The sequence below is a fragment of the Schistocerca serialis genome, chromosome 2, assembly GCF_023864345.2.
Source record: "Schistocerca serialis cubense isolate TAMUIC-IGC-003099 chromosome 2, iqSchSeri2.2, whole genome shotgun sequence".
Taxonomy (NCBI): Eukaryota; Metazoa; Arthropoda; class Insecta; order Orthoptera; family Acrididae; genus Schistocerca; species Schistocerca serialis.
In genome coordinates this window covers 634847676-634919764 of record NC_064639.1, presented here as the reverse complement: position 1 = coordinate 634919764, position 72089 = coordinate 634847676, and positions in this window count along the sequence as shown.

Below are 72089 nucleotides of genomic sequence, written 5' to 3'. Positions count from 1 at the left end.
TGACAGTGGATTAACTGCAGGTAATATCTTGAGCCATAAGAGTTTCCCTTCTCTACCGACAGAGCGCATCTCCACAGCAGCGTCATTTATAGACGACCAGTTAGCAAGTTATGCGTTCAAACTGCAACCATTTTACACACGTACACATAGAGACTCTGCACGTATATTACCAGCAGGGAAGTCTCGGCTTCAACCACTTTTACACTGTTTTCGACAGTGCTACAGCTCTGAAAATTGCGAAATACTATTCGCAAAACGGTTCGGCAGCAGATGAAAGCACATCTAAATTCATCCTGCTTAGATATAATTTATATCACCAATTTTTGTAACCGATTGTCTTAGATGGAAAATTGCCAGGCATTTGTCTGTTTCCTCATAAGATCCATTTTCCATTTCTTAACTGTAATTATATGTAAGAACTGGGCGCTATACAGCTCCAGAAAGTATATTGTACATGTGTCACAAAGAAACTATGTTTTCCTTGGTGTAGGAGGAAGTAGTTTCATCATCTTACTGTTTGTCACAGAAATAAGTGGAATGGAAAATTTCCAGGTGGATGTATGTCAGATGTTGGACATCCTGCGTTTGAGTATTAAGAGTGTTGCACTCTGTATGACAACTATTTTGGAAACCACATTGCTTAAACGTTGTAGGGTTTTTAAGTGCAGAATTGTGTACCCTCAGAAGTGCGTGTATTTATTTCTACAGTCACTTCTCTTGCACATACCTTCTTGGTACTGAATCTAGACACCAGAAAAATACTTCAGAGTTGATAGCACTGTTGATTAACGTAAAATTCTTCAAACTCTATATGTCTGAAAGCGCATCATACATAAACCAAACATTTCTTTTTAACCATCTGTTATAGCACCACAGCACTACCATATCTAATATACACTGATGCAGGGTGCTCACCCCGTTGACGTTCACACATTAGGAGTGATTTGTGCACTTGGCTGGATACGACGAGTAAGATTGGTATGGAACAGTCCTCGCTGAACAGCAGTTGTGGGCTTATATCGCTCTGTTCCTTATCTAGGTGTGGATGGTAGTGGGTGTAGTGGCCTCTTTCTTCTGGTTAGTTGCAAATTACATCAACGACAGTGTTACAGGGAGTATTGGTCAAAGACAATCGTTCGATATCCAGCTTTATCATATGAATGTGAGAATACTCTGTGACTTCCGTCCACAATGGGAAAGTTGGCCAAATATGAAAGTAAATCACACACTATGATCGAAGTGCAGGAAATATGTATATAACCTATGTTGGTATAGGTCACTGTCTGGTATACTTTGGTGTATATGTCGGAGCATTACCAATGAATAGACGCACTGTGCAGTCATCTATCTACATTCGCAATATAGCATATGATACCCGCAAAGTAGTGGAGGAATCGTTTAGCGCTGATACAGATATTGGGAAACATGGAGCAGTGTCATTGGTCAGCACTGAATTTACAGAAAGCTGGTAAAATGCTAAAATTGGTCACACTGTCTATTGTGGTGCCTATTACAATACAACGCCCCATACTGATGGTGTCTTTCCCATCCCGTCCAGCCACTGGTACACTGTTGATTACCACATATTGACTGAATGGCACACTTGTCTGAGAATGAGTGAGTCTTGGGAGCAACACCTTCCGAGAATGGCCAGCACCAAAATTGTGATCACCTAGACGACTGCGATATGAGGAATCACTGGTCTTGTTCTCTTCAAAACGGAACACCAAGACATCTCCTACCCCAACACTGTGGTTGTTGAGATTAAATGTGAAGGTTATCACCTTCGGTTAGTGGTCTGGAAACATTCCACAAAGCCGCAAACTCTTCCAGTTTCCATACGTTGCGATATCTTCCACACTTATGTCAACACAGAATATCAACTCTGTCTTTTATTTCAACCATCCGTGTGTTTGAGAGCAGCGTAGTATACACCATAAGATGTCTTGCTTACTACAAGAGACAATGGATTGAAACCTGTTAATGTTAATTTAGGACCTGACACAGAGCTCCAAGTCCTGGTATAAAAATTAAATGTATGGTGGTGTACACAGTTGTAGTCATACACTCCGTCGATGTGCTACAGCAAAGAAAGAAAAAAAAGAAAAAAAAAGAAAAAATCATTGTAGCAGGCTGCTTACATAACAACACAAGAACCCTTTCCTTTTGATTGATAGTCGATATGGTCTTCCTCCAGTACAGACGACTTCGATCACTAGTCGGCTGCTCCAGTGGACCAATACATGTATGTTTATTGAGAACACCAAAACTTTTCATTGTCAACACGAAAACGGTATTTGTTCCACAATACATCAAAAGAGGAAGATGGGTAAAATCCAACTGGGTTCTCTACTAGGCAACATTAGTAAAGTTGTTTCGTCCATAGTCTAACTGCGTTGGATGTTACAAAACAAGCGGGGGGAGAGAAGCACTGTCCTATCAATGAAGACTCAGCATTACACTATCGTATTTCTTGCGTGGTAATCATAGGAACATGATAAACGATACTGGGACATGTACAGAGTAATATTTATAGACTGTAATTTGAAATCGGCGGGTTGTAGATCTTATGCTTCTGAATTTCTGTGTGCAGTCCGTGTATACTCCGCAAGGTTGTGAATTTCCTCCTGTACGTTAGTGTGGTATTCTTCTTGTTGTGATAGCTCTCTCTATGTCAGTATTCTAACTAATGGCACAATAATGTCCGAACGTGATGGAATTTCCAGGGAATTAGCAGTGTTTGTAACTTGGCAGGGGACGTCTCTTACTCGTCGAAATCATTTGGAATCAGATGTTATGCATCGAAGACTGGGAAATTCCTGAGAATACGAAAGAGAAGTCGAGAGATGATCACTTTACCGTTTCTTCTACGTATTGGGGGCAAACATATTATATCCTCTTACATAGATCTTATGAAGTAACTGCAATGAGAAAATTAGGGACTAATACGAAAGTTTCTAAAGAGAGACAATAAAGAGCAGACGTTCTATCTTTTGTTTTCTCGTTACGTAAGAAACAGCATTCTTCTGTGAATTTTGTGTGCCTGTAAATAATGGACTGACATTTTAATAGGTAGACTAAATTTATATCTTTATGCTTAATTCGCAAACCGTCATAAGCTGTGTGATGGAGGGTATCCTATACCACTACTCGTCATTCCCTTTCCTATTCCACTAGAATATACACTGAGGGGAAAAATATTACCTATATGTCTTCCAATGAACGCTAATTTCTCATATCTTATCTTCGTGGTCCTTATATGAAATGTATGTTTGCTGTGAAGAAAGGAAAAGAAAATTGAAGTTTTGCTAGATGACGATCAGTTTGACTTTAGAAAATGTAAAGGCACCAGAGAGGCAATTGTGACGTTGGGGTTGATAATGGAAGCAAGAATAAATAAAAATCAAGACACTTTCCATAGGATTTATAGACCTGGAAAAAGGCTTGCACAATGTAAAATGGCGCAAGATGTTCGAAATTCTGAGAAAAATGGGGGTAAACTATAGGGAGAGACGGGTAATATTCAATATGTACGAGAGCCAAGAGGGAATCATAAGACTGGACGACCAAGAACGAAGTGCTCGGATTAAAAAGGGTGTAAAATAGGGATGTAGGCTTTCGCCCATACTGCCCAGTCTGTACATCGAAGAAGCATTGATGGAAATTAAAGGAGGGTTCAGAAGTGGAATAAAAATTCAAGGTGAAAGGATGTCAATAGTACGATTCGCTGATGACATTGCTATCCTCAGTGAACGTGAAGAAGAATTACATGATCTGAATAGAATGAACTATCTAATGAGTACAGAATACGGACTGAGAGTAAATCGAAGAAAGTAGTGAGAAGTAGATGAAATGAGAACATCGAGAAACTTAACGTCAGGATCGATGATCACGAAGCAGATGAAGTTAAGGAATTCTGCTACCTAGGCAGTAAAATAATCAATGACGAACGCAGCAAGGAGGACATCAGAAGCAGACTAGCACTGGAAAAAGGTGCATTCCTGTGCAAGGGAAATCTACTAGTATCAAACATAGGCCTTAATTTGAGGAAGAAATTTCTGAGAATGTGCTTATGGAGTACAGCATTGTATGGTAGTGAAACATGGACTGTGGGGAAACCAGAACAGAATATTATCGAAGCATTTGAGATGTGCTGCCACAGACAAATGTTGAAAATTTGGTGGACTTATAAGGTAAGGAATGATGAGGTTCTGCACAGAATCGGAGAGGAAAGGAATATGTGGAAAACGCTAACAAGGAGAAGGGACAGGATAATGGGACATCTATTAAGGCGTGAGGGAATGATTTCCATAGAACTAGAGGGAGCTGCAGAGGGCAGAGATTGTAATATTGTAATACATATAGCAAATAACTGAGGAGACAGGTTGCAAGTGCTACTCTGATATGAAGAGGTTGGCACAGGAGAGGAATTCGTGGCAGGAAACATCAAACCAGTCTGTAGGCGCATGAGCCAAAAAAAAAAAAAATGTTGGCGGAATCAGTTTAAACATCAGTTTTCAATAGTGTTCCTGGAAAAGAACATCGTTTTCCCTCCAGGGGTTTCCATTCGTGTTCTCGAAGTACCCACCCCACTAATTTTGCGGAAGGCTTCGTTAGGACTGTATTCTGAGTGAAACATAGGTCTGCAGACTTCTGCAAGTTTGGAAAATAGCGGATAGAAGAGAGTTATTTTGTTATTGCTCATTGTTCAGCCTTTCTGGGATATTTCGAAAGCACATCTCAGAATGTTTCGGTTTTCAGAAGGGATGAGTCGATATTTCAGCACCCACTCTTCGGAGAAGGATAGGAGAACTTTTATGAGCATGGAGTCATAAACATCTGTCCGGCATGGTGAATAGTGGATTGTCGGCAGGGAGCAGTACAGCTTTGATGCATAGGCAGAGGTTCGTGATGCAGCGGCTGCAGTGGCAGATGTTCACATACGATCCAGTGGCGGATTAATTTGGGAGCAATACACCAGTATTTTAAGTGGCTTCCTTCCACCAGCGTGATATGACAACCGAGAGACAGTACACAATGAGTTTTTTTCACGACAGTTTCCATCCCCTGTGGTGTAAGAGGAGGTGACTACCTAGCCGGTGAAGAGCCTACAGAGACATTAATGGAGCGTCTGTAACGATTACCTGCCGAGTATAGTCCGACCAAAGGAAAAGAGTTACTCAACATGCAAACTAACTCTCATGATCAATTTAATTAATTAGCCTATCAGTTTTATGCCAATGACATGCTGCCAGTCCTGTGGAAGCAGGGTGAGGGTGCCCCAGATATGTTTCAAGAGTTGCGACGAGACATTTTACTTAATTATCTGTCTTTCACCTACACAGGGAATGGTGATCATCGTAATATAGCAGATGTATTATCGAGAACACAGTATAAACCTGATATTTACAACTTCTCTGTGATGTTACATTGACGAGACATTTGTTTACTTTAAGAAAGCTCGCAAGTGAGGAGGCATCCTGTGACAGAGGTAGAGCATGCTCTTAGCACTCCGTCATGAGCCAAAAATGAATTTAATATCCTAGTGCTCTGCTGCAGGACTTGGCGGATAAGAAAAGATAATTTTATACCTTTGCCATAGTATTATGCAGGATTTTCACAAGTAACGATACTTCAGCGATGTGAAAAAGCGTTATGCTCCGATTTATTCTGTCTACGAAATAAGGGAGCAATCTATATTTCACATGAGAAATTCGAGGTGAATTCACAAAAGAAATCGCCGTTCCAGATTTTTTAAACTGAGGAATCTGTGTCAGTGGTGGAGTTTCAGTTTGTTTGAGTCGCACCGCGTTGTGGCACCGTCCCCAGCGGCAGGGGCAGCTGGAAGCAATGGCTTAAGATGGTTGTGATAAGCCGCAGCTTCCCAGCTGGCTGGCTCTTCAGGTACACAATACACTTTGTACATGGCGCTGGACTAGACTGGAGGTGACTGGAGGCGATTGGTCCGTTTGGTTTTTCATCTTGAGGCACCATGTTCAGGTAAGTTAATGAGCATCGTTGATACGTGGTACTTACTGGAATTAAGGAAAACGTCGAAGGGAGGATCCACCAAAATAACTTTCTTTTCGCACAACTTGTTTATTTAACAATATATAAAATGTGTTTTACAGATAATCGAAGCATTTAATCACAAAATGTTCTTTAACAAAATGAACAAATTTTCAAAATTCTTTTCACCTTAAACCTTAAGTTGAATAAGCTTTTACTCTTTTTCTAAAAAAACTGAAGTGCTGCATTGAAAAACAGCTAACAATATGACAATGATTGCAAGACAGCCGGACCTGCAGCCCAACCGTTACCGGATGAAACAGCGGTGTTTATTTACTACAGCGCTAGACACAGTCTATCTTATTAAATGCCTTTCTGCAACACATGAAAACTATGTCAGCACTAATGATGACAAGAGTGATTCAGTTACTCAAAACAGATGACTTAACTTTTAATTTGAAAGCTGTATGTTGTAAGTTCTGGGTTAAGATGAGGGCCTGTGCTTGAAGGTTTAACGGATTAGCAAACAATATGACAATGATAAGGCTAACTTTCAAAGCAACCAACCTCTTAATTTAAATCGGCAACTAACGTGCGACATGATCCCAACACGTCTCTTCCCACAATTTTATGTTGACTAAAGCGCTGGTAACAGTTGGCTGCTAATATTTTCATAGTTAAACTGATTGTCAGTTACTCAGGCCGCTCTGAACGAACGTCTTAAAACATTACTTGTGGACACTTGTTGCAAGAGCACTCACTTGGCAGAACCACAAGATCCAGCTAAAATACACCAATAATGACCCGGTCTTTCAAATACAGAAACGAAGAGCTTATTGCAACGGATTGTTCAGATTGTAGCTAATGAATGAGAAATGCAATTACAATCAAAGAATGGAACCGGTTAACAGCTAGATCTAAACACAAGATCCCTCTTTTCTCTAACGGCAACCTGTGCCTTAGTATAATTTTTCCAGCCGTATTTACGACCAATTAATTAGAACATTAATGATCGGTTAGAAACCAGAAAAGAAAAGCGATATAACAGTGGGACAAATATTCAAACGACAACTAGTGTCTTAGTACAATGCTACTGCCTATATTTACGACCAAAGAGCAGACCGAGTAGAACTTTGAGGGTTGGGTACAGACCAGAAGATAATAAGGAGGGCAGGTACAAAATGAAACAAATCACCACGAGGATTACAGAATGTTACTCCCCTTTATCAACAAGCAGTTCCATGGATCCACGGTGCGTTGCAGCTGTTACTGAGTGGTGCCTATGAAAGCCAGGTAGAAGAGGGCAGCCAGGCCACAAATGTTGCCAACCAACTGACGGGTTGTCTGCCTGCTGTTTGCATTCGACACTGACGCCAGTGAAGTACTCTGGTATCTTTGCTCTGCGCAGGCCCTCCTTGCGCAGCTCATGGCTTCGGCCGCACGGACCTCGTGACCACCTCTTGTCTCGACGCTGCCGCCGATCCCCAGACTTTGGGCCTCCTTCTCGGGCCTGCGAACCCCCTATATATATATCGTCAAGCAAAGACCTTCTATGGACACAACCCACAGATACCAACTCTTCCTCACAGCTATTGGCAATGGGGCCGCATGAGGGATAGGCGATACTGCACCTGAGCCAGTGGCGCCAGTCAGAACAGTCTACTAATTCAATGGCGCCACACCTCAACTGTGCTATATATTTTCCACGTTTCTGTTAGCTAGGATGCGACTTGCGACTCCCAAATTGGTATAAGTGTCTCTCTTCCCAAATGATGTTGCTACAGGAGTCCTCCATATAGGGGGCAGGATGTTACAGACACAGTGCATCAAGAGGGCAGGAGTCCCTCTCTCCACAGGGAAGAATTGGTTGACAGGCTACTCTCAGTACCTATCCTCCAGTTGGAAGCTCAGTGGCCCTACTCTGCACCGTGTCGCTGCCCACCACCAGCTACGGGCCTGCCGTAAGACCCACCCCCGCCCCAGCCACCTGCCCCCATCACTGCTCACCACTCTGGGATCATCTGTCGGCCGTCCGCCGCCCGCCGTCCACCATCCACCGTCCGCTTCAGGGTCTGCTAGTGCCTGCCCGCCGTTGCTGCTGCTGTCACTGTTGCAATCGCTGTGCTGTATCTTTGTCTTCGTCTTCATTATCTCCTTTGCCTGTTCTCATCGATTCCCCACTCATTGTTTCCCTACCTCAGTGACACCCGTCACTGGTAGGCTCATCCCCATTTCAACATGGACACTCCAACCACCACCATCATCTGCAAGTACCCCTCCCCAGCCCCCACTGTCACTTTTATGGACTACCACCTCTGGCCCTTCTCCTTAGGCCCAGCCTCCCCTTATTAGTGTTTCCTCCCCCTCCATCTCATCCCACATCTTGTATCCCCACATTTATCACTCCACTCGGGCTCCTGAAATTGCTCCTGCTACTGCTCCTGCTCCTGCTCCTGCTCCTGCTCCTGCTCCCGCTCCCACATCTTCCTGATGGGTAACATCCCTATTCCCACATCCCTCAACCCCCCACCATGCTCACCTCCATCGTCTACCACCCCGACCCCAATTTCCTTGACACCTACACCCTCACCTTGGACATCCACAAATACTTCCCCAGTGTCCCCATTTCCCAACTCATTGCCTGCAAAGACTCTGTCCTTATCTGACCCCCAATCCATCCCTCTACACTGACCTCCTCAAAAGGATCTATTGTATTACCTTTGACCGCCATACACCCGTTACACCTTTCCTTTCCCCATTCTCCCAACACCAGCCTGAACCCCCTCGCCACCCTCCAACACCCACAACTGTGATAACAAAACTCAGCTCCATGGCCACAGAGGTGGAGGTGTTGGCAGAACTGAATGACCATCTTGCCCTCAAAATACGTTCCACCCATCACATTACAATGAATCTAGACCCACCTTCTTTAAGCATGCCTTCACCAAATCACCCCTCCTCCATAGACCAATTACTCATCCAGGGAGCCCTTACTTACAACTGCTGCCACCCTATTGCCCCTTCCCTCTCTCCTCCCTACTGGTGACAAAAGTGCTTGGTCTATAACGATCACGTTACCTCTGCCTGTAAAAATCTTCCCACCTGTCCCCACTGCAAAGCCTCTCATTTCCTCATTGTCCCAACCTCGCCTTTCCTCCTTCCTGCAATACATGTAATGAAGCCCACTCCACCTGTTCCTCTAAATGTAAGGCAAACCCCCACGCAACCAAATGAGAACTCACCATCCCAGTTTGTCCCGTCAATCACCCTCTCTACCCAAACAACCCTCCATACATCCCTCCATAGCCAAAGGCATAATCTGGTTCGTTAACATTGTTCAAAACATCCACCCTTTCCAACGCCCCAACCACCCTCCATCAGATCTCCCTCTCTGCCTGTTACGTTTTCCACCTGAACGTCTATGCCACCTACTCCCATAACTAATGCAACTTTACTTTTACCCACCTCGACGCCCTCATATAAGCATTTCTCGTGCCCCTCCTTCACATTCCTCTTCTCTGTTTTGGCATGACGACACCGCTACGGTCGCAGGTTCGAATCCTGCCTCGGGCGTGGATGTGTGTGATGTCCTTAGGTTAGTTAGGTTTAATTAGTTCTAAGTTCTAGGCGACTGATGACCTCAGAAGTTAAGTCGCATGGTGCTCAGAGCCATTTTTAGCATGATGACAGTATCATCTCTTTTATCAAAACATCTGCTCGTTCCCTGCCAACAACTATTCATGCATTCCCTCTCCCAGCACCAGGCTGATTTCATCCTCAATGAAACCTGCCTTCAATCTTACCACATTGTCCGCACCTCTCACTATGTCCTTCATTGTACTGATAATCCTTGCCACTTAGCGCGAGGTGCGGTTGCTTTGGCCACCTTAAGCATATCCCTGTATGGCCACAACCCACATCTTTCAGTCAACCTCATGAGTTTTTCCCCTTTCCCAGTCTCCCTGCAAACGCAGCACCTCCTTCACTATGTGAGTGATAGCCAGCTGTACCACAGTTGCCATCCCAGACGATTCGTTGACACCACCTCCTTTAGGCATCTCTGCACCCCAAGCAGGGCCTGCCTCTCATCACTTCCTACTCCAGCCTATCCCTCACCCTCCTTCCCAAGTCACCTTCACCAAAATAAACCCCAAATGACCTGGTATCAACCCTACTCCTGCCCCTCCTCCGAACACCTCATCGTCAGTCTTTTTCTCCACCCTCACCATATACACTCCTGGAAATGGAAAAAAGAACACATTGACACCGGTGTGTCAGACCCACCATACTTGCTCCGGACACTGCGAGAGGGCTGTACAAGCAATGATCACACGCACGGCACAGCGGACACACCAGGAACCGCGGTGTTGGCCGTCGAATGGCGCTAGCTGCGCAGCATTTGTGCACCGCCGCCATCAGTGTCAGCCAGTTTGCCGTGGCATACGGAGCTCCATCGCAGTCTTTAACACTGGTAGCATGCCGCGACAGCGTGGACGTGAACCGTATGTGCAGTTGACGGACTTTGAGCGAGGGCGTATAGTGGGCATGCGGGAGGCCGGGTGGACGTACCGCCGAATTGCTCAACACGTGGGGCGTGAGGTCTTCACAGTACATCGATGTTGTCGCCAGTGGTCGGCGGAAGGTGCACGTGCCCGTCGACCTGGGACCGGACCGCAGCGACGCACGGATGCACGCCAAGACCGTAGGATCCTACGCAGTGCCGTAGGGGACCGCACCGCTACTTCCCAGCAAATTAGGGACACTGTTGCTCCTGGGGTATCGGCGAGGACCATTCGCAACCGTCTCCATGAAGCTGGGCTACGGTCCCGCACACCGTTAGGCCGTCTTCCGCTCACGCCCCAACATCGTGCAGCCCGCCTCCAGTGGTGTCGCGACAGGCGTGAATGGAGGGACGAATGGAGACGTGTCGTCTTCAGCGATGAGAGTCGCTTCTGCCTTGGTGCCAATGATGGTCGTATGCGTGTTTGGCGCCGTGCAGGTGAGCGCCACAATCAGGACTGCATACGACCGAGGCACACAGGGCCAACACCCGGCATCATGGTGTGGGGAGCGATCTCCTACACTGTCCGTACACCACTGGTGATCGTCGAGGGGACACTGAATAGTGCACGGTACATCCAAACCGTCATCGAACCCATCGTTCTACCATTCCTAGACCGGCAAGGGAACTTGCTGTTCCAACAGGACAATGCACGTCCGCATGTATCCCGTGCCACCCAACATGCTCTAGAAGGTGTAAGTCAACTACCCTGGCCAGCAAGATCTCCGGATCTGTCCCCCATTGAGCATGTTTGGGACTGGATGAAGCGTCGTCTCACGCGGTCTGCACGTCCAGCACGAACGCTGGTCCAACTGAGGCGCCAGGTGGAAATGGCATGGCAAGCCGTTCCACAGGACTACATCCAGCATCTCTACGATCGTCTCCATGGGAGAATAGCAGCCTGCATTGCTGCGAAAGGTGGATATACACTGTACTAGTGCCGACATTGTGCATGCTCTGTTGCCTGTGTCTATGTGCCTGTGGTTCTGTCAGTGTGATCATGTGATGTATCTGACCCCAGGAATGTGTCAATAAAGTTTCCCCTTCTTGGGACAATGAATTCACGGTGTTCTTATTTCAATTTCCAGGAGTGTATGTCCATCCCCCTGTTTCCATCCCTTTGACTGCCTCTCCCATACTGACCGAACCTTCTCCAACTACATGATACCTGAACCGTGAATTTACTTTAGAAACTTTTTCTTAAGAATTTACTTTATTTACTAGCGTTTATCAAGAACAATTACACATTTAATCACACTATGTGAGTGTGGAAGTAGTTGCCAGTGGGTAACTGATGAAAACAAATCAAATTTCTTTCAACAAATGGAAATTTTATTCCTAAAACCTTTTTTTTTTACATAGATTTAAAATATAATCAGAAAGTACCCTCTAAATATCAAGTTACAATGTATTCAGAGGCAGCTAGAACAATTTTTGACTGTATGAGCTTTCGGGCTGAGAACCTTGCCGCTCTCTTTTGACACGGCCGTAGTCACGACCACTCACAACAACCTCTGAAAGACTACACTGGTGCAAATCAGCAACACACCAGAGTACTTTAAACTAAAAATTTTAACAACTCACACAAGCACATAAACTATGCACCACGTAGGAGGGAAGGAAATGGTACAAAACACTAACATTAAAAGATTAACTTGCCACCGAAGGTGCAACATAGCTTTTTAAAAAATCTTGCGGTGGAAGGGTGGCAACTTTATATACTAAAATAACCATTTAAATAAAACTCATGAAATGCAGTTTTACATAAAATATACAAGGTTGACCATACATGCTGTACATTACACATATACTGCCTCTCAAGTTCATAGGCAAGATAAGAACATATTTCAGGAATTCGGCCGTTAGACTTCAAGCAAAAATTTGTTAACACCGAATCCGACAAACATGACAGAGGCAGCTATTAACGTATGGGAGACCGACCGACAGACAGACAGACACACACTAACTGCCTAACAAATGCGGACGAGAGACGGTCGAGCCAGCTGGGGACGAGAGACTGACAAAGAAAACAAGTAGAATTTAACAAGTAAATGAAACAACATATCATGAATCACTCAACTTCTAATAAACTGCGATGTCTGGCGAAGACTTGGAGCAGTACCCCAAAAACTCTCTCCCGAACCGTCCGCTGCCAGCCGCTTCAACGGACGCAGGAAGGCGCGCCGATCTCCCGTCTCATGGCGTCGGAGCTCGCACCGGCCAGACCGATGTCGTGGGTTGGTTCCTGTTGCTCTTGTGTCGGCCACGAACCCAGGTCTCACGGCGTCGCAGCTCGTACTGGCCAGACCAATGTCATGGGTTGTCTCCTGTTGCCCTCGTGTCGGCCGATAAGCCACTATCCCATGCTATACAGAGCGGCTCACTGGACTCACGTGGCGACCTCACATGCACCGACGCTCAAGACAGTCATCTTGTGTCTCAGTGCGCGACCGACCAACCGATCGATACACCCGCCAATGACTGTTGCCCGAGCAACTCAAGCAGACTGGCGGCCTAACTCGCAGACTCAGATGCAGGAACTCAGCTCCGACTGGGCGACCACTAGCTGAGTTCTGTTACTGGCGGAGTGGCAAGACGATCATTTTGCCGGCTTTAAAGTTTGATCCAAACGACAGACATACTAGCACTCGGAATGACAGACAGACACCAACTGCCGCCCAAATGCGAACGAGAGACAGACCAGCAACTGGTGACGAGTGACTGACCCAGACTCACTCCAACTGATCAACTGCCCCTGGGGAGCTTATAAGCGCCCTTTAAATGCATGTGAACAGGCAACCTTTCCCCTTTTCCACCAGAGGGAGACACCAAAGCTGCGATTGCCACAGCGGCGCCACCGCCAGAAACGGAGGGCGACTGCTTCACACAACGTGCTGTGGCGCACTCTTCAAACGAGCAATTTTTTCCACAACTCAACCTCCTCCCCTCAAACTAGAACAGGCTCCCGAACTCAGAGACTTCACCTGACTCAAATGGACTCGATATTCCCAACCAGTCTGATCATGTCTGACTAACAGGTTAGCCGGCGCCAACACACGGAGCACCGTGCATGGACCTATAAAGCGGGATGTCCGCTGCCAGCCGCTTCAATGGACGCAGGAAGGCGCGCCGATCTCCCGTCTGACGGCGTCGCAGCTCGCACCGGCCAGACCGATGTTGGGGGTTGACTCCTGTTGCTCTCATGTCACTATATGGCGCGGCCCACTGGACTAACGTGGCGACCTCACATGCGCCGACGCTCAAGACAGTCATCTTGTGTCTCAGTGCGCGACTGACCAACCGATCGATGCAACTGCCAGTGACCATCGCCTGAACGAACTCGTGCAGACTGGCGGCCTAACACATACTAGCACTCCGGAAGACAGACAGACACTGACTGCCCCACACTGACCCGGCTGACCAACTGACCAGACTAGCCGCCTAGAGAGCTCATAGCGCCCCTTAAATGCACGTGAACAGGCCACCCTTTCCCCTTCCCACCAGAGGGAGACACCCAAGCTGCAACTGCCACAGCGGCGCCACCGCCAGAAACGGAGGGCGACCGCCACACACCACGCGCCCTGGCGTGTTCTTCAAAACAGCTAATTTTACCATGGCTCAATACTGCGAACCTTAACATCCATAGCTGTGACCCTGCTACCCTCTGGCGTTGGCATCAGTTCCTTTCTGCTCTCCATGGCGACCTTGTCCCCCTCCCTTATGACACCTGTCCCAGAAGTAACACAGCCTCCAAAATCGTCCTCTCAACCTCATTGAATGCATCACCACAGAAGGTGTTGCCCATTGGCAATTACCACCTCCTAGTCCTTCTCACCATCTCCTTTGCCCCTCACCTTCCCCCTGGCTCCCCAGCCTGCCGCCTCTCCCAAAGTTGTTCAAGACTACTGCCATGCCGACTGGAATGCCTACCAGTAATTCATTGACACACAGGTTGGAAGCCACCCCCTCCACTTCCATCATCCCGATGACATCACTCATGCCTTGTCTTTCCTCCAGAAGGCATCTCTGACACTGTGGTGGCCCACCTTCCCACCAAAGTTATCCACCCCCACCATCCTACCCTTTCTCCACAGTCTGTACTCTTCTCCATGAATCCCACTGGCTATACCATTCGTTCCTCTGCAGTCATGATCAGGGTACACTCTTTCATCACCAGCGATTTTGAAGACACGTTCAAAAACCTTCTGACAGCAAAGGAAGGCCGGTACTGGTGTCATACATGCACACATCTCAGTGTCATCCTCCCTTTCAATTCCTCCGCTCGTTCCCTGCAAAGTCGCTATTCAAGCGTACCCTGTCCCAACACCAGGTTGATACCTTCATCCTCAATGAAACCTACCCCCAATCTTATCACACTGTCTACACCTCTCCCTATGTATTTCACCTGCCTTCCCCTGCCTTACCAGTAGCCACCCCACCCCACATTACCCACTCCTCCATAACAACTGCACCTTACCTGACAACCTCAGTAAGGCCAACCATTTTGCTTCCCACCTCTCTGGAGTCTTCTCCATACCTGATGACTCTCACTTTGTTTACTCTTTCTTCCCCAATGTCCTTGACAGCACCAATACCACTGTCCTGCCATTTTTTCTGGTAGTTTCACCAGTTACCACCCTCAGAATTGAACACTCCTATCACAGCACAGGGCTCATCCTCCATTCCTATCTCAACACTGCCCCTGGTCACAACTGCATCACCTACCATCACCTCAAGGAATGCACTCTCTCCTTCCTCACTGCCCTCACCAACATGTACAACACTGTCCTCTGCACTGACTTTTACCCAGACCTATGGAAGACTTCCTGAACACAGTTGTTCCTTAAACCTAACGAACCTACTTCTGACACCTGCTCCTATCGTTCCATATGCCTCACCTTGTGTTCAGTAAGGTCTTCGAGTCCATCCTCTCCCATGATATCCATCACCACCTAACTCAGTACCTCTTCTTCCCTCTTACCCAGTGTGATTTCCAGCCCTCCTCCTCTGCTGATGACCAGCTCCTTAACCTTACCCATCACCTCACCCTACAACTTAATTCCTGTCATTGTGCTATTTTTGTTTCCCTTGACCTCTTAGAATCCCTATGACAGTGTGTGGCATTCTGGAGTCCTTTACAAACTCCAGACCTGTGCCCTTCCTATCAACTTAACCAATCTCACTTCTTCTTTCCTCTCCCACCGTCCTTCTGATGTCTACATTCATAATACCTATTCTCATACCTTCTACCCTACCACAGATATTCCCCATGGATCCATTTCTTCTCCTCTTCTTTATCTTCTGTACATGCCTGAAATGCCCAGACCACCCTAACCACCCACCTACCTAAACCAGTTTATCGCTTGGTGAACGAGTGGCTCCTTTGAACCAATCCTTCAAAACCCTCCTTTTGGCTCCATGATTTCTACCAAACCATCTACAACTGCCCTATCCAACTCATCTCGACCTTGAAATACTTCGTCCTCACCACAACTGTCACTTCACCTGGACTCCCCACCTTCTTACCAAATAATGCAAAGCCTACAGAAGACTCCAGCTTCTGAAACTCCTGTCTGTCCAGACATCCCATCCTTTGTTACTCCAGTGGTGCCTCCCAAATTCTACAAGGCCCTTCAAATCCTTGATCACCATGTGACCCACCTCACTTTCCCTATCCGTCTCCTTTCCGCCATGAGGATCCCCTATGACCTCATCCCCTTCCCACATACCCTCCTTTTTCTTGGCCATATCTGAATCCTCTACATCAACTGCCACCTTGATACCATCCTGACCCACAATGCCCTTTTCCTCTCCACTCCCCACTTACTGCCACACCTTTACCAACACACCTTTACCAATGTGTCCCACCCTCCCTTTGTCTCCAAACCTCCCACCCCTCTCCTAAAGGAACTACCAATGTCTCCCGATCCTGGATGATGTGCTTCACCCCAAGATTAATCCTTCCTTCCAACTATGACCCTTCTCTTCCCCTCTCCTCCTCCCTTGGGCTCTCTCTCCTTTCCCTCCCCCCCCCCCCCCCTCTGCTGTTAGCTCCCTCCTACCCCCTGTCCTTCTTACTTCTCCTTTCTGAGTCCTTGCACTCCCTCCTAGGCAGCTCCCTCCCCACTCTCCCTGTCTCCTTCCCCTGGGTGTGCTTCCAGTTCCCCTCATTCTGCCTCTTCCTGCCCCATCTCCTCTGCTGACCCTCCTTCTCTCTTTCCACTTTCCCTCCTCTCTGACCTCCCCTTCCTTGCCGGGTCCTTCTGATTTTAATCCAGTTACGTTGCCGTGTTTTGGTGCTCGCTGTGTATGTAACATCAGTGCCGCATGTGTTCAGATTCATCATCCTGTGTGCCTCTCTTTACTGTGTATTTAATTGTGTTGTTCGTGTCACCATTGTTCATATGCTACATCATCATCGAGTGTCACTATAATTATACGTGTATTTTATGTAAACATGCCTCATGAAACAACAATTTTTTGTATATTTTAACTCCCATTGTTTCCTCTTGTCATGTGTAAATTTCAGCTTTTATCCCCATATTTTATATATGGACCGTTCTCCTGCTTTGTTTTATGTAGTCTCTTGGCTGAAAAGTAGCGAATTGCGCCGCTGCCAGCTCACTCCCACCCACATGGGACAGGTGTATGAAATAACAGTGAAGGGAAAAAAAGCAAGCGCAATGGGACAGTGGGTCGCCATTCTAATGTTAGTATTACCCATCCTGATATTACTGTCAGCAGCAGCTGTTCACTTGTTGATCGGCTCGAGGCTATTCCCCAGAACTTTCGTGATAGTTTGTTATCCTGTCATTATAACCCATCCTTCCCATATAGGATTTTTGGCTAGACTGTCCAGTGCAACTCTCCAGCGCCAGACTCATAACAAAAATATCCACTCCTCATCTAGCAATTACTAACGAAACTGGATGGAGCTACTGTCTAGTGCTCGATCAATGACAACTCAAGTTGTTTGGACAAAAACTGTTCTGTACTGTGTACAAAATAACAAAAACTTATGTCATCCTATCTGATAGCTCAGCATAGAGCGAAGCTCACTCAGAAGTGGAGGAGGGGAGGGGATGTTGAGTAGTGGGAAAGGGCTTCAGTCCCAAATGGTGCTGGTCGAACACAGGAAGAACGTCGATCCAGGAACCATCGGTGTAACAGCTGTAAATTGTCATAGCTGTCCTGAGAAAGTACCAGAGCTTCAGGCGCTTATAGAAGGCAATGATGATCAAAACGTTATAGCTGCTGAAACTAGAAATAATTGAAGCACAAATTTTTGAGGGAGGCCTAACGGTGTTCAGAAATGATAGGCTAAATATAGTTGGCGGTGGCATGTTTGTTGCTGTGAGAAGTAGATTACCTAGTTGCGAAATTGACATAGATAGTTCCTTGAGGTAATATGGCAGCCGGAATAAAATAATAAGAGGATCTTTTCACCGATCTCCCAAGTCAGATAATGCAGTTGTTGAAAGGTTCTAATAAAACTTGAGTCTTATTTGAGACGCGTAACTCACACATACAATTCTAGCTAGTGGTAACTTCTATATATGTTCGATATGTTTGCGATAATACATGTTTAAATACGAAGGAACACATAAAACACCATCTAAAATTGTCCCAAACGCATTTACTGAAAATTGTTTCGAGCAGTTAATTCATGAGCCCACTCGAATGGTAAAATGTTGTGAAAACACACTTGATCTCTAAGCATCAAAACAGATACAGGGATTAGGGAAGAAAGCATATCGTAGAGATACTGAATACCGTCATCATAAATCCACCGAAAATAAACGAAATATATGGTTATTGAAAAAACAACAGATAAAATTTCTCTTGACGCCTTCCTGGGAGACAATCTCCACTCATTGCAAATTAATAATTACGTGTAGACCAGATGTGACTTGAATTCAGAAAAAAAAGCGTTCAAATGTGTTTGAAATATTATGGGACTTAACTACTAAGGTCATCAGTCCCTAAGCTTACACACAACTTAACCTAAATTATCCTAAGGACAAACACACACACCCATGCCCGAGGGAGGACTCGTGCCTCCGACGAGACCAGCCGCGCAGTCCTTGACTGCAACGCCTTCGACCGCTCGGCTAATTACGCGCGGCAGAGATTTATACCAAATAAATTAACAGACGATGGAGCTGATCCACCTTGGTACACAAAACGGTTTAGAACACTGTTGCAGAAACAACGAAACAAACATGCCAAATTTAAACAGACGGAAAATCCCCAAGATTGGAGATCTTTTACAGAAGTTCGAAATTTAGCACGGACTTCAATGCGAGATGCTAATAACAGTTTCCACAACGAAACTTAGTCTCTAAACCTGGCAGAAAATCCAAAGAGATTCTGGTCGTGTGTGAAGTATGTTGCCGGCAAGAAACAATCAACGCCTTCTCTGCGCGATAGCAATGGAGATACTATCGAAAACAGTGCTGCTAAAGTAGAGTTACTAAACACAGCCTTCCGAAATGCCTTCGCAAAAGAAGACGGAGTAAATATTCCAGAATTCGAATCGAGAACAGCTGCCAACATGAGTAACGTAGAAGTAAATATTCTCAAAGTAGTGAAGCAACTTAAATCACTTAATAAAAACACGTCTTCCGGTCCAGACTGCTTAACAGTTTGGTTCCTCTCAGAGTATGCTGATGCTATAACTCCATACTTAACAATCACTACAATAGCTCGCTCGTCAAAAGATCCATAAAAACGACTGTAAAGTCGCACAGGTCACACCAATATTCAAGAAAGGCAACAGGAGTAATCCATTTAATTTCAGTATCATACGATTAAGGTCGTTATGCAGCAGGATTTCGGAACATATACTGACCTCGAACACAATGAGAGAAATGTGTATTTACATAGTCAACATGGATTCAGAAAACATCGCTCTTGTCAAACACTACTAGCTCTTTACTCACACGAAGTGTCGAGCGCTGTCGACAAGGGATTTCAATTTGAATCCCTATTTCAGGTTTCCATAAGACTTTTTACACCGTACCTCAGAAGTGGCTTGTAATTACACAGCGTGCTTACGGAGTTTCGTCTTAGTTATGTGACTGGATTCGAGATTTCCTGTCAGAGAGGTCACATTTCTTAGTAACTGACAGAAACACTTCGAGTAAAACAGAAGTGATTTAAGGCCTTCCCCAAGCTAGTGTTGCAGGCCTTCTGTTGTTCCTTATCTACACTACTGGCCATTAAAATTGCCACACCACGAAGATGACGTGCTACAGACGCAAAATTTAACCGACGGGAAGAAGATGCTGTGATATGCAAATGATTAGCTTTTCAGAGCATTCGCACAAGGTTGGCGCCGGTGGCGACGCCTACAACGTGCTTACATGAGGAAAGTTTCCAACCGATTTCTCACACACAAACAGCAGTTGACAGGCGTTTACTGGTGAAATGTTGTTGTGATGCCTCATGTAAGGAGGAGAAATGCTTACCATCACGTTTCCGAATTTGATAAAGGTTGGATTGTAGCCTATCGCGATTGCGTTTTATCATATCGCGACATTGCTGCTGGCGTCGGTCGAGATCCAATGACTGTTAGCAGAATATGGAATCGGTGGGTACAGGAGGGTAATACAGAACGCCGTGCTGGATCCCAACGGCCTCGTATCACTAGCAGTCGAGATGACAGGCATCTTAGCCGCATGGCTGTAACGGATCGTGCCGCCACGTCTCGATCCCTGAGTCAATACGTGGGGACGTTTGCAAGACAACCATCTGCACGAACAGTTCGACGACGTTTGCAGCAGCATGGACTATCACCTCGGAGACCATTGCAGCGGCTACCCTTGACGCTGCATCACAGACAGGAGCGCCTACGATGGTGTACTCAACGACGAACCTGGGTGCACGAATGGCAAAACGTCATTTTTTCGGATAAATCCAGGTACTGTTGACAGCATCATGACTTCGCGGTGAACGCACATTGGAAGCGTGTATTCGTCTTTGCCATACTGGCGCGTCACCCGGCGTGATAGTGTGGGGTGCCATTGGTTACACGTCTCTGTCACCTCTTGTTCTCTTTAACGGCACTTTGAACAGTGGATGTTACATTTCAGATGTGTTACGACCCGTGGCTCTATCCTTCATTTGATCCCTGCGAAACCCTATATTTCAGCAGGATAATGCACGACCGCATGTTGCAGGTCCTTATGGACCTTTCTGGATACAGAAAATGTTCGACTGCTGCCCTGGCCAGCACATTCTCCAGATCTCTCACCAATTGAAAACGTCTGGTCAATGGCGGCCGAACAACTGGCTCGTCACAGTACGCTAGTCACTACTCTTGTTGAACTGTGGTATCGTGTTGAAGCTGCATAAGCAGCTGTACCTGTACACGTCATCCAAGCTCTGTTTTTACTCAGTGGCCAGGAGTATCAAGGCCGTTATTATGGCCAGAGGTTGTTGTTCTGGGTACTGATTTCTCATGATCTATGCACCAAAATGGCGTGAAAATCTAATCACATGTCAGTTCTAGTATAATATATTTGTCCAATGAATACCCGTTTATCATCTGCATTTCTTCTTGGTGTAGCAATTTTAATGGCCTGTAGTGTATATAAATTATTTAGGAGATATTCTAAGCAGCTGTTGCTTGCAGATGATGCTGTCGTTTATCGTCTAGTAAAGACGTCGTAAACCATTGCGAAACGACTGTATGGTGCCAAAATTGCCAATTGACCCTAAATAACGAAAAATGTGAGGTCGTCCACATGAGTGCTAAAAGCAGTCCCTTAAACTTTGGTTACACGATAAATCAATCAAATCTAAAGGCCGTTAATTAAACTACATACCTAAGAATAACAATTAGAAACAACTTCACTTGGAAATAGCGTAGAAGTTGCTGTGGGGAAGGCGAACCAAAAACTGCGTTTTATTGGCAGAACACTTAGAAGATGCTACACCAGGCTCGTCCGTCTTCGCTCGGAGTACTGTTGCGTAGTATGCAATTTTGCGTAGTATGCGATTCTGACCAGATAGGATTAACGGTTTACATCGAGAAATTTCAAAGAAGGGCATCATGGTTTGTATTACCGATAAATAGGGGAGAGAGTATCACAGACATGACACAGTATTTGGGATGGACACTACTAAAACAATTCGTTGCGGTCGAATATTCTCACGAAATTTCAGTTACGAGCTTTTTTCTCCGAATCCGAAAATATTTTCTTGACGCCGACCTACATAGGTCATAATAAAATAAGAGAAAGCAGAGCTCACACGGAAAGATATAGGTGTTCGATTTCTCCGCGCTCTTTTCGAGAGCGGAATAAGAGAGAATTACTGTGAACGTTGTTCGATGAACCCTCTGCCAGGCACTTGAGTGTGACTTGCAGAGTTTCAGTGTAGATGTCTGTGTAGATGTAGATAGTAGGATTAAGTCGATGCAGATACCACGTAGCCATGGACCCAAGGTGCTCGATTCTGCTGAATCGGTCATTGACTGGAAATGGTTATGTTCGGCTACTTGGAGACCATTTGCAGCGATTCACGGACAACGATGTCTTGTGACTGGACCACAGTTGTCCGCGACTAGTTTGAAGTACTGGGCAATTCGAGCGAATGACGTGGTCACCCAGATCGCCCAAATAAATCCCGTCGAAATTTATGGGACATTATCGAGAGGTCAGTTCGAGCACAACAATCTGCATCGCCAACGCTTTCACAGTTATGGACGGTTATAGAGGCAGAATGGCTGAGTATTTCTGCAGGGGACTTCCAATGACTTGATTCAATGCCACGTCAAGTTGCTGCAGTACGTCGGGCAAGAGGAGGTCCGGAACGATGTTAGGAGGCATCCCATGACTTTTGTCATATCGTTGTATATTTACGCTTGCCAGTTTTTTGTTTTTCTTTCGCAATTTCCGTATAAATGCCAGGATGTTCCTCCAACAAGGCAAAGACCCATACGTACTCTTACTTGTTAGCAGAGCTGGTGTTACATCTGCAATAACGTCAACGTTGCCGAGATGTTGGGCTGTCACTCCTCCTTGCTTCTTCTAACTAGCCATGAAAGTATTAAAAGAATTGTTAGTAGCTTGCACTGAGCCACAGTATGTGTTTATAAGCATTAACAGACAATTCAGTGAGAGAGAAGTTTGGAAAGAAGCCGATGTCAACGAGGCGCCAAAGGTGACTAGAATTACTCCGTTTTTCGTTTTACATTTGTTATGCACACGCGAACCAAAAACTTCACTCTCAGTACAGTACATCCACCTAAGGCGAGTAACACTATTTGACCATCATTTTACAGTATGACGAATGCTGAGGTGTTATTCCATCTCGGGAACTGTTGTCTCCTTCATCAAGATATCAGAACTGTACCTGTACGAAGACCATCTGCTATAGTGACCGGAACGATTCAATAGTTCACGCTACGATGCCGTCACAGGTTCAGAAAACAACATGAGCCGAAATAACAACCTTTTTAATAGCTTGTTAGTCTCCCTTTCGAATCCGGTACAGTAGCGATTCCACGTGACGTGTTTCGGACGAATTCTTGGTAAGCTTCCGGAGGTATGTGGCACGAGACGTCTACGCACAGGTCTCGCAATGTCCTTAAATAAAGGGCGTGTGTTTTGCAGATGGAGAACTAGGGCACTACAGCGTCGCAGAATTGTTCTTCTGGGTTCATGTCAGGCGAATTTGGTGACCAAGACCGCAATGTCGTTCACCGGTCACGTTCCTCAGACCACTGGAGAACGACTGTGTCCTTGTGTTACGGACAGTTATCGTGCTAGTATATACCATCGCGTTTGGGGAAAACAACGAGCGTCTAGAAATGTGGGTGGGCAGCAATGACGTTCACATAATTGATAGCCGTCACGGTGCTTTTGGTCATTACCACTGCCCTGGTCTGCTTCCGTGGCATAATGCTTGTATCAAGCAGCTGTTAACCTGCATCAAATAAAAACGAAACACGCCCACCGACCTGCTATAAAAAAAGTTATTTATCTAACAAGGTGTCACATTTTCATTGCTGCACAGTGAAATCTCGTTAATCACATGCCCACTGCAATCGTCCTTGACGACATCCTTGGGTTTTCAGAGGGGAACATGCAAGGATAGTCTTCTACCGAGCCCCATCTACATCTACATCCATACTCCGCAAGCCACCTGACGGTGTGTGGCGGAGGGTACCTTGAGTACCTCTATCGGTTCTCCATTCTATTCCAGTCTCGTATTGTTCGTGGAAAGAAGGATTGTCGGTATGCCTCTGTGTGGGCTCTAATCTCTCTGATTTTATCCTCATGGTCTCTTCGCGAGATATACGTAGTTGGGAGCAATATACTGCTTGACTCCTCGGTGAAGATATGTTCTCGAAACTTCAACAAAAGCCCGTACCGAGTTACTGAGCGTCTCTCCTGCAGAGTCTTCCACTGGAGTTTATCAGTCATGTCCGTAACGCTTTCGCGATTACTAAATGATCCTCTAACAAAGCGCGCTGCTCTCCGTTGGATCTTCTCTATCTCTTCTATCAACCCTATCTGGTACGGATCCCATAGTGCTGAGAAATATTCAAGCAGTGGCCGAACAAGCGTACTGTAACCTACTTCCTTTGTTTTCGGATTGCATTTCCTTAGGATTCTTTCTGGCATCTGCTTTACCGACGGTCGACTTTATATGATCATTCCATTTTAAATCACTCCTAATGCGTACTCCCAGATAATTTATGGAATTAACTGCCTCCAGTTGCTGACCTGCTATATTGTAGCCAAATGATAAGGGATCTTTCTTTCTATGTATTCGTAGCGCATTACCCTTGTCTATATTGAGATTCAATTGCCATTCCCTGCATCATGCGTCAATTCGCTGCGGATCCTCCTGCATTTCAGTACAATTTTCCATTGTTACAACCTCTCGATATACCACAGCATCATCCGCAAAAAGCCTCAGTGATCTTCCGATGTCATCCACAAGGTCATTTATGTATATTTTGACTTGTAAGACTTGTGCTTGCACGAGCATTGTACTCAGTCGTCAGATCTGCCACCTATCACCATCTATACTGCTTTACAGAGTGGGCAAGCGTTTGACCTCGACTTTGTGTGACGTGGCTGGGACGTCCTACACTTGTCAGCTACAGGTGAAATCACCGTCCTTCAGCCACTTTCCATAGATGCTCACGGCTGTGGCACTCTAACAGCCGACCAGCTTCGCTGCTTCCGAGATACTCGTTCTCATTCGCTGGACCCCAACAATTGCCCTGTATCGATATCACTTATGTCAGTGGATCTGTGGTGCGTGTCGTCATCAGCATGATTTCTCATTCGTCTGTGCTTCGGTTATACGCTTTCCTTATAACGTCACGTACACACAACGCCACCAGAGGGCATTCTACTTCGTCTCGGGCAGTGGTGGTAAATGCTTCCGAGATCATGAGCTGTGTACAACGCGCTGTTTCTCTGAGGTTTTGGCCTGTAGGTCATTTACATGGTGGCAGAGGTACGCCGCGCCGTTGCAGCCTCTGTATGGACGAGACACTCTACCGCGAGCAGCGGGTGCCAGCGCACGTCACGAGCAGGGAGCGGAGAGCGGGCGTGTGCGCAGGTGACAGGGCCTTGGCTGGGAAGAGCCGTCCAGTGAGCGGCCCGGCCCGGCCCAGCCCAGCCCTGGGCGTGTCCCGGCAACGTAACGGGACCCAAGGCCGGAGCGTCGCCGGCGGCGGTCGGTCGCCGCAGCTGTGGGCGGCGGGGCGCACAGTGGACGCTGCGGGCGCGCGCTGGCTGACGAGCAGCCGCAAGGTCGCCGCACGCGCTGCGCCAGCCGTTACTCGCCCACCGCCGCAACGCGGTCACCATTGTCCGAGAGTATGGCCACGGCCGCTGGAGACACGGAACGAAGCGAGCCGGATACACCTTCCTTTTCCGTATTCCACAACAATGAGTTCCAGTAGCAAGACCTCCTCTTGGAGTACCGCCAATTAAAGACGGTTGCATTCTGAATGGAAATGATTACACTGCTTCTTGTGACCACTGGTAAATCTCCGTCACCTCTGAAATAGTTGCACAAAAAATATTCTACCTGTCGCACCTATGACTAATTTATTTATTTCATTCATGTATTCCTTCTTCTCAGTTGGACTCTATAATCAGGAAATACTTACACATTTCTTACAACCCACGTTTTTATGTACCAGGTGATCAAAAAGTCGGTATAAATTTGGAAACAGAATAAATCACAGAATAATGTAGATAGAGAGGTACAAATTGACACACGTGCTTGGAATGACATGGGGTTTTATTAGAACCAATAAAATACAAACGTTCAAAAAATGTCCAACAGATGGCGCTTCATCTGATCAGAATAGCAATAATTAACATAACAAAGTAAGACAAAGCAAAGATGATGTTCTTTACAGGAAATGCTCAATATGTCCACCATCAGTCCTCGACAATAGCTGTAGTCGAGGAATAATGTTGTGAACAGCACTGTAAAGCATGTCCGGAGTTATGGTGAGGCACTGGCGTCGGCTGTTGTCTTTTAGCATCCCTAGAGATGTCGGTCGATCACGATACACATGCGACTTCAGGTAACCCCAAAGCCAATAATCGCACGGACTGAGGTCTGGGGACCTGGGAGGCCAAGCATGACGAAAGTGGCGGCTGAGCACGCGCAAAAGATTTTTCACGCGTCTAGCAATACTTCGTTTTTTTTTAGGTTCTAATAAAACCCCATGTCATTCCAAGCATGTGTGTCAATTTTTACCTCTGTATCTACATTATTCCGTGGTTTATTAAGTTTTTAAATTTATACTGACTTTTTCATCACCCAGTACAATAAAACGCTTATATAGTTATTACTACCGAAGCTGGCAATGCTTCGCTAAGTATGGGAATTAGACGTACGTCCTAATCTCCATCTCCATCGTCTCTCTCTATCCATCTCCTCCTAAGTCAGCTCTTTCTCAATTTCCTCCTCCTCTCCTATATCTACACCCATAACCTCCTCCTCTCCCTGTTGGTCCTTATCCTCCTCCCGCTCTCTCCGTCCATGTTCTCTTTCCCCGTGTTCATTTCCTCCCGCCTCTCTGTCCATCTCCTCTTTCTCCCTGTCTCTGACTTTGAGCCTTGTTTATTAGTGTTGTAAAGGAAACCTTGATTGGAAAAAATTGTTCAAATGGCTCTGAGTACTATGGCACTTAACATCTGTGGTGATCAGTCCCCTAGAACTTAGAACTACGTAAACGTAACTAACCTAAGGACATCACACACATCCATGCCCGAGGCAGGATTCGAACCTGCGACCGTAGCGGTCACGCGGTTCCAGACTGAAGCGCCTAGAACCGCACGGTCACACCGGCCGGCCCTTGATTGGAATTACATTTTAAAATAAATGGTTGCATTGATTGGGATCATTGGTCTACAGGGTATGAGAGAGGCGTCTCCACCTGCTGCATCTGTGAAGATAGTAGCAACAACGAAATTATTTCGCATGGGTTTACTCTGTGAACGTGTAGGACTACAAGATTTTGGAGATTCAGAGTCTGTAGCAGTATTCTAATCATAAGCTGGTCAGCGTTACATACAACTTTTCTGTTTACTGTTAAAACCGGCTGTGAGGAATAAAATGAAACAGCACAATGCTGTGTCTTCAAATGCTGTTTAAGACTGTCTGCGTGGAGAAAGAATAGATACATAGAAGATACTGTTTGTCAAATGACAAAGTCGTGATATCGTAGTTAAAATTCACTGCGAGAAAGAAAACCAAAGCACACATTTTCAAGTCTCAGCATTGCACAGCAATATGTTTCCTCGCAGTCGGTTTTAACAGAAAACCTGTAGAGAGTTAGTGTTGTTTAAAAAAATGTAGAGGTCCTGACGCTGTGCGTCTGAGTGTTTATGTAATTACTGTGCAAAATTTTTTCTATATTCTTGGTGACAATGTTTGCCTGTTGTATCTTACATACATTTATACTCTACACATATTTAAAAAGTATGTAGTCTATGGCCTCCAAATTTAATGAGAGCATCGTGTGAAAATTTGAACTTTTCCTCCTCATACTTAGTACATATATATTTATACACAATATACACTTAACAACATGTAGCCACTTTCCATCCAAATGTTTAGTAAAGTATCATGTAAAAATTTGAATCTAATCGTTAAGGAACTTTTCTAAATTTTTGGTAAAAATGTTAAACAACGCCTTGTCTTACATAGTAGTATAGACATACCTACACGTATTAAAAACATGTTGCCTATGTCCAGCTAGTTGATTATTAGAGCGCTGTGTAAAAGTGAAAAACTCATAGAGATTTTTCTAACAATGTTTTACCTTTATATACCATCTAGGGCCATATGTATTTATATACCATATTCATTTAAAAAGTGCCTCCCCCATGTCGGTCAGAAGGTTTATTAGAGTATCATGTAAAAATTGGAATTAAATCGGTGAAGCACTTTTTGAGATTTTTGGTAATAACTTTAAACCGTATATTCATATATTAGTGTAGATCTATAACTGAGATAAACTGATCAAAGAGATTAAAGAGACAGCTGGAATAAGAATATTTTAAAAGTTAGTTAATGCATACGTATTAAATAATTCACACTTGAATGTGAAGCATTACGTAGACAACCCAGGCTAGCTGTCAGTGTACAATAAAGAGTCATGGTTCAGTTACTCTTACCGTAAAATCGTACGACCAGGATCTGTGATGGATAGTTCGAATTTCTTTCCATTTTTTGAGCTCAACGTTTCATTCATTGCGTTGAGGTGCTGCGGCGGTTATTTCACATAGGTCAAGGGGACAACACAAAGATTAAATGTAACGGCAGAAGCATCGTCAAGGTCCTGACGCCAGCTGGAAGTGTGTGCATGTGCACACATACGTGTGTGTGTGTGTGTGTGTGTGTGTGTGTGTGTGTGTGTGTGTGTGTAGTGCAGTGTAGCGTAGCGTAGTATGTGCGTGTAGACAGTGACCAGTGATGCGACAGAAGCTTGTATGAAAAGCACTGTATATTACCAATCACAGTTAAGGCCACTTGCTAGAGAACCTTCTTCCAAAATTCAAATTTTTTCGGTCTTAAATCAACATTTAAAGTTTTGTGAACAAAATGGTAGTTAAATGAATCGATTCTGACGTCGGGAACATCTTTAAAAACAAATTTAAAGATATGTCGGTATGCGGCAACGACCGTGTTTCCGCTGCGGTCGGATGTCAAATGCCTCCAAATGGTTTGCAAATGTGTTGGAAAATATGCCTTGTGGAAGAACTGTAAAAACTTAAAAGTTAGAGTGTGTTGTCATGTCCAGAAGAGGATGGGCACACGTTTACGTAAGCTAGTAAAAAATATGAAGGGGGAAAAACTCAGTGATGGCAAACCAATTGGTGGCCGGGGTCGTCTTATTAAGGAGGAGGTAGAAAAACTGCAGCTCTATTGTGGTTTAGCCTTAAGAAGAAATCGAGACAATGTTGAGGCCATGAAGAAACCGGTGTGGGCTACTTTTTTCCATAAACCTTCTTCGCATGACCATCCACAGCATGCTCTCTGCGACAGTGGTGTAGACACATGGTGTGGATACAAAAAAGCAATTGCAAATGGTGAGACTTGTGCTCTCCCTGCCCTTTGAGGTATTAGAAGCAATTAAGCTCATATACAATGACCTAAGTGACACTAAACTATTGTCACGGTGCTTACATGGAAAGACACAAAATGTTAATCAATGTTTCAACCATGTGATATGAGAACGCCTGCCTAAAACTGTGTTTGTCGGTTTCAATACCATGAGATTATTTGTTTTAATGATGAGGCAGTTATCAGATGTGATGTTTTAGAGTTGTTAGGACTAACTTCTGACTTCAATATGAGAGAAGCACTGATGGCAGTTGATTCCTTGAGAGTGGCCGAACGCGAAAAATGGGTTCTTGAGGCCACTGAAGAGGTCAGAATAGCAAAGACAAGAAAGAAAAGGAAGAGAGAAGATGAGGAACACACAAACCAAGAATATTATGCAACTAGAGGGTTTTAAGAACAGCAGAGGTGAGTAACAGATGAACCGCACCTTTTAAACTGAATTTCCCAAGAATCAAATTTTCTGACATGTTTATTTTATGCAAAACTATTTGAGCTAGAGGTCTGAAATTTTTTGTGATACTTCAGGCTACCATTTCGAGAAAAGTAGACTAAAGACGCCAGCTTACTATCACCAGGAGGAAAAAATACCCTTTTAATTATAAAAATTACCTTCATTTTGATTGTCTGATTTATCTGTTTATAGTATAAAACTATTGAGTAAAATCATTTAATTGTAGTCTACGTTTTAGATAGCAACGTCATAAACGTGTGCAGAAAGTTTTAAGCATCTAAGAAAAGAAGTTAATGAGTCTATAGACTTCAAACTTAGACTGGCAGGATAAATTTTAAATTACTGACCGACATAAGTGTTTACGTAACAAAGTTTATATCAAAGCTATTTTGATTATTCTTATACCAAAATCTTCATCCTCAAAACACTTTCATTGCCCTAAATTTCTTTATATTCAGAGTTCACATTATGTACTTAGACCCTCATAAACTTTATGATAGTTCTTAGTGCTTTTCCAGCCGTTCACTGGCAAGTTACCTTAACAACAAATCGTGTTAATCTATATGAGATCATATATGTAACTTTATATATGAATTAGATTATTGTCTTACTAATGGTTTCCTTTCTTAATTAACTGTGTGTGTCTGATACCATTTTGTAAATTGCCTATGGATGAATGAATAAATAACTGATTTGTTTTCTCAGTACACGAGAAATATGGAAAGAAAATCCTATTTGAAATGTACTGATATATGACGCACTATGTCGAAACGCCTTGTGATGCTGATGAGTCTTAGTGTGGATGCCTGTCGATAACTTTAGTAGTTTCAGGTATATAAAATATTGAATTCAGTATTAAATTGTAACAGTAATTTTTATGTAAAAATAATGTTTGGTCTAAGAGTTAAGATAGGTACCATTATTAAGTAAAAGCCTCATTGTTAAAACCTGTAAATATATAATCATAATACGTGTCGATTAACAGAAATAAACATTTACTAGGGACATTAGCTTAGTAAGAGTTCTATGGAAAATCCTAGCCAAAAGACGGGGCAGGCTAATGCGACATGTGCAAAGGTATCCAGAAATAGTAAAAACACATTAACACAAGTAGCTAAGGAGAATATGGTACAGATAGTCAAAAATCCATTTCATTGAGATAATAATTATAGAAGTTGAAAAGATTAGCACAAGAAGGAAAGACATGGGACGCCATATCAAATCACTGAACCACTAGGAAGATCTGCAATAACAAACCAAGTGAAGTTCGTTATTTCGGAAAATTACCTCAGACACAAATTAGCAATGGACATCAACGATACATATTCGGCGTTGATCCACGCGATCTGACTACTAACGAAGTAACTTTAGGTTTTAATTTCTCGTTGACAATGGGGTCGTTACAGACTGCCCATTTGTTGGGCCTGCGGTAGAACGGGGTACGGATGCAGTCACGTCCTTTTAAAGAAACTATCCCGAGCACGGGCTGGTTAACGTGATTTTGCGCTCTCAGTGCTCTCCAGTGGCAGTTGTGGGCTTTATTTGGCAAACCACGTAGTTCACGAAAATGTGTGTGTGTGTGTGTGTGTGTGTGTGTGTGTGTGTGTGTGTGTGTGTGTCTGTGTGTCTGTGTGTGGGAGCGCACGCGCTCGCGAGCGGGCGCCCAGAATTCCTACATTACCTCTATGAAAACACATATGCTCTCTCTTGACCATACGCCAGTCATAGTCTGTGGTACACATACATAAAAATTTCAGTATGCATGTAAGTGTAGTACACAAAAATTAAAGATATATGCCCAGTCAGTAAGGACATCAGCTTATAAGAGTTTACCAAATCGAACAAACTCACTCCTTACAGGGAGTGCACTTACATTTTCATAATATCAAGTATCACACAAATTATTTCTAGTTATTTCTCAGAAAAGTCCCACAACCTTTTAGAAAACATGAAGTTCCGTGACGTTGCGCCTCAATCAACTATGCTATACTGAAACTGTATGTCATATTACTCTCTTCGATGAAAAGTTATTGTTTGTCATTTAATTACAAAAGATCCCTACAAGAATGATATCTTTTCACGAATAGTCAGTGGATCGTTGCCTTAAAACAGCTTACTTCCATACCACATGAGTTATAACGCACATATAACTAACATGAAAATTGTTTGACATCAATATGATGTTTCTCGCCATTTTGATTACAACAGCTCATATCATTAACGATACGTTCTCGAGACATTCAATGTGCTGGGGCTTAGAAACAGCATACATTCATTGGGCGTAATTTATAACAAAAATCCTATCGGTTATGCGCTTCTACTTAACGCGACAAATGGCGTCTTGCTTCGTGCTTATGACGGAGGGATCCTTCTGGCTTCCTACTGGTTCTGCTTTACGTGGTACTGTATCGAAATATCGCAGAACTTATTTTGTGCTTTACGTGAATAAATGGCTGCTCAACGTGAAACAGCAGGAAGTAACGCCGTAAGACTCGTAGAGCACCACGTCCTTAGCTAACTCGTCCCGTGTCGACGGCTTTGCCGCGCGCTGTGAGGCGCCGTGCCACGGTTCGCGCGGCTCCCCACGTCGGAGGTTCGAGTCCCCCTCGGGCAAGGGTGTGTGCGTCGTCCTTAGCGTAAGTTAGTTTGAGTTAGATTAAGCAGTGTGTAAACCTAGGGACCGATGACCTCTGCAGTTTGGTCCCATAGGAACTTACCACAAATTTCCAAAACATTTTCGACGGATTTATCGCTGCCTCATAACCCTCGGTACATGCGAAGGTGACAAACCAATGAAAATTGGAGCATATTTTCAAGTTCCCATTTACTTTAATCGAGAATAAGGACTTTATCATCACGCTGACTGGATGGTGAACAGTACCCAATATCGCCAAGTACTGTGTGACCTTTTGAACAGCCACAAACTTCTTGAAATATTTAAATGAAGATAGGAGGCATTTTAAATGTCTCGGTTCAAGCAAAATCCTGGCATTAGAATCTAAAATCATTTTACAATCACGACTGGATGCAAGTGTTATATGCAGCGCAATCGGCATCACACCATTTATTATTGGTGTGCTGGAATTGAAAATTACGTTTCCACCACTTGTAACATTTTACGGTTGGGTGATTAAGGCACCGACAACATTTTGAAACAGTGCTCCTTTTCTCAGCGATGTCCAGTATCGTTATCAATCGAAGTATCTGAAGTTTTGGCAGTGTGAAGTAATTCGAGCTAGCAGCGATGCTGGATGCAGCGGTGAGGGCCGTGAAACTTGAACTTGTCTCAATCAGTCATCGCTTTTTGTGGTACTTAGTGAGTAAAAATAGTGTGCAAAGTTCGTGGTCCGAGTACCCCCACTGAAACACCACTAACGAAACTTAGTGGCCGATGTAGTATTTAAATCTGAGCAAATATTTTCGTCTGTGATGCTATATAGAGCTAGAATGGATGTTTGTGTATTGTCTAGACTAGAAGCTTTAGTACAGCACAGCTGTTTTATTATTGATAACAACTCGATGGGGTGGGAGAGGATTCAGCGTAGTGCAACTGCTCATCAACCGCAAAGTTTCTTTAAAAGCAGTGTAAGAAAAGAACTGTGCGGCATTGATGTTATGGTTGATGATGATGTTGGTGTGGTGTTTCCGTAAGTTGGGTGGAGTGGAATGAAATTATGAGCGTATGAGGAAAAGAAAGTGGATATAAAAGACGACTTGATGTTCTTGCTCGAAGGAGGGAATTCGTCAGCTGAGAATTTCGAGGGTTGGGGTAAACCAATAGGAGCTCGGCTTGGGCAAAGATCCGCTATGCACGTTACGATGGTACGTTGGGAACGGGAGTAAATACGGATATGTAGGTGGGAAAGAGTGAAATTGGAGTGGTCTTGGGAGAATGTGCTATGGATTTCACGTGAAACATGGAGTAGGCAGTCAGTGTGATTCATTCAAAGATAAGGGTCGTTCAAAGTAGTACATATTTCTAATGACACTCACGAACGACCAAAAATGAGGAAAAATATGTAGAAAGAAGGTCTAACTCAGGAATAAACCGCACCAACTTCAGCATGTTAGATGATGAAGGTCATACAGCCATAAAAGAAAGAAGACAGCAGTTGACAAAAGTACTGACGCAAATCGTAGACGCAGGTAAGAAGAAAGGATTGAAAAAATCAAAATTGAAACCAAGTATATTTTAAAGAGATGATGAAAATTTTAGGAAAAGGATAAAAAATAATAGGAAAGAATATGCCACATTACAGAAAACTACTAGCGAGCCCAGAATGCTTCGCAAGCACCAAATAAGTATGGGAATTAGTTATACCTCCTATAACCTCCTTCTCCCTTCTGTCTAACCATCTCTTCCCCGCCTCCCTTGGTCCATTTTCTTCTGCCCCGTCCCTCTCTGCGCATCATCTCCTCACTCCTAACTGTCCGTCTCCTCCCATCCCCCTCCCCCTTTCTCCAACTCCTCCCAGTCTCTCTATCTCCTCCTTCCTCTACGTCCAATTCCTCCCCCCCCCCCCCCACCCCATCTGCCCATCTCCTCTTCTCCCCTCACTCTCACTTTGAGCTGTATTTATTCTTACAGGAAACGAAACTGAAGACGCATAAAATGGGTGGGTAAATCGGTTAGAATCACTGCATAACGGATCTGAGACAGACCCGAGCTGGATCTGTGAGGATAGTAGTTTCAATGACAGTATTTTGCATAGTTTGTATCCCTGTATTGGTAGGATTATAGAGATTCAGACGATTCAGATTCTGTAGTAGTATTTCAATAATAAGTCAATGAGCCATAAAGAAAGCTTTCCTCTTTCCTGTAACAGCAACGGAGAGGAAGAAAAGAAAACAATGCTTTGTTTTGTATACAATTTTTGTTTACAATTACATACACGGGAAACAATCTGCCTGTCGATTTAAATGCCCAGCAGTCGTAGTGAAAACTGGCTGTAGAAGGAAAACAAAACCGCACGTTATCATAGCATTCTCTTTCTCACAGTCGGTTTTAACAGTAAACAATGTTCGTATAATGTCTAACTTTGTTTCGTGCAAAAAGTTTAAGCAGATTGGTCAAGGACTTTCAGAGATTTTTTGCGCGAACGTTTCCGCTTTTCATGGAGTGATCATTTTAATTGAAGACATTGAAATAATTCGAAAACTGTATATCGGATCAAAAAAGGCTATAACTGTAATTGTGTTTCACTGAGGGGTACATTCAGCGATACCACACAGGATCCGCCACCTCACCCCATGTTGGGTGGCGGGATCAACTCTGAAATTTTTAATGGGAACCTCTATATTTTAGAACAGATTACGATTCAGCGGCAAAATGTGCATACGTCTTGCATGAAGCATATTCTTCGTTTCGCCACAGGTGCCGCCGTGATTGGAGGAATAGAAATGGGTACACAATCGTAATTTACATGTTACTCGATGGTCCTTAACTGCCCAATGCCACGCGGGACTCCATCTCCATGCTGTCAGGAAACAACAGGACAGTATTTCGTAACTTCTAAATGGAAACCCCACTCGCAACACTATATTCCTCCGACATATTGAACAGGGGCTACTCGGAGCGCCACCATGGCCATGTTGCGTATCGTAACAGGCGGTACACAGCGACCGGTGCTCACGTATCGTACAGAAGTAGAACAGAATGCAAATGGCTCTGAGCACTATGGGACTTAACATCTATGGTCATCAGTCCCCTAGAACTTAGAACTACTTAAACCTAACTAACCTAAGGACAGCACACAACACCCAGCCATCACGAGGCAGAGAAAATCCCTGACCCCGCCGGGAATCGAACCCGGGAACCCGGGCGTGGGAAGCGAGAACGCTACCGCACGACCACGAGATGCGGGCAGAAGTAGAACAGACAATGGCTCTAAACAGTACAGTACTTGCACAGTGTTTATTGCCTGCACAGCTACCTATCAGCACAGACGTGTAAGTGGACGATGAATGTTGCAACCACAGAAGAAAAAATTGAAATGATCCGGACTTACGGAGAAAATGGAAGAAATATTGAGGCTCATGTCGCCTTGTATGCCGAGCGTTTTCCACAGGAATCTCGCCCTCATTGTTTCTTTTATTTACAAGGTTGTGAACGCCTTTATGTCTGGTGGCAGCGTACAGACCGGCGAAAGGAAACAAAGTAAACGTGTTACAGAAGAAACTAATGAAAGAGATGCAACAGTGGCAGTGCACCACAACCCACGGACAAGAGCCCGACAATTACACCGCGATTCCGGTATGTCCGTAGACAGTATTGTCACAACGCTGCATCGTCATAACAAGTACCTCTACCACGTGTCAGTGCATCAAGAACTTCATGATGCCGATTTCTATAACCAGGTAGTGTTTTGCGAATATGCACGTCAACAAGTGCAAACGACCCCGTGTTATTTGCCGAGGTACTATTCTCCGATGAGGTTCTTCACAAACCATCGTAGCGTTACCAGGCATAATATACATTACTGTAGTGCAGACAATCCTCACTGGTTTCGGCAAGTTGACCATCAAGTCTTTATAAGAAGATGGTATCTGTTCTTTCGGACATCGGCGATCTAGCAACTCTCGAAGAACGAAATTTCAAGGAAATCCAGACCTTTATCTGCTTACAGGCGTTGATAAATATCAAAGGGGACAGTTGAAAATGTGTGCCCCGACCGGGACTCGAACCCAAGATCTTCTGTTTACATGGCAGACACACTATCTGACTAAGCCATCGAGAACACAGAGGACAGTGCGACTGCAGGGACTTATATATGGCATGTTCCCCGTGAGACCCACACTCCCAACATACTTTCCACACATTACATTTGTAGTGCCCCTGCCCACTATACTCATTACTCGTGGCAGTCAAATTACCAATTCCCGTAAGAGTTCGGGCAATGTGAGAGCATCCGCACTGAGGAAGATCATTGGTCGGTAAGCCGCATGTATATGTCCGTCCGAATGTTTGTTAAAGTACCGTATAGAAATCTCAAGTAAACTGGTCAAGAACTTTTTGAGATTATTGGAAAGAATGTTTATTCGAGGATCATGTAAAAATTTGAAGCAAATCGATTTTTCGACATGTTTAGTAACAAAGTTAAACAACATCATGCCTTTATATAATAGTATAGATTTCTAAACATCGAATAATTTCGGCTGAAATTGCGATCAGTCCCTGTATAAAGATTGTTTGAAAAATAATTTTACCCTCCTTTCAAGATTGTGCAGGCTAATCATCTGTCAGAGGGTATTTACTGTCGCTCTAAGTCTGGTACCAAGTGTAGCTAGTCGCTGAATCGCGTGGTGGTGAAAATTGCTAGGTTCATGTAGATTCTGCCGAATGATGCACATAAGTAAATGTAAAAAATTACTGGGTATGACGCTTCATTACGTTCTTAGGCTCGGCATATACATAAACACACGCACTGGTGAGCCAAAAGCTAAGTGCCATTGCCCACAGCGAGATTAACTGGCGCCTGGTGGCGTCGTGGGCACTTGAAGCTGTCAGAAAAACGCAAAGGGTGTCCCAGGAGGGATGGTCAATATTCATGGAAATGACAGGAACAATCATCCGAGTCTAGCAAACGTTGTTTCTAAAATGCATTCCTTAAGAGGAATCCGTAATTGTTTGTCTTTGCTTCTATGAAACACATTTATTCTACTGAACGAGTGCTCGTAGTAAGGTACGAATTTTAGAGCCCATGTTTCCTGGACAATTTTTTTATGTTTTTTGTCATTCTACCTCGTCCCAAGGCAAAGAGCTTCAAGTAGAAGTGATTTGCGTCATACTCTCGGAGAGGAAGTCCTCATAGGTCTTAAGGAATGCGTTTTTGAGTCCACGTTTATTAGACTATTTGCTTCGAATTATCGTTCTTGTCGTATCCCTGAATATAGGCCATTCCTCCCCTACCTCTGATAACGGTTGCAAATGTGGAAATGAACTGATATAAGAAGAGAAAGCTCTAAAAACAAAGAAGAGAAAGTTCTAAAATCAAAATTAAAACTATTTGGCCAGCTGTGTAAAACGTATTACGGCAGAACATGGGCGCACAACAAAGCACAACTCCTTATATGAGAATGAGAATGTTAGTCATTCACCAGAATAGTGTAAAATATTTAACGATTGTTTCTAGTCAACAGTCGGCAAGTTAAATCAAAATTTTATTGAAGCAATTAAATCTGAAGAACGATTGAAAGTAGGTTTGCCGAGACAACAATATATGATGGAGCTACACACCTACAGGAAACAAGCAAATGGAAATTGAATTAATTATTACATCATTAATGAGCAGACAATTCAATTGGTATCATGAAATTTCAAATGGGATTGTGATCAAAAGTGCTCCATAAATTACTTCCGTACTCAGCTATCTATGCAACGTGTGATTCGGGCGTGGTCAATTTCCAGTCAGACTGAATTAATTGTTAGCGAACTTACTCAATAAAAAACTTCAAACGTGTAATGTCGCCAACTGCCAACCAATTCCCTTACTACAAGTGCAGAAAAGTTGTGGCATATCTCAGTACACATACATCTGTGTCACAGTCTAACTTCACCCCGGTTCAATCCCGCGTCCGACCATCCTGATTTGGGTTTTCCGTAGTTTCCCTAAATCGCTCGAGGCAAATGCTGGGATGGTTCCTTTGAAAGGGCACGGCCGACTTCCTTCTCCGTTCTTGCCTAATCCGATGAGACCGATGACATCGCTGTCTGGTCTCCTCCCCCACAACAACCCAACCCAATCTAACTTCACCAGAATGGTATCCACAAGAAAAGCTACTCTAGGGGAAGGAAATTTAAGGAGGCTGCACAGGCCAAGAATACTGGCAAATGAGGAAGATCTGGATGGGAAGAAATACACTAAAGCGAAAAAGAAACTGGTATAGGCATGCGTATTCAGATAGATATGTAAACAGGCAGAATACGGCGCTGCGTTTGGCACATCCTATATAAGACAACAAGTGTCTGGCGCAGTTGTTAGATTGGTAACTGCTACTACAATGGGAGGTTATCAAGATTTAAGTGAGTTTGAACGTAGTGTTATAGTCGGCGCACGAGCGATGGGACACAGCATCTCGGAGATAGCGATGAAGTAGGGGTTTTCCCGTACGACCATTTTACGAGTGTAGCATGAATATCAGGAATCCAACAAAACACCATTCCTCCGACATCGCTGGTGTCGGAAAAAGATTCTACAAGAACGGGACCATGGACAACAGAAGAGAAACGTTCAGCGTCACAAAAGTGCAACCCTTCCTCAAATTGCTGCATATTTCAGTGCTGGGCTTTCGGAGCTGAAGGCCCACTCGTGCACCCTTGATGACTGTACAGCTTTATGCTTCACCTGGACCCGTCAGCAGCGACATTGAACTGTTGATGACTGGAAACATGTTGCCTGGTCGGAGGAGTCTCATTTAAAACTGTATGGAGCTGATGGACGTGTACGGGTGTGCAGACAATCTCATGAATCCATGGACCCAGCATGTCAGTAGGAGACTGTTCAAGCTGGTAGAGGCACTATAATGGTGTGAGGCGTGTGCAGTTGGAGTGATATGGGACCCTTGATACCCCTAGATACGACTCCGACAGGTAACACGTACGAAATCATCCTGTCTGATCACTTGCATCCATTCATATCCATTGTGCATTCCGACGGATTTGGGTAATTCCAGAAGAACAAGGCGACATCCCACACGTCAGAATTGCTAGAGTGTGGCTTTAGGAAATCTCTTCTGAGTTTAAACACTTCCACTGGCAACCAAACTCCCCAGACAAGAACATTGTTGGACGTATCTGTTATGCCTTGCAACGTGCTGTTCACAAGAGATCTCCACCGCCTCGTACTCTTACGGATTTATGGACAGCCCTTTAGGGTTCATGGTGTCAGTTCCCTCCAGCCCTACTTCAGACATTAGTCGACTCCATGTCACGTCACGTTGTGGCATATGCGTGCGCTCGCGGGGGCCCTACACGATATTAGGCAGGTGTAAGAATTTTTTTTCTCTCTTCAGTGCATATACAGGTGGAACGAGTGCGTACAGGGAGAAAGGTATACATCATTATTGCTTCAGCAGATATGTCATTAACTGTCCTGATTTAGGTTTTCCGTGATTTCCCTAAATCGCTTCAGGCAAATGCCGGGATGGTTCCATTAGAAGGGCACGGCCAACTTCCGTTCCCATCCTTCCCTAATCCGATGGGACAGATGACCTCGCAGTTTGGTCCCCTTTCCCACATCAACCAACCAACCAACCAATCTGAATCTCGAGATGTTACTCAGTTCTGAAATACAGTGTGGGAGGATATTCTAGCTACTGTGGAGGACTTCGAGAAAGTGGCTGAATCTTGGAGAGCGACAGAAATTATTTTGTCCTCACGGGAACGGGAAGTCAGTGGAGCCAGCTGTATCTTTGAGGATGTCCAACGCAGATTTGGACGAAACATCAGTAACAATGAAGATTCGTGGATCACAACCATATAACCCAGTAGTTGCACTACCTTATTACGCATTAAGTGACTTTTTAAATATTCATACACTGATTGTCTCTTAATCTCCTAGAGTATTTTATTGAAGATTTTTTTTTTTTTTTTTTTTTTTTTTTTTTTTTTTTTTTGTGGAAAATGTAAGTTAAGCCTGGTTGTTGCTCCATGAAAGCGAATGCTGCTGCTTGTAAGATAATTGCTTATGTTGCAGCAAACTGGTAACCCTGTTGAAAGGAAAAACCACAACTACCGGTGAATAGCGAATATGTAATGTTAGTTTCTCCATGTTCGGAAGGTGCTGATTCCGCAACAGTATGTTGAGTTAATGAAAAGCCGCTCCAGTTGCTAATAAGAAATTTATTAAGTCCACGACCGGTTTTAGCCTTCATCAGGCCATTTTGAAGTGTATCTGATGTGAAGGCGGAAACCGGTCGTGGACTTAATAAAGTTCTTATTACCAACTGGAGCGGCTTTTCGTTAATTGAGCCTATATTAGTCAGCAGACGCAAAAGCGAGAAAGGTAAAACGCGAGCTTAGAAGCTGGAGACGGCATTGCGGCCAGTCGTCCTCCGGAGGGTGCGGACTCGCCGCCCTGTCGGCCGTACTGCCGGCTAGTTCCGACCGGCCGCGGCGCGGCGCCGCGATCGCATCTGGCTCGTTACGCCGCGCCGGTTTGCGCGCTGCGAAGCGCGCGCCGCGCGCGGCGGTCAATCTGCTGCCCGGCGAACAATGGCCGGCACCAGTCGTAAACACAGACGCCGGCCGCCGGACCGAGCTCATCCGTCATTAGCTGCAATCTCTGTTTACATTAACGGCCGCGGCGGGCCGGCGCGAACGTTTTGCCACGGCTCAACGGTAATAGCCGCCGTCTGGACGCTTCGTTGCCAATTAGAGATTGAATAGCACAGTAAAGCAACAGTCCGCTTCATACGTCGATAACGTATCCGTACCTCCACTGAAGATATACTGCGTAGCTTACCTTTTAAAATAAGTTTCGCTTGCATGTTGCTCTTTCACCGTCCATATGGTACAAAATAACTGTTTATGTTGCACAATTAACGATTTTTTAAACAATTTCTGACATTAATTACCATTGTAGCATATAGGCTGCCTGAGTTACAGAATCATACTGTTTTTTTAGGCTCCTGTGCTTCAGTCCGTAAGAACGGAATCTTTATAGGGTCGCTTTGGTGTCGTCTGTCAGTTCGACTGCTTAAAACGCTTTTCCTCAAGAATGGGTAGACGAATCAAGTTGAAATTAATGTCACATACTAAGATAAGTCACACATATCTGAGGGATGTAAATTCAGCTAAATACTTAGGGATTACAATTACAAATAACTTAAATTGGAATGATCACATAGATAATATTGTGGATGGAGCAAACCAAAGACTGCGATTCATTGGCGGGACACTTAGAAGGTGCAACAGGTCTACCAAAGAGCCTGCATACCCTACACTTGTCCGCTCTATTCTGGAGTATTGCTGTGTAGAGTGGGATCCGCATCAGGTGGGACTGACGGATGACATCGAAAAAGTACAAAGAAGGGCAGCTCGTTTTGTATTATCGCGAAACAGGGGAGATATTGTCACAGACGTGATAAGTGAAATTGGAGAGGCAATCATTAAAACATAGGCGTTTTTCGTTGCGACGGGATCTATCCATAAATTCTTCCGATTGCGAAAACATTCTGTTGGCACCCACCTACATAGCGAGAAATGATCATCACGATAAAGTAAGAGAAATCAGGGCTCGCACACAAAAATTTACCTGCTCCTTTTTCCCTCGTGCCGTTCGAGAGTGGAACGGTAGAGAGACAGCATGAAGGTGGTTCATTGGACCCTCTGCCAGGCACTTTATTATGAATAGCAGAGTAATCACGTAGATGTAGATGTAGATCTGTAGACCCTTGGTAGTTTAATAAATGTAACCTTCTAAGTCAATGCAGCCAAAAGCTATAGCCATTTAGATCATATTTCTTGATACTCGCGAACTCACTCACCAAAGCCTATAGTGTACTTCTCGTTGGCCTAGAACCATGAAATCTGGCAAGTACACGCAAAGGAAAAAAATCTTTTGGTGTTTGTTCAAAAAAATGGTTCAAACGACTCTCGTCACTATGGGACTTAACTTCTGAGGTCATTAGTCCCTTAGAGCTTAGAACTACTTAAACCTAACTAACCTAAGGACATCACACACGTCCATGCCCGAGGCAGGATTCGAACCTGCGACCGAATGGCGTTTGTTATCCGACGCCAAATTTGAAAACAGAAGAAGCAGTAGTTCTGCATTCAGAATGACTGGGTCGCAGCGGTAAAAGTCAGACATTACTATACTGCTCATATGACGCGCTTCGGGATTTATCATCAGATATCCACGAGAGTAGATATGGTGTTTCAAGCTGTACTTGACACAAGCGTCCGCAGACCAGTCTGTAATTTCGACGTTCGTCGATTTTAACGTACTTGAGTAGTAAAATCGGAAAGTTATATTGTGAGGAAGAGGAGGCTAGTGTTTAATGCTGAATGCTGAATGAGGGTGACTTCTTTTGCCGCCACTTCTGATAACTTTTATTCAAAATGTAACCAGTGGTGGGGTTCTAAACCACGACGTTTATATTACCAATCAAAGATGCTACTTCTAAACCACCGGTGCTGACCGCAATAAATACCATGTTCAATGTAAAAAATATATTTCAGGCAACTATTTATGCTACTATGGGAAAAATTACGACTACAGTTGTTACTAACACAGCTGCTACCTTAAATAAGGTGTCAGCAAGTCGTTTGATAAGATTAGTGAGGTTACAAGGGTACGTACTTACCTAGTACAGGTGGCGACAAGTCAATGTGCAGATGCAGGTTGAGATAGTTACAGGAAATGGAGAAATTGTCTGCCCATTCCTAGTCATAAATGGACTTATAGTCGAATGCGTTTTTGGCATGGAGTTCATGAGGAAGAAAGATGCAGAAACTGACTCCTCCTCAGGCAAGTGCTATCTGAGTATCGACGGTGAAGATATTATTGAAGATTTGATAACAATGAAAGCTAAACATGGTAAGCACTGTAAGGCATAAGAGCCAAGATGAAAGCTTCACAAATTACTATCCAACATCCTCACAATAGTACCTTGAAGAATGACAAAGATCACACACATGACGAAGCTTCAACTCACAAAAGAAGGCTGAATTAAATGTACACTTCTTTAATAAGAAGCCAGGTATCCTATGCACTTATAACATCATACAAGGGTAATTCCACACAAAACGTGCTGCCAAAATTCGTTCTCCAACCCATGTACAAAACTAGAGGCAATTATCAAAGAAATACGACAGAAATTACAATGGATAATTATAGAACCATCGCTGTCACCTTATTTCGTTCATTAGCAGTAGCTAAGCATGGGACTACACTCACATCACTAAATTAAGATATAACGACACTAATGATTAATTCAGTGTATTTTTCACTACTGTTTGCAAATAGAGGAGCAATTAATTGTATTTCTGTAGTGAATTAAACTTGTGATTCTAGGAGAAAATCTTGGAACCATATTAATACATAGAATCCATATAGAGTGGGAGAAGTTTCTGTCAGCAATAGTATTTCTATTTAACCATTTGTTGCATGCGAATAACTTAGATGACTAGTGCATAAATTAAGCAATCTGTGCCACATTATTTTCATACATAAAAGAAACTGAATAGTGGGCACTATCCTAGCTGTGTCTCACAATGACTGACTGGAATGTGTATATGAAAAAAATTATACCCAAAGCAAGAAGACTTTCTTAATGTCAGTTTATACATTGTATGGACTATACGTTAGGGAACTGAAGACAACCTGCTATAGCATTCCACAAGGTCAATGGAAAGAGCCATGAACTGCAGAAGGAATTGCCACTATCTTTAGTAGTTTAGTAGAATTATTTTGACGCTTTATCATTTAAAATTATTATACCATTGTTCCCAAAAATGGAAGAAATTTGATTAGAAAGCTGGATCATTCATTGTGTAGATAACTTACTCTATCTCTTTTCATAATATTAAATATTTAGCTCTAGGAAGTATTTATTTGTCTGCCTTTCCTAGTACCTTTTAATTAAATGAAATCAGAGCTTGGTTGTTTGTTTTTTTTGGGGAAGGAGACCAGACAGCGAGGTCATCGGTCTCATCGGATTAGGGAAGGATGGGGAATGAAGTCGGCCCTACCCTTTGAAAGGAACCATCCCGGCATTTGCCTGGAGCGATTTAGGGAAATCACGGAAAACCTAAATCAGGATGGCCGGACACGGGATTGAACCGTCGTCCTTCGGAATGCGAGTCCAGTGTCTAACCACTGCGCCACCTCGCTCGGTCAGAGCTTGGTACTTGAGAGAAATGCCTTCATGACTTGTCGTTTGCACGTATATAATATACGTTTTGACTATAATGTGTATTAATTGCATTAAAAATCCTATGAATAATTGCATTATTACATATGTTTGGACTCTGAATGATTATATTTCGATTTGGCGCTTTTCGAAAACTGGGTAGATATTTTTTTTCTGATTTCAGTTCAGTCCTTTCTGTGTCATGCTGGAATTTCACCCATAGATTTGATTTTAATACAAAATAGGCATCCGCTAATTTTTCTTTAAATAAATAAATGATGGTCTCCTGGCCGACTGGAATGGTGAGATATTAAGAGATATCCATATTTTAGTAGCTCAGACCAGTGTCGGAAAAACTATGCCGTTGTGCCATTTCTTTGTAACCGCTATCTCTGCCTGATGCCTGGATGGTCTGACACTTTCATTTCTGTGCTTTATCTTAGTGCCCACATGGTCCACATTTGCCTGTACGTTTCTCACTGCCCAGCAGGCGCTTCCCAAGGTGTCTATTCTTCAGCGAGGAGAGGACATTTGGCAGCCTACCCCCTGTATGGCTTCAGAAAGTCCCCATATCCGTGTTTCTACTGGCCACTGAATGCAGTGCGAGTTTCCCATTGTGCTGGGCTGCAGGCGTTGGAAAGTAACCACTAGCGGAGGTATAGCAGTATTCAGATTCACCAGAAATTAATTTTCTCAAATTGCCACCACCCATCTGCTGTATGCATTTCTCATATGAACTGAAATAGGTTATAGTAATTTAGTTGTATTCTTCCATTTAGCCCACGTAAAACAATATTTTGCAAAGTTTCCTACCTGCTGTTATTTTGGCATTTTTTTCACAGCGCATTCAAGTAGTGGAAGTAACTATACGGTTATATAGGAATGCGGATTTTTTTTTTTTTTTGTCTGAGAGGGTCAGAAATGACCTCCATCTATTCCGGATGATTTAGCTGCCCCTACCGATGTCGCTTTGTGCAACCCGCTGTTACATCTGGCCCCCAAAAACCAAACGCGAGTTTTTCATATTCTCTCGCTCACTATACCGAAACTGTCAGTCCTCGTGAAAAAATGAACAGGACATTTTTGTAATAATTTTAATTTAGTTAAATTTGCACTGGGATACTTTTTGCTAGAGGCGATAGTTTCGAAGTTATTTAAGAAAAACGTGCAAAAGTGACCTTAAAAAGCACCCCATCTCCCACTAGTCAGATACCTAGCAAGTTGTTCATGACACGCCCACCTACCACTGTACAAAAATTATCGACGGCACGATATTCGACCTTCTTTCTCTTCATTGACTGGTCTTGTTACACCACCGGCTTAGTCGAGCAGTTACAAACTGTAAAATATATATTTTTGTACATTTTAACTGGCCACTTCGTGAATTTTAACAGCATAAAACAAACAAATATTTGGTGGATTCATCAGGCCTCCTGCCTACGAAACTATTATGCGCATAAGAGTTTAGATTGGTTCGGACTGTCAACCTATTAGTTTCAGGGTAACGTTTATAGAAGTTCTCGTTCTTTCATTATCCTCGAGTGCACGATAAATTAATAGTATAAACGAAATAGCCCACTACGGTGGTGACGTAATACCCCAATCAAGAGAGACCAAAAAAGGTTCTTATATCGGGAACAGTTTGTGTAGTCGGAAGAGGTTCTGCACAGTGGAAGCAGAGAGTGCCACGACTAACATACTAGAAATCCTGACTGGTGAGGTATGAGTGTGGGTGTGGAGTTGCATTTGAAAGTGACTTTTCTTCGTTTCTCTTGAATAACGCGAAAACCTTGTCCTCCACTGAAAATGCATCCCAGTACAAACTTTAACTACATTAAATATCATACAAAAATGACTTGTTCATTTTTTCTGTAGGAATAGCAGTTCGCGGGTAGCAAGTGATAGGGTATGAAAATCTCCACATATCATTTTAAGGACAGCTTTAACTTCACTGATTGTATTAAAAGACATCGGTAAGGGCAACTGAATCACCCTGTACACGAATGATGAACAGTATCCGGGTGAATGTGCTAAAAGAATTGGTGGCTTTGTAGCTCACAGGAGTAGCGTCAGACTACAGATCAATTTATGTGATTGCAGGCTTTCTCGACGTATTTGAGCTATGAAATGGTCTCGGAATATCACCCGAGTGGCGTCGTCATGTTGTCGCAACGTTTCCATGGATTCCACACTCATCATCTTCCGCCGAAGCCTTCTTCACCTGAAGATGATGCTTACGGAATCCACTGAAACGTTTCGACAAGACGACGACGTCAATCGGCTAACAATCCGAGAAGATTTCATTCACATCTATTTTTCTGCGTTCAGTCACCAACCAGTCAATCCTAAGATTTCTTTCTAATAGCTTCTTTCATATCTGGCAAGACGAATAGCAAGTACCTAGAAAAATGTTCTCGGGTTTCCAAACACGTCAATTGCTTAAAACTACAAAGAGTGCTTGGTCGAAAGGTCGTGTAGTTTGACGCCGTTGGAAACCCCAGAACATTTTATTCAATGTTATCGCCTCGAGAGTCTGCATTCATACTGCAAGTACCTAGTTGCGCTGTGGTTCGGAGTGCGCTTCGAGTTGTATAAGTCCCCCTATACCCAGTAAACTAAATGAATTAACATGTCAGAGGAAGGCAAGGGCACACAATCTACAATACGAATATACTTACTATGGCTGTGTGCAGTTCATAGCAACATTCGAATCAAGCACAGTTTTGCGTCTGGTGGAAAGTAATGTGAAGCAACTATAGAGTACGTCGATTTTAGTGCGTGCGTGTGTGAAATCTTAAGGGACTTAACTGCTAAGGTCATCAGTCCCTAAGCTTACACACTACTTAACCTAAATTATCCTAAGGACAAACACACACACCCATGCCCGAGGGAGGACTCGAACCTCCGCCGGAACCAGCCGCACAGTCCACGACTGCAGCGCCTCAGACCGCTCGGCTAAGCCCACACGGCATCGATTTTAGTACTGAAGTTTTATGTTGAAGAAACAAATTAAAGGACTGGAAGAATATTGAATCCCAACAATCAAATGCAAAGACAACAGCCATCAAAACAAATTTGATTCAAAGCAAAAGGCATTTCGTGTCTATTAAATGGAATTGAGATGATACAGTGACGAGAAAAAAAATTAAGGTGTCCTAAAAGCCAGACTTCATGAATGAGCGGAGGTGAGTAGACCTAAGAAACAGGAAGCTGAGAAAAAACTGTGTAAGACGAAGATTTTGTAAAACATACGACACTTTTTGATGTCGTTCACTGACCTGGAATTGAAGAGAAGATCCCAGAACTAAAGATTCCGGGAACAACACTTTATGGACGTGAAAGGCAGACCAGAAATAAGAAACAACGTTTTTGGTTCTGTTTGCCAATAAAAAAACAGTACAGCGAGAGAAATGCAGGGGATGAAAAATTAGGCTGTTTAGATGCCTGACAGCGTTGAAAGCAAGTACCACATCCCCGCATTCAAGTGTCGGATGGACATATTCCCTGTAACGATTATCACTGATACCAAACATGGGAGGCAAGCTAGAGTGTCGCTTAACCCACATAACATGCAAAACATGCTAACAGTGCGCCTATGGCGACACATGAATATTGTCCAATCAAGAGCTGTTGTAATAGGCTAATGATTTTTAATGGGGACGAACTGATGATTTCTTTTCTTTGCCTTCAGTTAGTCGTACACTTTATTATACGCGCTCACTCCTTGCATTGTGAACCACATGTCAAGAAACAAAAGGGGAAAAAAGCAACGCAGCAGAAAATATTTTTTCTTTCAGATAATGGGCGATGAACAACTTCTAAGTTCATATAGCGTTGCGACAAAACTGTTAAAATACAAGCTCTCAATATATACCTAGATAGTAACCGTTTCCTTGATGGTGTAGTGAAACGTTAAATAAAATCAGTTTGAGCCAATATGTTCCTGAAGAACCTGAGAAGTCTGCTGTGCGTAACAGACACTGTTGGCGATATATACATTCCCTAATTAACTGCATGAAGAAAATTTTGAAGAAATATTCAGTGATGTAATGAATCCTTTCCCTCGGGTATGGATTTCTATGATTTCATTCGTATGTATGAGAGTAAAATCTTATCAAAGAAAGGACATACCACATTGCCAGCAATGAAAGAGAACAAACAGATACAGAATTTGAAATAAGGTGTTAGATTCTACATTCTTGTCTTGGACATAAAATGATTGTGTGAGAGATTATTTCTTTACCCAAGCCAGTTTGATTTCATTACCACAGAATAGTTAAGTACAGGCCCAGAAGTCGTAGCCTGAAAGCAGCGACATTGGTGAATCAAAGTCATGGTAGTGTTAATGGAATATAATATTGTGCTACCGCAATAAACAGGAAACAGTTCAAATAACATTGTTATTGAACACAAAATGCAGGTTAGAGGAATGATTTTACATTACCGTGTTTCGAAGGAGGAGATGATGATGATGAAGAAGGATACAGATTTTTAGTATTTTTTACAAACAATGATCCAAGAGGCCTCTTTCACAGTTTTTAATACATGAAGATGAACTTGATTTTCTGCTTAAAATAAAATGTTTCGGTACACAGCCTTCCTGAATGTCGGGGACAATGTCTATCACAAAACATGGACGTGCATTCAACATCACTTAACCTACTTCACAAAGACGTTGGATCAGTAGACGTGCAAGAGTACAATTACGTAGTCATTGCAAAAGCAATGTGGAATAGTTTTATTAGAATAGTGTCTTATTATATAATAATAATGCTCTCTTGGAAGTACTTCAGTAAATCAATGCGAACACAATGGTATTTGTGTCGTGACATTCACATATATAATTTGATAAATTTTTTTTCTGTACGACACTATGTTTCATGACTTGGAATTAATGGCTGGATACTGAGGGCACCGGAGGTGGAGATGTAACTTGGGACTGATTGCTGTCGGAGAAGAATTTGCTCATGGCTTTGATGAAGCAATCGTTCCGGTTTTAATCTGTCAGATTTAAAGATGCAATGGGAGATGTATATTTATAAACCCATTTCGCAAACACCGTCATGTAGGACATTTGTTTTCTAAGACGTTAACCCAGATTAACACAAGAGACGTCCGATTGTCACAACATTAGCCATGTACATACCGAAGAAATTGTCAATGTGTATCCAGGAATTTGTTCTTATCGATACATGCAATGCATTTTCTAGCTATGACCCAGCCTACGAACTATGTGAGAGCTCTTACGAAATATTATTGATAACATGATAATTTCTTTTACCTTTCGGCTCATCTATTTGGAAGAACCGTTCATAAAATCAAGCATAAAATTTTATTCATTATGGCTGTTTCGCTCCTCCTATCTTAATAGGAATTCCTGATTCACCCACATCTACATAACTTCTCTGTAATTCAAGTCCAAATGCTTGACAGAAAGTCCACAGAACAACTGTCAGAGATTGTCTCGACCGCTGCACTCTCAAGTAGCACGTGGGAAAAATGAAGACCTAAATCTCTCCATGTGGGCTCCGACTTCTCTTTTTTCATTACGATGGTTAAAGTCAAAAAAGTATTTACGCATTCGGAGAAAAACTTTGATGATTTAAATTTTGTGAAAAGGTCTTTGTTTTAACGAGTGCCACCCAATCTCGCGTATCTCTTCCGTGACACTCCTTCAGCTGTTTCATTGTCTTCTGCCAATTTTACCTCATAAGAATCCCATACCGCGCACCAGTACTCTAGCAGAGGACAAGAGTAGAATAGGCAGCCTCTTTAATGGATTTGTTGCACCTAAGTGTTCTGCCAGTAAAACGCAGTCTTTGCTTCCCCACAAGAAATCTACGTCATGGTTCCAATTTAAGTCGCTCGTAATTATAATCCATATGTATACAGTCGAATCGACAACCTGTAAATTTGATTTATTTATCATGCAACAGAAATTTAACGAAATGTTTAGTACTCATGTGAATGACCTCAAAGTGTTTACAGTTCATGATGAATAGCCACCTTTCGCACCATCTTGTCTGCATAATTTCTTCTGATCACTTTGCTAGAAGGTAAAAGACTGTATCATCCGCAAACGATATAAGAGGCTGTTCACATTGCCCCCAAAATTCTTCATAGAGATTAAACTAGGAGAAGGCCAGTAATACCACTTCCTTGGGGAGAGGTACTTTCCTTACTTCCAAAGATTGTTGGAATGGTACTCGTCAAATTACTGATACCACGAGTTTTCTCCACTGGATTGACATACTAGTGCAACATTATTTAGGGTGTTTTAACTTCTCGGAGCGCAACTTCAAACAATTATCTTTTCTTACGAGTTATGGGAACTGCTAATCATCTAATATTCAGGAAATAACTTAATTATATCTTAATAAAAAATATTCGCGTCAGATGTTAAATTCACTATGGCGATTTACTCTTCTGAGTACAGAAATGGTGCAGTATTTATCTTTCATTTTTTCGTTTTCTTGTCTTCCCAACTATTTCCGATTGCAAAAATTGTTTGAAATCTGATAGGAGTCGACTACACAGTTAAAATGCAGTGGAATTGTCTGTGTATCTAAGGCCAAAAACAACAAAAAAGTAAAGAGAAAATACTGACGCGAAACTAGACGCATCCAGCCACCTCCTCCCCTCTATCACTTCTCCCATCCGAGGGATAGTGATGCCACTGTTCATATCCTTACAGAGGCTCCCATTTCTGTTTGCAGTATTTAGACAGTGCATCTGTGCTATCGATACCTACGATGCCACGGCGTATGTGCAAGTTCTTAGGTTGGCACTACGACCGCCCTCTAACCGGCGCTGTGCAGCTCTACGAGCGCCGCTCCAGATTCTACGCATTTTGATTCCGAGTAGACGACCAAGCAACATTGTTTCTACTTCATAGTGGGCGAGCCACTACAGATTTTGCCTTTGTAACTTGATGTACAGTTCGCACCTACTTGCTCATCTCAGCCAAAGTTGAGTACAATTGATGTATTCAAGTTACTGTGTGGTGATATACTAAAACCATTTTCAATTGCAGTACCAAGTATTCTTACTCACCTGCTCCTCCTAACTTCCTACATTCGGCCTACCCTTCAGTTTTCAGGAGCAGACCCACGTGCCGCCTTCCAGGTGGGATAAAAAAGCATCACATCGTTTTATTCAGTTGTCACCGCCGGCAAGTCTGATCAGTAAACACACCCTGGGCCGCTGTGCTCACAACCAGACGAAGACGAGTATTTGTTCGTAGAAATAATGTGCGTAGAAGAATCTGGGTCGATAAGATACGCAGGCCATGTAGTCAAAAGTTCCTTTAACCACGTGTTCCTTGACCACGTGTGTCCTACCGCCACAGCTCTCCTCGTCTTCTACATTTCCACGTTGTCATTCATTTCTGATTCTACCATAGTGTGTGGGAACTTTTTATCTTTAGTGGGAACAGGGAGTCCTGGATCTCTTTCATTTCCTTTGCCCGTTCGAAAAGTTCACTACCAGTATGATTTTACATACGCTTGTTATCTAATTAAAAGTATCCCTACAATCTATGGAATGCGGATTTGACCACTATATATCACGAGAGATGCATTCGCCAGTGTGAAAAGAGGCGGGGATACTGTGTTATTAGTAGAGAAATAGTAACAGCAGAACGCGTCGGTCAGCAGAGTCCACTGGTTTCGTACGTGCAGTAGTCACTGGGTGTCAAAAATGGCTCTGAGCACTATGGGACTTAACATCTATGGTCATCAGTCCCCTAGAACTTAGAACTACTTAAACCTAACTAACCTAAGGACAGCACACAACACCCAGCCATCACGAGGCTGAGAAAATCCCTGACCCCGCCAGGAATCGAACCCGGGAACCCGTGCGTGGGAAGCGCACTGGGTGTCACCTGAGTAACGTATCCAAGAGCGATCTTACAATCCTTCTAAAGCTGCCGAAGTTGAGTGATTGTGAAGTGAAGTCGTGAGGGAACAAACATCGCTATACGAAAATCGGGCAGACTCATATACTGGCGGACAGGAACTGTCAAACATTGCGTAGAGTGCCAGAATGAGATTTTCACTTTGCAGCGGAGTGTGGGCTGATATGAAACTTCCTGGCAGATTAAAACTGTGTTCCCGACCGAGACTCGAACTCGGGACCTTTGCCTTTCGCGGGCAAGTGCTCTACCATCTGAGCTACCGAAGCATGACTCACGCCCTCTCCTCACAGCTTTACTTCTGCCAGTATCTCGTCTCCTACCTTCCAAACTTTACAGAAGCTCTCCTGCGACGAGATACTGGCAGAAGTAAAGTTGTAAGGACCAGGCGTGAGTCGTGCTTCGGTAGCTCAGATGGTAGAGCACTTACCCGCGAAAGGCAAAGGTCTCAAGTTCGAGTCTCGGTCGGGCACACAGTTTTAATCTGCCAGGAAGTTTCATTGCGTTGAGTGTTGTAAAAAATGTTATGAAATTAGAGGAAAGAATTACTTGCGAGTTCTCCATTGCTACCAGGAGTCCAGCTATCACTATGACTGTCTATAGGCAGATTAAACGAATGGGGTATAATGCTCCCATAAGCTTGAAATTTCTGCCGTTAATACTAAGCGACACTTGAGGTGGTGCAAAGAGCGACGCACTGGACAGTGGCTGGAAACGAGTGATTTCGAGCAGTGAGTCACACTATACGATTTGACAAGCCGATGGAAGCGTTTGGGTATGGTTAATGCCTGGATAATCTTATCTGCCATCATGTGTAGTGCCAACCATGAATAATAGAGGGCGTGGTTTTAAAATAAAGGGGTGTTGCTCGTGGTTAGTGTGATCCTTTATTGTGCTTAAGAAAACCCTAGATGAGGAAGGATGTGTACACAATTTACACAACTGTGTATTGCGTGCAGTAGAGGAACAGTGTGAAGACGAATGGTTCAAATGGCTCTTAGCACTATGGGACTTAACATCTGAGGTCATCAGTCCCCTAGAACTTAGAACTACTAAAACCTAACCAACCTAAGGACATCACACACATCCATGACCGAAGCAGAATTCGAACCTGCGACCGTAGCAGTCGTGAGGTTCCAGACTGAAGCGCCTAGAACCGCTCGGCAACCGCGGCCGGCAATGTGCAGACCAAGATTGTTTGTATGAACATGACAGTGAACTTTGTCTTAAAGCACCATGTGAGAGGTGACAGTCTGAAGAGAGTAACATTCTTGAAATGCAGAAAATTCGGTTTGTAGGACATCTGCAAGTGAGAGGCATGATACGACATCCGCTTTACTTATAATAATGATTTGTTAAATGCACGACCGGTTTCGGAATGTTAAAATCCCAATTTCAGGTGTATGAATATTGGAGGAACTTCAACCAATAACCCTTCTATAGCGTAAGCGTGGGATAGTGCATTTCTATCCAATAGTAGCCACAAGAATTTTAACGAATAGTCCCACTTCTCCAGCACAAAGACGGGAAAACTCCCCTTTATAAGAGAACGCGAGACTGGTCTCTGACAGTGTTCTAGCATTTGTGGACACCGGAACATCCTGAAGAAGATCCCATCAGAGGCGTCGAAACATAGATTATTTTAGAATGAAATATGACGTGGCCTAACAACGCAGAAGCCACGAAAGCCTGCAGACTTAAATACTTATTTTACTTGGTTATACGCAACAAACGGTCGGACCAGTCAGCGCTAAGGCTGAGTCCTTGATGGTGTCCACAGCGTGCGGCTACGAGACAGCGGACAGTGCCCGCTCTAGATGCAGTGACCTTTAGCCTGGAACCTTTTCACTGACCGTTTGTTATGCAAGAGCAAGACCAGTAAATTTAATACACTTGAAGACAGGATTTTAACATCCCGAAACAGGTCGTCGATTGAATAAATCTTTATTACAACTCAAGATGACAACATTCTATTAAATTTCCTGAAATGTATTGGCTGCCCTGAGTCCCGACTTCGGTCCAGACCCCAGCGTCCCGCGTAACTACCTTCTGTGGTTTCTGCTATTGAGGAAGAATCGGCTGCCATTCCTCCGCAGGCATTTTCATTGAAACTTGCCTCAGCAGAGTTGAAGCCGCTACACACTGAGGTGACAGAAATAATGCGACAGCGATATGCACACATACATATGGCAATAGTATCGCGTAAACAAGGTATAAAAGGGCTGTGCATTGGCGGAGCTGTCGTTTGTTCTCAGGCGATTCAGGATTATGGCTGTGATTATCGCCGCAAGATGGGAATTAACAGACGCTGAACGCGGAATGCATGTTAGTGCTAGACACATGGGACATTTCACTTCTGAAATACTTAAGGAATTCAATATTCCGAGATCCGCATTGTCAAGAGTGTGTCGAGAACATCAAATTACAGGAATTACTCTGAACATCGATAACGCACTAGCCGACGACCTTTACGTAATGACCGAAAACAGCGGCGTTTGAGTAGAGTTGTCAGCGCTAGCAGGCAAGCAACAATGCGTGAAATAACTTCAGAAATCAATGTGAGACGTACGACTAACGTGTCCGTTAGGACAGCACGGCGAAACCGGACATTAATAGGCTATGGCAGCAGACGACCAACGCGAATATCCACGCTAAACTGCGACATCACCGGTAGCGCATCTCCTGGGCTCGTGGCCATACTATTGGACCCTAAACGACTGATAAACCGTGCGTGGTCATATGAGTTCCGATTTCAGTAGGTAAGAGCTGATGGTAGGATTCGAGTGTGAGGCAGGCCCCACGAAGTCATGGACCCAAGTTGTCAAAAAGGCACTGTGCAAGCTGGAGGTGGCTCCACAATGGTATGGGCTGTGTGCCCATGGTATGGACTGGGTCCTCTTGTCCAACTGTACTGATCACTGACAGGAAATGGTTATGTTCGGCTACTTGGAGACCTCTTGTAGCCGTTCGTGGAATACGTGTTCTCAAACAACGACGGAAATTTTACGGATGGCAATGACAATGACTGGGCCAGAGATGTTGGTGATTTAAGTATACGAATATTCTGGAGAGTCAGAGGAAATGATTTGGCTACCCTAATTTCCCGATGTAAATCACATCGAAAATTTATGGAACATAATCGAGAGTTTGTGCACAAAACTCTGCACCAGCAACAAAAATGGTTCAAATGGCTCTGAGCACTATGGGACTTAATTTCTGAGGTCATCAGTCCCCTAGAACTTAGAACTACTTAAACCTAACTAACCTAAGGACACCACACACATCCGTGCCCGAGGCAGGATTCGAACCTCCGTCCGTAGCCGTCGCGCGGTTACAGACTGTAACGCCTAGAACCGCTCTGCCACACCGGACGGCCGCACCAGAAACACTTCCACAATTACGCATGGCAATTGGGGTAGCATGGTTCAGTATTTCTACAAGGAACTTTGTACGTCCTGATGAGTTGCTGCACTACACGGGCAAAAGTCGATTCGTCGCGATATTAGGAGCTATCTCATGACTTTTGTCACCTCAGTCCGCATTAATGTCCACTAATGACTGTCCGGACGCTTTAAATAAGATAGCGTATTACTACTAGACGGAATATATGATGGGACCATTGGCTTCGTAGTCAACAAATCAGTCAGCTACTCTCTTTAGTTACGCGTTACATAACAATGTCTTCGACAGTTGCAACGTCCTTTTCTTACTGGCCACCATTAAAGATCTGCTGTACATTCGAGAGTAACAATCTGGAGGATCTGAATGAATTATTACTGAAACATGTAGGCGGATACAATTGTGACGAGTGGCAGTTGAGAAGGTGTTGGCTGTAGTTGCTGTGTTGATGCAGGCTGCTATGGCTGGGACAGCCGTGCTGCCTGCCAGCTAATGGCCCGCTGCCGCCGTCGCTGTCGTAGCAGACAGGTTGCCGACTGCCGACGTCGACAGCTCTCTGCGCCTGTCTCGGACTCAAGCTCGGCTACTGGCGGAACGATTTACTGCTAACAACGGCGTGCAGACTGTGCCGTGCTCTCAAGATGTGTATCTGCAAGTTGCCACGCACTCTAACCATTCTTCATACTTCGGGCTAACAGAGCTACTGGATTATCTGCCTCGTATAAGTGAGCACAGCGGATAAAAGACTGTCAAAGACTGTCACTCCAAGGGACGCCACGCTAATATCGTATAACAAAGTCTGTACCCTTCATAAAGGTCTCAGTTCATTAGGGAAGGGAGCCCACAAGTTTCTTCAGGTATGCCGTATCAAACTGAAGCCACTCACTGATACTGAAGTCCCGTATAGCTACCAAAGATCAGGAGTATTCATTGCTCAGCTGTTCCCAATAGTCCGCGACATTTTCTGTACGACTCAGATCAGGTGATCAGGTTCCAATGTGATGGAAGAAGCCGAATCATGGGCAAAGTTTAAACCGATTGTAAATCGCGCTCTGGAACAGTATGTGACGAGTAAGTGGTTAGATAACAAAATACTGAGAATACTGAGAATGCAAAGACTGGTGCACTCTCCGTGCAAATGATGACAGGCAAACCTTAGTATAAGTTCGTGCCACTGTAAAAAGATTGATGAGTGGAGCACACAATAGCTACCACCGTCATACATTAGCAAAGGATCTAGCCGCGAGCCCGAGTAAATTCTGGTTTTTCTTAAAACCGCAAAACGGGTCAAAGGCTTCTATCCAGTCACTCTTCGTCCAGTCTGGTATGCAGTAGAAGATAGCGAAAAGGAAAGTTGATGTTTTAAATTTCACGTTTAAGTAATCGTTCGCCCTTATATTATGAACATACCGCCGTTTGACCATCGATCAGGCTCCCGTATGGAGCACGTAGTAATAGGGATCCCTGGTGTAGAGAAGCAACTGAAAGAGTTGAAAACACGTAAGTGGTCAATTCAGTTTCACAAAGTGTACTTTACGGCATTCACCCCTTAATTAACTTAACTTCATCGCGAATCTTTCGGAGTATGGATGTAGATGTTGATGTGGATGTTGAGGGAGAAACGACTGTGTGTGTACTCCTTCATACGAGCCCTGGTTTCTCTCATGTTCGTGGTCCTCAAGCGTAATGTTCGTTGGCAGCAGTTGGATTCATTTGCTAACAACCTTTGAGATAATTCGCGCTGGTGCACCCTTGAAACTTCATGTAAACATGACTTGTTCAAATTAGTGAGAGGCTATACAGATTTTATTGTAACCCCATTTACAGCCTTGATAAAGTTTGTAAAGTATTCGAGACGGATGACATATCACGCATAGTGGCTAAGAGTAAAACGAGAGTTACATAAATTATTTGTTTCTCCCGAATGAGATTTTCACTCTGCGGTGGAGTGTGCACTGATATGAAACTTCCTGGCAGATTAAAACTGTGTGCCGAACCGAGACTAGAACTCGGGACCTTTGCCTTTCGCGGGCAAGTGCTCTACCAACTGAGCTATCCAAGCACGACTCACGCCCCATCCTCACAGCTTTACTTCCACCAGTACCTCGTCTCCTACCTTCCAAACTTTACCGAAGCTCTCCTGCGAACCTTGCAGAACTAGCACTCCTGAAAGAAAGGATATGCCGTGACATGGCTTACCCACAGCCTGGGGGATGTTTCTCGAATGAGATTTTCACTCTGTAGCGGAGTGTGCGCTGATATGAAACTTCCTGTCAGATTAAAACTGTGTGTCGGACCGAGACTAGAACATGGGAACTTTGCCTATCGCGGGCAAGTGCTCTACCAAGTTTGGAAGGTGGGAAACGAGGTAATGGCAGAAGTACAGCTGTGAGGACGGGGCGCGAGTCGTGCTTCGGTAGGTCGGTTGGTAGAGCACTTGCCGGTGAAAAGCAAAGGTCCGAAGTTCGAGTCTCAGTCCGGCACACTGTTTTAATCTGCCAGAAAGTTCTATTTGTTTCTCCATTCGATACTCCAGGGTATGTATCAAAGTCAATGATGTACTTGGAAGCATGCACTACTGCTCATGCATGACAAGTTAGAGTACTGGGCCGCTTGCTTCAAGTAGAGCGTTATTAGTGGTTAAACGGTTGTAATAGCGGGCCGGTACTTCATTTTCCTGTCATTTTACAAATGGAGCAACTGAGTTCAGCCTTGCACTCGGATGTTCCTGTCAAGTTGTTTCAAGTAGGAATAGCGGTCTCGCATACCGAGGGAAACCATTCCCTTCATAGAAACTTCTAACAGATCGTCGTCTGACACGTCACAACGACTTCATTATGTCCTGCCTGCCGGAGTGGCCGAGCGGTTCTACGCGCGACCGTTACGGTCACAGTTTCGAATCCTGTCTCGGGCATGGATGTGTGTGATGTCCTTAGGTTAGTTAGGTTTAAGTAGTTCTAAGTTCTATGGGACTGATGACCTCAGATGTTAAGTCCCATAGTGCTCAGAGGCATTTTCATTGTGTCCTGATGGCTTAAGCGTTTTACGGGGGAGGGGAGTGATGTGGGCTATGAATTTTGTTAAATTTTCTCATTTTGAGAAGACCGAAGGAGTGAGCGGTTTTCCTTGCTAAAAACATTCAGAGGTCACATGATAACATGGCGTGAGGTGCATCGCAAAATGAACACGTTTCATTAGATGACAGCAAAGTGTATCGAAACCGGTTGTTTAAATAAAGAAATGTTTTTGCGATCTTGACTGTTGAATTATTTTAATATGAATTTTATGTTCATTTTTAAGATGCGGGAGTGAAGTTTGCAGCTTAATAACTTGAGACATCTGCTGATTTTAAATTATCTGCAATAGCAGAAGACGTTGTGCTTTTGGATTTACTGGTATCTCGTGGATCAACTGATCAACAGGTATAAACAGTAGATGTTCCTAGTTTCCTATGCAGAAGCACTTGCAGTTACACGCCCTTCTTCCGAATTACGCTTACGAGGTTTGCTTTTATGTTCTCTTTTGTGAATGATGTTCAGAATACTGGAGTATTAATCGCCTGATTGATGTAAGGTATGCGTTCTTTTAGCTTCATTTTTTTAGTGAAAGCTGAAAGCTTCATAAAGAATAGTGGTGATGAAAACAGAGTTCCTGTTTCATGTGCAGTTTTGCCTTAAGTTACCTGATCTTCATAAAGTAACTTAAAACACTTTATTGGGATGGACAATTTCACTTATTAAGGCGAATAAACCCTGCCTCCGTATTTTATCATCTAAGTATGCTGAAGACGAATATTTAAAGTAGCCGTTTCCTCAAGCTTGGTATTTGTCCTTTTCGTGATGTTTCTTCTTCCCATTAATTTTCTGGGAGAACTGGACCATTTCTGAGTCTCTTTAGTGATATAAATATTCTATCAAAAGTTTTGTTTAAAATCAACTAAGACCTTTTCAAAGAATCCTTCTTCTCGTTTCTCCATCGCGCAACCTTTCTGAAAGAGTACATATTCTCTTTCAGAAGAGGGACTCTTTGGACACTGACATTCGCGGTACATCACGTTGACCTCGAATCATGAAAAATGGCGAGAATAAATACTTCACAGTACAAATAAAGGTAAAACCCAGAAGTTGTTAATATGTAATTATATCACATAAAAAATATTTTGTTGCCATTTGTTGGCTGGCTGTCTGTCCGTCCCTCTCCTTAGATCACTTTTTCTCAGGAACAGGTAGATATATAGCAGTGTAAAAATTTTAAGCTTTTAATCAATACAGTCAAAAGATATGGCCATTTACGTCACATATTTTTATACTCACTCATCGAAACCTATAATTGAATTATCTATACACATAACTAAGTTTGTGCGGAACCCTCAGCGCCCGAGTCCTACTGTCACCTGTTGGTTCTCTTTTTTATGTCCACTAATACATCAATTGTGAGTAACTGTTTTATTCAACTCTTCCTATAATTGTAGAGTTCTAAATGTCCCTTGAATTTAATCGCTGGTAGTTTCTCCACAAGTTACCTCAATTGCTGTTCGGCTCTGCGTAATTGTGCCCTTACTCAGTCTGTAAAGGCTTACAATTTAACGACTACGAATGGCAGGTACTCACTTTCCTAAGAGATCACTTCAGTGTGAAAATGCAGAAATTTTCGTTAGGCTGTTAAATTGCTGACACTGCGAGGCTACATATTGTTCTGAAGTAGTACTCCGGCTCTTATACTTCTTATCGGCCGGCCATTGCAGCAGACTTCAAAGGAGTTCTGAGTCTAGCTGCTAGTTACCTTCACAGAGCTATACCATCGACAAGAAAGTGTTGTCTTCGTATCCAGGTTTTCATGTGAACAGAGATGATACTCAGGACGAGCCAATTAGGGCTGTGTTGTGGGTGATAGAACACTTTCCATCGAAAAGGCTGCATGAGTGTATTCACTGCCCCTGCAGAGTGCGGTTGAGAACTGCCATGAAAATGGAAGTGTGTAGCAGTTGTGTTAGGTGGGCTGCATTCATTAAGGCGAAGAATCTCAGCGGGGCCTCCTACTTGGCGGGAGACATCGTTGTTCTAGGCACCTTCACTCGCTCACAGTGCGCTCACAACTGAAAAGAGCGTCTTGATTTGACCGACGGGTATACTAGAGACACTGCCAAAAACATCTACATATTTAATACTTTCAGTTTCTGTCATCGTATTTTGTGTCCTCAGTACTTCTCTAAGTGCATTGTTCGTTGAAGTGTCAACGTTATGACAGAATCGTAAAACTCCCGTGCAACCTACGGAACTACAAAGTTATATAAAGAGCATATGTGGCTTGTTTGAACAGTATCCCGTAACATTATGATTTTTACCACTAACAAGTGACGTTTACAACAGTCTGTCAACAATTGTGTCATGAGGTGTCTGATGTAATAGGAATGTGGGCACTGACAATCCTCTCTTCTTCCCTGTCACGCATAAAGAAATCTATTTTACTCGAGATGAGAAAAGGATACGTCATCCAGCTTCATACGAAGGAAGCAATGTTTATCACAATCTGAAACTGTTGGTTGCATGACTCTGTCATGAGAGCAAAACTTCAGTTGACTATGGAACTCAAAGTAATGTTTCAAATGCCTCTGAGCACTATGGGAATTAACTTCTGAGGTAATCAGTCCCCTAGAACTTAGAACTACTTAAACCTAACTAACCTAAGGACATCACACGCATCCATGCCCGAGGCAGGATTCGAATCTGCGACCGTAGTGGTCGCGCGGTTCCAGACTGAAGCGCCTAGACCCGCTCGGCCACTCAGGTCGGCGAACTCAAAGTAGTGCTGAAGACCGAGGCGAACGTCGTTTGTGAAGAGTATGAAGACCAAACGACATGTTACAGCGATAAATCGCAGGTCACTGAAACGAGGAGTAACGATATTCTACCACAGCTTTTAGATGAACGCAACTATGTGCTTATGTGCTTGCCTCCGGCATATTAGGATGGTCGGTGCTTTTATACTACCGGCGTTGCAAAGTGATTAATTTCCTATGGGTTCTTACATCTGGACTACTGTTGACTGGTCACGAGCAGCGTTTCTCGCTAAGTTACTTACTCGCAAGACGGATGAAGTTGGAGGTATCCACTGAGAAACCAGAAACAACAAACGTGCAGTTACCACAGCTGGAAGGAAAGTTGGCGAAAGGACCATCATTTTGGTCAGGTGAATGGCAGGATCGTTAACACGTGTCGAAGAAACTCGTAATGGAGTCGATTATGAACGCACGTATACCCTCGGGAGGATCCGCAAGACCAATAGTGCCCACAGTAACAAGGACAACCTCGGTCATCCAATAAAAATACTTTCCCGGCCACAGAAATCATCCTTTATCTGTCGAACTACCACTATCGTCGTGTTTACTCTCGGCCACTTAGTCATCAACAGCTGTTTATTGCACTGGAGACAGCACGATTCCCAATATTTGTGGACGCATATCAGTACGTGAGTCAATCACGTTAAGGTTGTTGGGTTGCTTCTTCAGCTGGAAACTGCGACAACTGAAAATACATATCGCTGCTTATTTTCCATTACTTTGGTGGATATATGTATATATTCAGCGATCACAGGCCCTGCAGACCACTAGCTGCTTCCACAAACTGCCTCCATGCCTTTCTGTTTTGTGCCCGGTTCCTCCAGGTGTCTTCACTTCCCACTGCTGCTAGGTCCTTCGCCAGATTATCCATCCAGCGCTGTCTTGGTCGTCCAATGGGGCGTTTGGTGTTTGGTTTCCCCGCTAGTGCCATCTACGCCTGTCTTCCATCTGGCATACGGGCTACATGGCTCACCCACTGTATTCTTTTGCTCTTTATCTTCTGTAGGATAGTTGGTTGTCGCATCAGAAAGTAGATTTCCTCGTTTTTCCTCCTCCTCCATTCTCCGTTATCTAAAACTGGTCCCCATGACTTCCTTATTACTCTTCTTTCAGATATTAATATTTTTCCCTTTCTCGCTTGGTCATGCTCCATGTTTCTGAACCGTACATTACTGCTGGGCATATCACTGTGTTGTAGATTTTCATCTTAATGTTCACTGAGATCCATTTAGAGCCAAGCGTCTCTCTGAGGGAATACATGCATTTCGTTCCGACTGCTATTGTTTCCTTGATATCCATTTTTATGTTGTTGTCGGTGGTAAACCAAGATCCCAAGTATTTGAACTGGTATACTTTCTTTAACGTTTTGCCATCTATCTCAAGAAATTCTACCTGCTCTTGTCTTCTTCCTAATTGCATGAACTCTGTTTGGTCTCGATTCACTTTGAGCCCTACCTTCTGTGCATAATTGTCCATTTTCTACATCTACATTTACATCCATACTCCGCAAGCCACCTGACGGTGTGTGGCGGAGGGTACCTTGAGTACCTCTATCGGTTAGCCCTTCTATTCCAGTCTCGTATTGTCAGTGGAAACAAAGATTGTCGTATGCCTCTGTGTGGGCTCTAATATCTCTGATTTTATCCTCATGGTCTCTTCGCGAGATATACGTAGGAGGGAGCAATATACTGCTTGACTCTTCGGTGAAGGTATGTTCTCGAAACTTCAACAAAAGCCCGTACCGAGCTACTGAGCGTCTCTTCTGCAGAGTCTTCCACTGAAGTTTATCTATCATCCCCGTAACGCGTTCGCGATTACTAAATGATCCTGTAACGAAGCGCGCTGCTCTCCGTTGGATCTTCTCTATCTCTTCTATTAACTCTATCTGGTACGGATCCCACACTGCTGAGCAGTATTCAACCAGTGGGCGAACAAGTGTACTGCAACCTACTTCCTTTGTTTTCGGATTGCATTTCCTTAGGATTCTTCCAATGAATCTCAGTCTGACATTTGCTTTACCAACGATCAACTTTATATGATCATTCCATTTTAAATCACTCCTAATGCGTACTCCCAGATAATTTATGGAATTAACTGCTCCAGTTGTTGACCTGCTATTTTGTAGCTAAATGATAAGGGATCTATCTTTTTATGTATTCGCGGCACATTACACTTGTCTACATTGAGATTCAATTGCCATTCCCTGCACCATGCGTCAATTTGCTGCAGATCCTCCTGCATTTCAGTACAATTTTCCATTGTTACAACCTCTCGATATACCACAGCATCATCCCCAAAAAGCCTCAGTGATCTTCCGATGTCATCCACAAGATCATTTATGTATATTGTGAATAGCAACGGTCCTACGACACTCCCCTGCGGCACACCTGAAATCACTCTTGCTTCCGAAGACTTCTCTCCATTGAGAATGACATGCTGCGTTCTGTTATCTAGGAACTCTTCAATCCAATCACACAATTCATTTGATAGTACATATGCTATTACTTTGTTCATTAAACGACTGTGGGTAACTGTATCGAACGCCTTGCGGAAGTCAAGGAACACGGCATCTACCTGTGAACCCGTGTCTACGGCCCTCTCTTGGACGAATAGCGCGAGCTCGGTTTCACACGACCGTCTTTTTCGAAACCCATGCTGATTCCTACAGAGTAGATTTCTAGTCTCCAGAAAAGTCATTATACTCGAACGTAATACGTGTTCCAAAATTCTACAACTGATCGACGTTAGAGATATAGGTCTATAGTTCTGCACATCTGTTCGACGTCCCTTCTTGAAAACGGGGATGACCTGTGCCCTTTTCCAATCCTTTGGACCGCTACGCTCTTCTAGAGACCTACGGTACACCGCTGCAAGAAGGGGGGCAAGTTCCTTGGCGTACTCTGTGTAAAATGGAACTGGTATCCCATCAGGTCCAGCGGCCTTTCCTCTTTCGAGAGATTTTAATTGTTTCTCTATCCCTCTGTCGTCTATTTCGATATCTACCATTTTGTCATCTGTGCGACAATCTAAAGAAGGAACTACAGTGCAGTCTTCCTCTGTGAAACAGCTTTGGAAAATGACATTTAGTATTTCGGCCTTTAGTCTGTCATCCTCTATTTCAGTACCATTTTGGTCACAGAGTGTCCGGACATTTTGTTTTGATCCATCTACCGCTTTGACATAAGACCAAAATTTCTTAGGATTTTCTGCCAAGTCAGTACATAGAAATTTACTTTCGAATTCATTGCACGCCTCTCGCATAGTCCTCCTCACACTACATTTCGCTTCGAATAATTTTTGTTTGTCTGCAAGGCTTTGGCTATGTTTATGTTTGCTGTGAAGTTCCCTTTGCTTCCGCATAAGTTTTCTAACTCTGTTGTTGTACCACGGTGGCTCTTTTCCATCTCTTAGGATCTATCTTGGCACATACTCATCTAACGCATTTGTCCACTGATCCTCAACACTATCTGTACTTGAGACAAAACTTTTGTGTTGATCCGTCAGTTACTCTGCAATCTGCTTTTTGTCACTTTTGCTAAACAGAGAAATCTTCCTACCTTTTTTAATATTTACGGCTGAAATCATCGATGCAGTAACCGTTCTATGATCGCTGATTTCCTGTTCTGTGTTAACTGTTTCAAATAGTTCGGGTCTGTTCGTCACCAGAAGGTCTAATATGTTATCGCCACGAGTCGGTTCTCTGTTTAACTGCTCAAGGTAGTTTTCAGATAAAGCACTTAAAAAAATTTCACTGGGTTCTTTGTCCCTGCCACCCGTTATGAACGTTTGACTCTCTCAGTCTATGTCCGGCAAATTAAAATCTCCACCCAGAACTATAAGATGGTGGGGAAATCTACTCGAAATATTTTCCAAATTATGCTTCAGGTGCTACGCCACAACAGCTGCTGAGCCAGGGGGCCTATAGAGACATCCAATTACCATGTCTGAGCCTGCTTTAACCGTGACCTTCACCCAAATTATTTCACATTTCGAATCTCTGACAATTTCCTTCGATACTATTGCACTTCTTATCGCTATAAACGCGCCTCCCCCTTCACTGCCCAGCCTGTCTCTGCGGTATACATTCCAATCAGAGTTTAGGATTTCATTACTGTTTACGTCTGGTTTCAGCCAACTTTCTGACCCTAGTACTATATGGGCATTGTGACCGTTTATTAATGAGAGCATTTCTGGGACATTTCTTTCAACTCGTGCTTTGATTCACTTAATAGTACTATGTCATCTGAGTATGCGAGACAATTGAAATTACCATCCATCTCTACTAAAGCCCAGTCCTGTTGTCTGCACTATTTTATTGCTTTCTCTAAGATGGGGGTACCCGTGGTCTAGGGGTAGCGTCTTTGTTTCATAATCAAAACGTCCTCGGTCCCGAGTACGATCCCCGCCACTGCCTAAATTTTGATAAATAATCGGCATTGGCGGCCGAAGACTTCCGGCATAAGAAGTCAGCCTCATTGTGCCAACGGCCTTGTCAAAGAGGGCGGAGGAGCGGATAGAGGTTCAGGGCACTCTCTTGTCCTAGGGGTGGGAAATTGCCCCTAAAGGCGGAAGAATCAGCAATGATCAACGACGTGAGGATGCAGAAGGCAATGGAAACCACTGCATTAAAGACACGTAACGTGTATCCACAGGACATGTGGCCTGTAATTGAAGAAGTATCATGATGATCTCTCCATTGGCAAAAGATTCTGGAATAGTCCCCCATTCGGATCTCCGGGAGGGGACTGCCAAGGGGGAGGTTACCGTGAGAAAAAGATTGAATAATCAACGAAAGGATAACGTTCTACGAGTCGGGGCGTGGAATGTCAGAAGCTTGAACGTGGTAGGGAAACTAGAAAATCTGAAAAGGGAAATGCAAAGGCTCAATCTAGATATAGTAGGGGTCGTGGAAGGAAGACAAGGATTTCTGGTCAGATGAGTATCGGGTAATATCAACAGCAGCAGAAAATGGTATAACAGGTGTAGGATTCGTTATGAATAGGAAGGTACGGCAGAGGGTGTGTCACTGTGAACAGTTCAGTGACCGGGTTGTTCTAATCAGAATCGACAGCAGACCAACACCGACAACGATAGTTTAGGTATACATGCCGACGTCGCAAGCTGAAGATGAACAGATAGAGAAAATGTATGAGGATATTGAAAGGATAATCCAGTACGTAAAGGGAGACGAAAATCTAATAGTCATGGGCGACTGGAATGCAGTTGTAGGGGAAGGAGTAGAAGAAAAGGTTACAGGAGAATATGGGCTTGGGACAAGGAATGAAAGAGGAGAAAGACTAATTGAGTTCTGTAACAAGTTTCAGCTAGTAATAGCGAATACCCTGTTCAAGAATCACAAGAGGAGGAGGTATACTTGGAAAAGGCCGGGAGATACGGCAGATTTCAATTAGATTACATCATGGTCAGACAGAGATTTCCGAAATCAGACACTGTATTGTAAGGTGTACCCAGGAGCAGATATAGACTCAGATCACAATATAGTAGTGATGAAGAGTAGGCTGAAGTTCAAGACATTAGTCAGGAGGAATCAATACGCAAAGAAGTGGGATACGGAAGTACTAAGGAATGACGAGATACGTTTGCAGTTCTCTAACGCTATAGATGCAGCAATAAGGAATAGCGCAGTTGGCAGTACAGTTGAAGAAGAATGGACATCTCTAAAAAGGGCCATCACAGAAGTTCGGAAGGAAAACATAGGTACAAAGAAGGTAGCTGCGAAGAAACCACGGGTAACAGAAGAAATACTTCAGTTGATTGATGAAAGGAGGCAGTACAAACATGTTCCGGAAAAATCTGGGATACAGAAACACAAGTCGCTGAGGAATGAAATAATTAGGAAATGCAGGGAAGCTAAGACGAAATGGCTGCAGGAAAAATGTGAAGACATCGAAAAAGATATGATTGTCGAAAGGACAGACTCAGCATACAGGAAAGTCAAAGCAACCTTTGGTGACATTAAAAGCAACGGTGGTAACATTAAGAGTACAACGGGAATTCCACTGTTAAATGTAGAGGACAGAGCAGGTTGGTGGAAAGAATACATTGAAAGCCTCTATGAGGGTGAAGATTTGTCTGATGTGATAGAAGAAGAGACAGGAGTCGATTTAGAAGAGATAGGGGATCCAGTATTAGAATCGGAATTTAAAAGAGCTTTGGAGGACTTACGGTCAAATAAGGCAGAAGGGATAGATAACATTCCTTCAGAATTTCTAAAATCATTGGGGCAAGTGGCAACAAAACGACTATTCACGTTGGTGTGTAGAATATATGAGTCTGGCGATATACCATCTGAGTTTCGGAAAAGCATCATCCACACAATTCCGAAGACGGCAAGAGCTGACAAGTGCGAGAATTATCGCACAATCAGCTTAACAGCTCATGCATCGAAGCTGCTTACAAGTATAATATACAGAAGAATGGAAAAGAAAATTGTGAATGTGCTAGGTGACGATCAGTTTGGCTTTAGGAAAAGTAAAGGGACGAGGGAGGCCATTCTGACGTTACGGCTAATAATGGAAGCAAGGCTAAAGAAAAATCAAGACACTTTCATAGGATTTGTCGACCTGGAAAAAGCGTTCGACAATATAAAATGGTGCAAGCTGTTCGAGATTCTGAAAAAAGTAGGGGTAAGCTATAGGGAGAGACGGGTCATATACAATACGTACAGCAACCAAGAGGGAATAATAAGAGTGGACGATCAAGAACGAAGTGCTCGTATTAAGAAGGGTGTAAGACTCTTCAATCTGTACATCGAGGAAACAGTGATGGAAATAAAAGAAAGGTTCAGGAGTGGAATTAAAATACAAGGTGAAAGGATATCAATGATACGATTCGCTGATGACATTGCTCTCCTGAGTGAAAGTGAAGAAGAATTAAATGATCTGCTGAACGGAATGAGCAATCTAATGAGTACACAGTATGTTTTTAGAGTAAATCGGGGAAAGACGAAGGTAATGAGAAGTAGTAGAAATGAGAACAGCAAGAAACTTAACATCAGGACTGATGGTCACGAAGTCAATGAAGTTAAGGAATTCTGCTACCTAGGCAGTAAAATAACCAATGACGGACGGAGCAAGGAGGACATCAAAAGCAGACTCGCTATAGCAAAAAAGGCATTTCTGACCAAGAGAAGTCTACTAATATAAAATACCGGCCTTAATTTGAGGAAGAAATTTCCGAGGATGTACGTCTGGAGTACTGCATTGTATGGTAGTGAAACATGGACTGTGGGAAAACCGGAACAGAAGAGAATCGAAGCATTTGAGATGTGGTGCTATAGTCGAATGTTGAAAATTAGGTGGACTGATAAGGTAAGGAATGAGGAGGTTCTGCGCAGAATCGGAGAGGAAAGGAATATGTGGAAAACACTGATAAGGAAAAGGGACAGGATGATAGGACATCTGCTAAGAAATGAGGGAATGACTTCCATGGTACTAGAGGGAGCTGTAGAGGGCAAAAACTGTAGAGGAAGGCCGAGATTGGAATACGTCAAGCAAATAATTGAGGACGTAGGTTGCAAGTGCTACTCTGAGGTGAAGCGGTTAGCACAGGAAAGGAATTTGTGGCGGGCCGCATCAAACCAGTCAGTAGACTGATGACCAAAAAAAAAGAAGAAAAAAAAATTAAAAAAGATGACATTGAACCGAACACATGAGAGAGCATCCCCTTGTCTGAGGCCTGTCTCAATCTCGAATGGTTCTGATGTGGCTCCTCGGAAACGTACAGCTGCCTTTGAACCTCACATACAAGCATTCACCATTCTCACTAGCTTCTCAGGGATTCTGAAGTCCCGCATTGCATTGTATTGGATATTCCTGTGTATACTGTCAGATGCACGTTGAAAATCGACAAACAGGCTGTGGATATCTTTATCATATTCCCAATGTTTTTGAAACAATTGTGTTAGTGTGAAAATGTGATCTATTGTTGATCGGTTTGGTCGAAAACCAGCTTGGTCTTCCTCTGTGTTGTTCTCTATGAATGGTTGCAAGTTTCTGAGGATAATGATGGACAGCACTTTATACTTATTCAACAAGCTGATTCCTCTGTAGTTACCGCATTCCATTTTGCTTCCCTTCTTGTATACTGAGCATAATATAGCCAATTTCCCTTCTTCTGGCAGTGTCGCCTTCTTCCATATCAACTGGATCAGTTTATATATCTGTAAGTATAAGCTCTCACCTCCCTGCTTGATAGATTCTCCCCTCCCCTGGGGCTTTGTTTTTTCTGAGTCCTGTGATTTCGATTTTCACGTCTTCTTCAGTAGCTTCCCGTTCTTCTTCATCTTTCCTTTCCTCCATATTGTTTGCGGGTAATGTCCCTTCTTGGTGATTCAACAGTTGTGAGAAGTACTCTGTCCATCTTTCTGCAATTCTTTCCTTGTCATTTATCAAGTTGCCGTTCTTCTCTCTAATGAAAAAAGTTGCGCTCTGAAATCCACGGTTCCGGTTTTTTATGTATTGGAAGAATTGCCTTGAGTTCTTGTTTTGGCTCTCTGCCTCAACTTGTTCTAGCAAACTAGTTAAATATATTCTCTTCTCTGCTCTTAGGATTCGCTTTGTCTCCCTTCTGATATTGATATAATGTTCCTTTTTCTGCTCATTCTCCCTGTCAGCTAGCCACTTCTCTCTCATCTCTCTTCTCTGTAACTTTCTGGCATGTCTCGTTGCACCACTTCCTCTTATTCATTATCTTATTTCTTCACAATATATCCTCCACTACATTTAGTACTGTGGACTTTATTCCTTTCCACCTTTCCTCCACGTTCTCTCTTGTTTCTGCGGTCTCTAGGACCTTGAAACGGTTTTATGATTTCTATAGCATATTGTTCTTTAATGGCACTTTCTCGTAGTTTCTCAACATTCAAAGCAAGTTCTAGTGTCCCCTTCTTCTTATGCGTGAAGGTGAACATGAGTTTAAGCCTGCACACGATGAGGAAGTGGTGTGACGCACAGTCGGCTTCTCTATACCGTTTGACGTCCGTGAATCTATGGATATAGCGCTGGCCCACCAAGATGTGATCTATCTGGTTGGTGGTTCTTCCATCCGCTGAACACCATGTTCCCTTATGCATTCTCTTGTGGTCCAAGTAAGTCGAACTTACTCTCAGATTCTTTGAGATAGCTAAGTTGATCATCCTCTGACCATTCTCATTGGCTTCATCATGCAAACTGTGGCTTCCTATAGTTGGTATGTAGAATTCTTCTTTTGCTGCTTTTCCATTTAAATCTCCCAGCACTATCCTGATATTTCTAGTTGTTGTGCTCTCAGTTCTTTGTTCTAGTTGTCATACAACTCTTTCACTTTGGAGGATAAATACTTAGGAGGATAAATACTATAATTAGCATTTAAAGCGCAGAAACATACCTGAGGTAACAGTCATCAACCATGTGGCTCCAGTGAATGGTACATGTTCTACTGAGAGTACGCGCAATGTGTGTGTGTATGTGTATGTGTGTGTGTGTGTGTGTGTGTGTGTGTGTGTGAGGTCAGTTAGTATAGAAACTATTATTTCTATCGGTGAATGGTGAATTTCTTGTTACCAGCTAGAATGCAGTCGAGTATAAAACATATAACGTGATCAGATTAACTCATACTGAAGTGGGGGTTAGCACTTTTCTCCACCGACCTTTCCATTTAACATACCTGTAAGCCTGAAAACTGACGACATGACTGTGTGGTCGTTCCGAATCTTTACGGCAGAAACTATTACTTTTGATATATGAGGGCTATTCGGAAAGTGAAGAACGGATGCTAATTAACTGATACTCCAGTTTGCCAATTCAAAAATGGCTCTGAGCACTATGGGACTTAACATCTCAGATCATCAGTCCCCTAGACTTAGAACTACTTAAACCTAACTAACCTAAGGACATCACACACAGCCATTCCCGAGGCAGGATTCGAACCTGTGACTGTAGCAGCAGCGCGATTCTGGACTGAAGCGCCTAGAACCGCTCGGCCACCAGTTTGCCAACCCTGTGGGATATATTGACTGAAATTTCATCCTTACACAAACTTGTTTTCAGTACAGATAAAAGTCTGTCATATAGAAAAAGAATTGCGCGAGAGGACAGTGGCTATGAAGTGTATACGATGTTACTGAAACTTTATAGGTGGAGACCGCATGGACGTGGAGATCAAAAAGTATGCACTTGCAGTTACTGCCATCTTTCGGAGTTCGAGAAAAGTCTAATCGTTGGCTTGAGGATCGTTGGAGCAACATACCGGCAGACCGCACCGTCCAATGACTGCAGAACGAGTGCTGGGGAGATGGGCTCAGGACCACAGTGGTACAAGAGGACTCAGCACGCGTCCTTCCACAAGGGAGTATTCTTAGCTGACGCAATCTCCTTAAATTTCGTTTCTCCAGAACTCGCTGTATCAGAAAATATCTAATTTGTACTCCTCTTTACATCTATCA